The following is a 72,089-nucleotide window of genomic DNA, read 5'->3' on the forward strand; positions in this document are numbered from 1 at the left end:
TTCCTTAGCTAGATCAGGTCTTAAATGAGGTCTGAAACAGAACCCATTGGCAGTGCAGGTCTCTCTTCTGCAGGGATAGTGAAAGATGAACTAGTGGTTACGACAGTTGGCTGGCATCTTTAGTGTACAGCTCCCAAGAAAGTTCCAAGTTCAATCTCCAAACAGCAGGCTAGGCAGTGATATCTTCTCCACCCTCAGTCCCAGCCTGGGTGTAGTATCTCACAGTTAACTGATAGTACCGCCTGTGTCCTAGCACACTACAAGCAAAAAAATAAAAAAGTTAGTACAGCTTTCCTCAGCTTGTTAGTATATTGCAAAATTAGCATCAGTGCTCATCTAATATACACCAATCAAGTATAAACTGATGGTGACCTTCTTGTTTCTGTCCATTCTCTCAGCTCCACTGACCAACCAGGAGTACTTCTACAATTACAGGGTGTAGTTCATCTGTTGCTCTGCATACCTCATTTACCACCTTTCACACTGTTCAATGGTCACGATTTGGGAGTTGGATCATCTCAGTGCTTACGCTTGTTCCAGTATGAGTGGCTCAGACACAGCAGTGCTGCTGAAGTTTTTAAACGGTGTCCACTCACTGTCCACTCTGTTAGACACACCTACATAGTTTTTCCACCATGTAGATGTAAAAACAGACAGTAGCTCATCTGTTACTGCTGTTCTGTGCTGGACATCTAGTGTTTCATTAGTAGACACATCCGGTCTCTAAGGAACATCCAATTTAATTTTTTCCAGAAAGTGAAAACCATCAACAAAAAACACACACGAATGTTGGAAGTGACAAGTTCCTAATGAAAGTCCCCCCCACTTATTTCCAAGAACTAGGCTTTTTGATCCTGAAATCATGTACCTACATTCTAGCCAACTCCTACTCATCAGTGTCCAGTTTACCCCAAACTTGCAGCACAGGACCCAAAAAAAGATATTCAACAATGGATTTTTGCAGTGAATTCAAGGCAAAATGAAAAATACAGATTTTTCCGAAATTCTGTCAAGGACTGAAAGTTGTAAAGAAAAGTCAGTCTACTTAAAGTGGCTTAAAGCTGTTTTTCTGTTTGGCAGCATTTTTTTTTTTTTTTTTTGCATTATGGCTTAAGGAAGTACTACAACCTCATCTGTAAAACCTTACATAACACAACCCATTATATTATAGTGCTCTCAAATCATTCTATTACTATGTTTAAACACATACAACTATAATCACAAGGTGGTTGGCCTTGTAACCACTTTTTTACAGGCATCATAAAGCAGGCAAACATTGTTTTCATAATGGTAAATGCATTTTAGTTCCAGTGTATTAAGATCTCATGATGAGACCTTGTTGTTTTATCGATGCTCACTGCCAGTTCAGTGTGTGTGCAGAACAAGAGCAAGCTTGAGCATGCAGCCATGACGGCCTAAAAAAACTAGTAAGAGAGCTTGTGGTTTTGGCTTCTGGAACTCTAGTCAGCACATTATCATGGCTCTGCACAGTTAACCTGCATTTAAGAAGATCCCCAGGCTTTAATTTCACATGGAATCCCGGCTTCAGTGGGTAGTACCCTTTTGGCACTGCCACAGCCATCTGAGGTCAACATAATGAGGGAAAGGCAAAAAAGACTACCAAGGTGCCCAATTTAAAACTGGAAATTCACCATGGTCAATTCTCATAGCATAACCTCCTATCAATACCTGAACAACACATGCACTATCCTATAAGCAGCCTCTTGTAACGTTTCAAAACAAGGTTTAATGTGGATTTTGGCAGAATATTGTGTGGTCATTAAACAAAATAAACATTGAAAAGTGCAACACCTTTTAGGTTGGATTTCCTTAGAACTCCCTGCCCTCTGTGGGCAGTATGTGGTACTGCATCAGTCAGCACACTAGCTGATGGAAACCTAAAAAAAGCCTCAATAAAATAAACCCAGAAAGGTTTAACAATTCCAAAGATAAGAAAAACACAGCAAAACAATTAATTCCAAATAAATTTATTGGTATATTCATCCACTGTACAAAGCAATCCTTGTGACTACCCATGTTATTGACTTCACTTGGGATGGGGAACCAGGAAAGATGGAGACCTTTACTTCTTCCACAAAACAACTTGAAACCTAGAGTCAAACGGATGTGAAAGTCAGTGTTTGCTGTAAATTAGTTCTATACAAAATGAAACAGTTCTGTTTTTGTCCTTATTCTTTTCTTTATAAAGAAAGATTTCAAGGCTATAAAAAGTCAGAGTTAATGTTTGGAAAAAGCATTTCCTGTTTTAGCTCAGCTCATAACATACACAAACATTTTACATTGAAGCAGTTCTACAGTGGCTTTGGTAGAGCTCATGTCAATATCTGGAACGTCTAAGGTATAGAAAAACAACTGCATTATTTGTACAAAACCGGCCTCAAATTTTGATTCCACTGTCACGTTTTGCTGAAGAGAGTGGTTAATCTCAGACCATGCTTGGCTTTACCTGCTTACACACTACACCACAATACAGAAAATAAAATGTATGCTATAATTTATTGCAGTTTATCTGTCTTAATATTTACCACCTGTTGTCTGGTGTCCACATGATGAAAATGCATAAGGAATAAAAAGAATAAGTACAAAACCAAGCACAACTTTGAGGTACAAACCACTAAGCAGATGACAATGTTATTCCAGAGCTTTGACGATGGCTTCGTTGGCTTCTATGCTGATCTGGACCTCTGCCCTGGTTGCCTCATCTGAAGTGCTGATCAAGTCTGACTGGGCCTTCTCCAGGTTCGCTTTAGCTGCCTGCAGAAGAAATTATTTCATAAAACAGGTGTTTAGTTTCCAGTTGTTGTTTAAACTCAGCAAACTGAAGGTCACAAAATCTTCACCCATCTCTGTCTTTAATAGTTGAACCAGACCTTTTCCTCTCTGCCCTTACATACAAGTATCATCCTGCACACCACCTTGTGAACATGCACGTAACTACTCATTTATATAAACATGTACACTGGAGGTCAAGCGCAAAACGTTAAAAAACAGTAACACTTGTGTGGGGGTGACGACACCTCTACGGTTCCAAAGCAAATTAACACGGCCTCTTTCCTGTGAGAGACATTTGTTATGGTGGCGATTACACAGCTGTAAAGGCCAAACATTGCTGGGAGTTAAAGGTTTCCCAGTGGGGATTTGACACATCTGCTCCACTTCAACAGGGACTGACCTTTCCTTCCTTATTAACCGCACAGGCCCCCAAGCCCTGCTATCACTGGGAAGAATAAAAAGTCATCCATTTCTGTGAAGTGAACTTGACAGTGCACTGCACTCTTGCTGGAAAAAGCCTCCTCTAAAGGCACAAAGAGCTTCATTTAGAGTATGTTTCCACACATTTTTTAATAGTCAACATTTACCGCAGGCCAAGGCAATTAATTTAAGGAGGGGTTGGGGAGTTCACATTGACTCGGGGAAATTAAAGACAGGAAATCACTAACAGATATTTAAATGCTAATAAGAACTAATTGGATTCTGCACAGAGAACAAACTCATTTCAATCAGAAAGCTGCAGACAATCTTACTGCATTCAATCATGCTACAAAATGAAGCTGTGTGTGTATGGTCCCAAAATCTCATAGAACAGCACAGAAATCTAACACAGGAACTGTTGTATAGGGAGAGATTAGTCTCAAAATACTTTACAAATGCGTTAATGTTAATCCATAAATTAAACACAAGTCATAATTTTTTTTCACTATTCACAAATGAACACATCCCATTCTGTGTCTGCAATTTTGTACAAATACAGTTACATTCATAAATACAGCTTTTTGGTTTTCATAGGTATATGAAAATTTTTTGCGAAAATAAATTTGTTTAAATTTACATTGCATGTATTTGTAAAGTTGAAGTCTTGAATTAAAATGTATTTGTAAATTGTTGAATCTGCATTTGTGGATCAAGTCACTCGTGTTTTTCATGACGTGCATTTGTTCCATTTCCTCTCACGGGATTTTGCGACTTTTCATTCGCATTTCACCTGATCCAAATACAAATGCACCCTGATCCACAAATGTGGCCAGCAGGCGAACGAGCTACCGCTAGGTGGCCCTGTTTCCCCTCTGTTTCAGGACTGACCTGATGCTCTCAGGACTGCAGCAAACAACCCCCTGTAGGCGGGACTATGACGCCATTGGCTGCCACAGTAAATGATAGACAGCTAACTCTGGCTGCGGATTGGCTACATAAAAGTGATGACCAATGAGAAGTGCATTTTTTGTTTAGGAGACGTAGGGTATCTGCCCCTCGCTCTGGCTGAGAGCATCTGTCTGAAACAAATCACCCGCCTTAACAATCCAATCTCAAAATTATGGAACACAGTCTCCCACACCCATCCAACACAGCTTTTGATGTCGAAATATGAGATAATTTTAAAGTATTTTATTTGACAACCCTAGTTTGCAGTGAAGTTAGGGAAGTCCCACTGGACTTTAACCTTGTTAAATTTAGGGCACCTTCAAAAGCGACCCACAGTGATCCCCCGCTCCTAACCGTCTGTGATATGAAGCTGAATTCAGCGGCTTGGGCGGTTTTTTTGTTTGATTAAATGCATCTCCATTTAAGTTGGCCCTACACGTCCTAAAACAACAGGGCCACCTAGCGGTGGCTTCTTCACCTGCTGGCCACATTTGTGGATCAGGCTGCATTTGTATTTGGATCGGGTGAAATGCGAAAGGAAAGTCTAAAAATCCAAAAATAAACTGTATAATAAATCAAATAATACTAATATTTTGCGAATTATTAGATTCTTTATTTGCAATGAAATATTATGTTCTTCTCTGCATCATAAGCAGGACACAGTATCTTTCAATATCTAAGATTGCAATGTCCTTCAGATGCTTAACTAATTAATTGTGGATATAGAAGTGCATTACAAACAATCAAATATGCCCCACTGGATTCATATTTGAAAATTTAAGTAATTACATTTTTTATTATACAGTAAAACAGTATAGAAACAGTCTTTTTTGGCTTAAAACAGTGGTATATAGCTGTCAAACCTATACTTGACATGCAAAATTCTTTGCAATATATATATATATATATATTCTTACTCCAATGCCTAGTCGTAAGTTGTTCTGTGTTAAAATGACTATGGCACTGCTCGTATATGCATGGCACCATCAACTCTCAGTTAAAAAAAACAGTTAATGGATGTTCAAGAACAATATCCCACATGGGATAGTAATATGTGATATGATTGTTTCTTACAGCAAGATCCAGATTTTCCAATGGAACAGCCTCTTCAGCAAGCAACTGCACTGAAGAGTCAGCGTTGACAGTAACTGAACCACTGCTCACTGCAATATAATAAAAAAAACTTTTTTAAAAATTGCCATTTTTCCCCATATACACAAGAATTATTTGCTGATTTTACTATATATAACAAATTAACTTTAAACACTACATAATGATATGGGTCTGCATGGTGCCAGTGATGTTCTAGTGGAGAAATTAAATTCAGTGCATATATAACAGCATCAGATGTGGTTTTCAGCACTTCATACAAATTCCTAAGATGCTCTTTCACATAACGCAATTACAAATGTCAACAGCCTAATTATGTTCACATACAAAAACCACAGTCTTCTGACAAGCTGGGTAACTGAATTAACCATAGCAGGCATATGCCAAACTTAGGATTGCATGTTATTAGAGTGAAATTATTCTGGAGCCAATCTCACTGCATATCCCATGTTCAAATCCTTGTTGCAAACCTGCCAGCATAAGCAGCTTAAAAAGGAGCAATTAGTCATTTCCAATGATGAGTCTTGTTATAAAATAGCAATTATACTGCCCCCTATTGGCTGAGGTGCCTACATGTAGGAGATGCTCGATGTAGCATCATTCAGGCAATAGAAAGCAATAAAGTTTGATCTCAGATTTATACTGAACTTATAACATCTCTATATTCATTCACATTTCCAACATATTTAATCCGCACCCTTCTCTGCTCTGGTTGTCTTTGTTTTATCCTGGTTTGTGGAATACACTGGGGATACATATGCACATGTTTAATAAAGATAAAAAGTGCTCACAATTAAATTGGAAACCTCATTTTCCTAATAAGCCAGAGAGAGCAATATATCATTACCATTCCTTCCTTTATGAATCTAGTGAGCAGTTCAACTTGGAACAATGCACAAAATCTGTGGCTTGTGTGATCCTGCCATTATTTGCTAAAACACCTTCTGGAAATTTTATTATGACACTGTACTTAATATTACAGGCTGTGTCAGATGTGCAGACAAAAACATACACTGCATGTACAAATATAAGCGTAGTTGGTAGACTCCCCTTGAAATTATTTAAGTCAACCATCTCAAAGTGTGTCCAATATGGAAAGAGACATTCAGTTGTACACACACAATAGGTTCATTCTTATAGAAAAGTATAAAATGAACCTGCTACATTCTGGAGCACCTTCAAGGATAAACTGAGGAAATAAAGCCCTACAGCACTGAGCGGTGGGGCAGAGAAACTGATTAATACTGAGTGATTAATCTGAAGTACCTTTGGGATGAGTTCGGATTTGTTTTTGTCATCACATTCTTATGGCTGACTGCTATCAATTTCTCATAGAAATTCAACATCTAGATGCTGTTTTCACAGAAGAAATGTAAATGAGCAGACCTGTACAAACCTTTGGTTACGTAGCATAAGATGTCTGATATTTTCCACAGTTTAGGCTTTAGTCTAAATATATGCAGTAAAAGGAAATATGTTACTATAGCTAAATATCAGAAATAATGTTAAATGATCAGGTATACAAAAACTTTTGGCCATAATATAAGTGTGCTGAGCAATACTGGGATCAATACCCTTACCAACCCACGCTGAGGAACTGCTTCACAAGGGGGTGCTATAGAGTGCTTGCACCAAAGAGACTGTGGGTCTTTGTTCTATATCACTTCATAAACAGAAACATACAGGAGACACTAATCAAAACAAAGATCTACACTGGGACAAAACCTCACCAAAATACTTGGCTGAAGATCCGTCCTCACTGAACACAGTGACCACACCAGGCCGTAACACTTGTAGTGTGGGTACGTGGGCTGGAAGGATACCAAAAGCACCGGTCAGTGTCGGGACGTCCACCTGTTTTACGCTGGCTTCCTTAAAGAAAACCTGCAAAAGGCAGAGACACTGAGTTTCAATATCATCCAACTGCTTGCGTGGTGTACTCTGTAGGTCTTACAACAATGAGGCTGGCACTCAAATATGTATGATGTCTAACAGAAAGCTGTTTACACATATAGTACTTTGCAGAACCTCTCATCCAGACGATCTTATAATTCTAATGATATGAGAGTGGTAGGGTAAAGCTAACGTAATGTCAATCGTCTTGCTCAAAGACTGTTGTTTAATGCAGCATTCCTGCCAGAGCTTTGAAATGAATCCCAGTCAGCCGTTTTGAGACGTACCTGTAATATTACAGTTTAGCATTCTTTCATATATAACACTAAGTCGACATCTCATACCTATAATTAAAAGGTTCATTTTGCTCATCCTGATGTGTGAATTTAAATGATGTTATCAGCTAAAATTGTATTTCTGTAAGCTTAAACTTCAAAATGTGATGGCTTAAATGAATGAAACCTGGAACAAAGTGTCTGATGTGTGAAAATGTCAGTGTTATTTCACTTGGAACTGGCATAGATGGGCTTTGAAAGGGGAGAAGTTAAATATTAGTAAAATAAATTAATCAATATTACTAATGAAATGCAGTTGAACAATATAGTTCACAATAATTGATTTATCGTCATAAGTTGACTACATAGAGGAATGAAAACCGGTTATAACAGCATCCTGATCAATATGTGAAAGGTTTCACAGTGCTAATGTTGTCTCTTTTTTTATGTGGAAGATTTCAGTTTTATCTGCAAATTGTTAAACGCATGCTATTAGTTTTACGGCTAATTTTTCTGATTGGTTAAGTGTTTTACAAATAAGAAAATGTCTGTTATAATGCAGTAGCTCGCAAATAAACGGTTGACAGACAAAACAAAATGTAATCCTGAACTCCGGCTGGAAGTCAAGGTGAATGGGGTGCTGGGATGACAGCTTAGTAGCTTAAGAGTTAGCTCGCTACACATGCTAACCAGCTAAGCTCACTAATTAACCAGTTAAAGACGAGATTTCTCGTCTGATATTTTGAGATGAACATTTTTGAAACACAATAAAACGTTCAACTAAACTGAATATTGTTTTTGTTTGTTTGTTTAGACGTAGCTTAGTTTGCACTTCACATGCTGCTCAAATTTAGCAGTAGCCAAGTGTTAGGCTACCGTTATAGTATGTTCTGCAGCTTTCAGGGAAACTCATGAATGAGGGCTAGGTAGATTATAGTCTCCGGCGCATTTTAAACATGTCTAGCGCTGCTGTAAGACATTATTAGGCTCCTCTGTGTGTAAATGAGTGTTAGCCGCGGCTCTGTAGTGAAGAGCCAGGCCGAGACAGAGTACCTCGTTCGGAGAGGCGAAAGTGAAGGACATCTGCGGAGCAGAGGACGGCGCTTCGGCGTAAAAGCGTAGCTGCCGCAGAGCAGGAGCCGCACGACGAAGGAAGAACCGCGCTGCCATCATTCTGCCGAAATTTGTGAATTAACTGAGCTTTCCCGCGGACAACTACCTTAGAACTGAGATTCCCCCAGACCCCAGTCACTCAGTCAAAACGCCGCGGAGAGAAAAGGGCACAGCGGAGCTGCCCATGAGTCCCTGCGAACTAACTACCGGAATCATGGGAAATGTAGTTTTCAATCGTTTAAAAAATGGCGTATAGAAACACAACAGCGGTGCACATTAGGGCCAAAATAAGTGAATAGACTATTTTAACAGATTATATGTCATGTTCTGCATTATATTTTACCTCTAAGCACAAATGCACACCTCCCTTACGGCAGGCAGTTTTACAGAAAAAAATCGCCCACTTTAATATTCTACAGTTTTGTTTATTTTATCAACCAGTTCTACTGAGCTTATAGGTGCACTAGCTATTCTACAATTACAGACTATAGTCTATCTGTTGCTCTGCATACCTTGTTACCTTCCTTTTACTTTGTTCCTGTTCAGGGCGAGTGAGTGAAGCAGACACTGCGCTGCTGGTAGAAACACTGTGCCCACTATTCAGAGAGAGACAGTATTTGTTGATGAGGAGTTTGTGGTACCCTTTGAAACTCCATGGTCACAGGACACAGCTCACATTGCACTGTTTTGTGTCTTTTTCTCCAGCAGTGACTCTGGTTTATTTAAAAACTCCAGCAGCAATGCTGTGCCTGATCCACACTAACTAGAGCATAACACAAAAACACACCACCACTGTGTCATATTATCACTGCAGTGAAGAGAATGAGACCCCACTCAAATAACACCTGCTCTGTGGTGGTTCTGTGGCTCCTAACCATTGAAGATTATGGAATAGGGGACAGGGAGCAAAATACACAGAGATTAACAGATGGACTACAGTCTGTTGTTGTAGAGCTACAAAATGCACTTCTATGGTAAGTGGAGATGAAATGGAAAATAAGTGTAGAATATGTGACTTATTTTATAATTTTTTTTAAATAATGTTTTGTATTTATTTTTTATTTATTTATGTTTGCTAGGCAGCACACACATTGTAAGCTAATCTCAATTTAATAATAATAATAATAATAATATTAATAATATAAAATGAAAGCATTTATAACAATGGAATATTCTGGAGCAACCAAACATAGCGTAAGGGGACCATGTGTTTTCAGTGTGAAAAATGCAGCAGTGGGAGTGCCTTGATGTGTTTTAGCCTCAGTCAATACCTCTGGGATGAGTTGGGGAGGCTTTAATGATCCAGAGTCTCAATCATCAACCTAATCTAAAGCCTTCCCATAAACAGATAAGCTGTCACTGCAGGAACGTAGAACAAACTACTTAATAATATCCTTTATTTCAGAAGATATGGTGGATAGGCATCGTCGATGATACTTTAATTCAGCATCGCTTTATTTACATCTATAAAATGTTGTAATTATAATGGGATTCCCCTGCAACACACTTTGCCCCTGTTGGCCACAAGGTGGCGCGTGGTCACTATCAAACCTATACAATTAGGGTTCCGTCTTCACAAACCATTTGTTAAATGTTCTTTCCTTGGCATAGCCATTGTATTAAAGGTCCTTAAAATGAGTGGAGGTACCTAAATAGTGCAGAGGAACCATCATCATATAGGCTGGGTCCATTAGTTGTGTTAATAGGATTCAAATTACTGGAGGACATAAAATCATGCAAATAATGTACTGCAAAGACTCTTATGAGCCTTGGGGTAATGACGTCACCTGACATAAAATAATAAGATGGTCTTGCAGAGAAGTCCGCGATCCCCTTCATTGCCGATTCGGGAAAGAGCCCAGTCTTTTGTCTCTCCTTCGCCTTATCTCACCTTCTTACGTCACGCGGTGCTTTCCTTGGTGGGCGGCGGGAGGGTGGGTGTGTCTGACGGTGGGCTTTCATTCATAAATACATTTAGCTTTTCCATCCTCATATCAGAGCAGGGAGGACGCTCGCTCGTTGGAAGCGCTCGTACATGGATCACATCCGTTGTAACTAGGTAAGCGTGCATGTGCTAGTGTGATTATGCATTGCTTGTCGTTTCTTTTGCATTGTGTTCTCTGTACAGACCCCCAGTCAACGGGAAGCTCAAGACACAGCTTTGCCTGCGTTCCTCTGTCCAGCACAAGGACGGTATTCAGGGAAATATACAAAAAAATAATAATAATAAATCAAATTTCAAATATTTTGAGAATACAGACAACATATCGAGTGTCAAATTATCGATTAAATTCGTAATATTTTGATACAGACATTATAATTTTAGAATTTAAAGCACATTTTGTACATAACACTGTAAAGTTAATAAAACCATATTACCTCTAGAAAACTCACAGTATTAACACTAACAATTTTATTGCCTTCCTCCTACGGTTCAAAAACACACATTGGAAGGTGTACTGGCTCCTCAAAAGTGTCTATAGGTGTGGACATGTGAGTGAATGTGTGAGTGTGTGTTGCCCTGCAATGGACTTGTGCCCCCTCCATGGTGTGTTTCCACCTTGCACCCAGTGATTCTGTGGAGGCTCCGGACCCACCCTGAACTGGATAAGCTGTTACAAATAATGAATGGATGAATGAATTAATTCATTATATTGTCTATTTCCTAATTGGTAAAAAGTATAACTGATAGCATGTTAGCTTCCAGTCCACCGTGTTTTAAGACTAGTTCTGGCTTTTCAAAAAGAGAACCTTTCCAGAAAATAACGGAACGGCTCCCTAAAAAGTGGAAAATATTGGAAGCTTATGGGAACATCCTGGGTTTGTTGGGAGTTGATGTCTTATCTCCCAACCAGGATATTGCTCTGGTATTGATAGACTAGCTGCCTATATTCCCGGACTAATCTTACGAGTACTGGTTCAAGTGTTATCATATGTGAACTCATAATAGATGCAGATGTTCATGGGTGCATACTTCTTCAGAGTGAACATAAGAGCAATGGGATGCCCTGAAGCAGCTGCACATGAGCTTAAACCTACTGTGTTCTGTGTCAAGCATGGGCTTAATTTGACTCCTTAGCATGGGTTTGTGAAACCGTGGAACTGTGTTCTGTGGCGGGATGGGGCTTCAGCAGCTTTTATAATCCAGATCATCCATCATCAGCATTTCAACACTCTAATGTTCTTGTGGAAGAATGCCATCAAATCTTCCAGGAATGGTTCGACATTGTGTCTAAACACTTCCCAGAAGAGAAAAAGGCTGTTAATGCCACAGAATGCCACACTGTCTGTCCACTAAACATTTTCTTTTTGATGGAGCTCATTTAAAGGAACACTAAATAAGATTTGGTATTTTAGCACATGTGCTCCCCCTTCAGTTGTATTTCACAGTGTATTTCACTTTTACACCACTGTCTGTAAATTGTGTGTGTGTGGGTGTGGGGGTTTCCTACCCTTCAAAATTCTGCATTGCTGAGCCCAGAAAAGCAACAGTAGATGTCCTGTTCTCTCTATTATAATTTGAAGGCAAAAATACGACCTAGTGTAGCTTGAAGACCAAAATTCATCAAAGATGTGTTATGCAAATTAGCACAGGTCTGTTTTTCCCCATGAAAACCAGCATGTTCATATTTTGCTGGTTTGGACACTGAATGTGGTGTGTGTACATTTGTGAAGTCACAGCACCCAGGTTTTTGACTGTTTCTGATTGGTCAAACTCATCTACACCCGCCATGTTAGTAGATTAGGTTAAAAGTTTGCTTACAATTAAGTTAAAATTAGTCATTTTCTCAAATTATTTTATACTTTATGTTCCATGTGTGATTACTGACACCTTTGATATTCATCTTGTGTGAAATACATTATAGAATAAATGTTTAATAAATAATTGATTTAAAAAATACTGTTTACTATTTGTGTGTGTGTGTGTGTGTTAAAAATGATTGATTTGTCCTTTACAGTGGGTGAAGTCATTTCTGATTGTTGTGTGGGCTATAAAAAATTGCAGCAATTGCAATTACACAATTGCACTCTTTTGATATAAAACCGACATAAAATATATTATATTGATTTTAATATAAAACCCAATCTTGTTGCTGTAGATATTCGCTGGCTTCTCAATGGACTGCATCTTTTTACCATTATGTTCCTTCATAACACCATCACCCACAAATAAGTGCCTGATTTTCTGCCATCTTTGGACTGTGTTATTTGGATCTTGTACAGCATTCATGCAATGTGCTTACAGTCCTGATAGGGAGTGTGCTGGGGAAAGCAGAACCAGTTGCATGCATTTAAATTTTGGCTGACTTCTGAAGAACGAGTGGATTTCCTGCCAGCACTGCAAAATAATTTATAGCTGAAGAGGCCAGCACCTTAAGCTGATCAATTATTCGTGATGTGACATAACGTTGCACAGGAGTGGCCTTGTAATTTTTTTTTTTAATGATATAACCATGTATTCCAGGAAATGGGTGTTCCTAAGATGCCTGGATTAGCTAATTCACTAATTTAGAGTGTGACTGGACAACAAATAATGAGTTTAGATCTAAGTTTAAATGAGCAATATGTTATTGTTACAGGGCGGCATGGTGGTGCAGCAGGTAGTGTCGCAGTCACACAGCTCCAGGGGCCTGGAGGTTGTGGGTTTGATTCCCGCTCAGTCCAAAAACACATGTTGGTAGGTGGATTGGTGACTCAAAAGTGTCCGTAGGTGTGAGTGTGTGAGTGAATGTGTGTGTGTATCTGTGTTGCCCTGTGAAGGACTGGCGCCCCCTCCAGGGTGTATTCCCGCTTTGCGCCCAATGATTCCAGGTAGGCTCTAGACCCACCGCGACCCTGAACTGGATAAGCGGTTACAGATAATGAATGAATGAATGTTATTGTTACCACCAACAATTTGCAAACAATTTTCAATAAAAGTGATTGGACATTACTTCTACATGCAGAGTAAGAAACATATTGCTTTGTTCTCCCAGGATTAATGCCTTTATGCTTCATAGAGTGGGTCTCTCACATAGAGACAACCATGTTTACAAAAGATTTATTAAAGAATGTCTGATACATACAGGACACTAGGTGTCAGTACAATGTTTGTTACATACTGTGAAGAGGAATCATTGGAGAACTAGACTGATTGCCCATTCAGCTGCCATGTCTCTCAAGTAGCTTGATCTGGTCAGTTTTTGACTTTGTGTTTTGCTTTTATCAATGTCCAAAGGTTTGTAGATATACGCTGTTTTTTTTTGTTTTTTTTTTTTTACTTTTTTTTGGGGTGGTGGATTAAAAAAAAAAAAAAAAAAATATATACATATATATATATATATATATATATATATATATATATATATGAGATTTGGTGGCATTCAAACACATTGCATATTGTCGCTGTCCAATCAAAACATGTATTCCCAAAATAGCAACGTTACAGGAGAAGTTAATTACTCTGGATAGCACAGGGGGAATTTATTCACATCTTACCCATGCTTTGCTTTGGGCATGACCTTAGGCTGATGTTCAGTGTTCCATTGCTTTTTTTCTTTCCATTTTTCATTGTGTCTAAAATGTTAGACATTAATGTTTCATCCAGCACCATTATAGAGGACTGATAGTTATCTCAAGTTGCTTGATTAGATGTGGAGCGTTCAGTTTCTCAGTGGTAATAAAGGCACCATCATTTAATGTGAGCTAGAGAGGCTTTGGATGGAAGGAGAGAGAGAGAGAGAGAGCAGAGCAAGAGAGAGAGTGAGAGTGAGAGAGCGAGAGGGAGGGAGAGATAGATAATGTTGAGCTGTTATGAGGCTCTACAACCAGGTGGGTGGGCATAAGCTGGCTGTGTATGCAGCAGGAACTGACACAGGCACACACACACACACACACACACACACACGCAAGCACACACACATACGCAAATGCGCACATACACGCTCTGACTTCAGGCATCGCTTCAGCATTGAAGAAACAGGCATAACACACACACATTCTCTACATGTCTTTTCCCTGCTTTATGAGTGGAGCTGCTTGGAAGGTGAGTTTTGAGCTTGTGTGTCTGTATGTCTATATATGTGGTGGATGTAAAGAGAGAGAGAAAGAGAAAGTGGTTAGTGTATGTGGATTAGGCAGAAGCTGCAGCGTTAATGGCATTATCAGAGATGGAACAAATGCTGCTGGGCCTCAGCTGCTGAAAAGCTAGAATCATTGCCTCATTATAAAGTAGGAGAGAGAGAGAGAGAAAGAGAGAGAGAGAGAGAGCAGGGCTTTAAAGGGATTATCATGTGTAGCAGAATGTTTGAAGATGAATTCTGGAGCCAAGTGAAAATGTATGGGTCTTTTCTTTGGACACTGCTGCTACTGCATGCTGGAAACTCTAGGGCTCCAGTTTGTTTTATATTGAGTAGGTATAGGATATCCAAATGACACAGCAATAGTCTTTATTTTTTAGCCACAGTTAGAATTACATAATGTAGATCTAGAAAAAATACCTCTACGGCGGTCATTTTATTTAAAACAGTCCAATACTGAAAAACAGAACTCTGCAAAAGTATTAGGACTGACAGTGTGTAGACACCCAATATCTAGAACTCCCTCAATCACATACAATGCCACCAGTCTGGGAGGGTGTGGACATGCACATGCTTTCTCTAAGACATATAAAACTAGCTTCTGTTTCTTTTCAAATTGATGTTAACACAACACCACTACAGTTAAACACACTTGGAGGGGAATGATAAAAGCCCAGATATGTTATGTAGTCTAACAGACATCCAACAGACATTTGAGATTCAGCCCTAGTGTTGTGGCTTTGTAACTACAGAGCGACGCAGACACCAACGCAGAAGTATAAATTCTTACAACGGTGTAGGGTTCTTGTGTAGCCTACGGTGTCGAGTGAACGCAGAAGAAAATCAGCCTTAAAAATGTTATGATGCTTCATGTGTCTTTGAGGAAGCATGCACATTCATCACCCTATCCCACTGGTAGTTGTATTTCTAAAATTAACAAGTTTATTGTCGCTTTCCAAAGGAAAAAAACATGTACCTTCAATTTTGTTAATTTTTTTTCTTTTTTTTTTTGATAATTTGAACACAGCACCTGTCCTTAACACTGTGAACATTTTATTATGAATGAACCAATAGAAATGCTCCAAAATCACTTGGAATTAAATCCAATCCTTTTAAATTGACTTGAGTTAAGAAGTTAAGAAGGGTTTTTTCTTCTCCTGCAAAGTTACTATTTTGGAGATACACATTTTTCTTTGTGGCGGCATGGTGGCGCAGCAGGTAGTGTTGCAGTCACACAGCTCCAGGGACCTGGAGGTTGTGGGTTCAAGTCCGCTCCGGGTGACTGTATGTGAGGAGTTTGGTATGTCCTCCCCATGTCCGTGTGGGTTTCCTCCCATGGTCCAAAAACACGTTTGTAGGTGGATTGGTGACTCAAACGTGTGTATGTATGTCCCCCTGTGTATTCCTTCCTTGTGCCCAGTGATTCCAGGTGCCTGATCCAGCTCCTGTGACTCTGAACTGGATAAGTGGTTACGGACAATGGATGTTTTTTGTTGGACAGGGACGATATGCATCATAGTGTGGGTTCCCCACATGGGAGCAGCCATTTTTAAAATAGGTTCAGTGCAAGATATCCAGACAATTGGGTGTCAGTTTGAAAGCTATAACATACTGTAAACAAGAGTCATTTTAGGAAATGACTAATTTCTTATTTCAGTACATTTTTCTTGTAGATTCAGTACAAAATTTGAGACAAAAACATGTGTTTGAGGAGCGATATATTTGGGGTGAAAGGGTAAATGTGTTATATCATATAAAATCATGGTACTACATGTTACTTTGAGCGATGTTAGAGTATTGGAAAAGTCTTCAGTAGTGTTCCTGCTGACCTTAAACCAGCTGCTCATCTTCCTCAGGGGGACGCACTCACTGGCCTGGACCATGAGCAATGAGTCTGCCATATGGAAAAACCTAACAGGAAGCCCCACAGTAAGTATACATATCTCTGTCTCTCTCTCTCTCTCTCTCTCTCTCTCTCTCTCTCTCTCTCTCTCTCTCTCTCTCTCTGTCTCTCTCTCTCTCTCTCTCTCTCTCTCTCTCTCTCTTCTCATCCTTAGGTTCCCTTAATACGTCTTGTGTCTCCCAATCTTTTCCCCTTTCTCTGTCCCTATCTTTTTCTTCCTGTGCCTTTTTCACTTCCTCTTGCCTCTCTCTCTCTCTCTCTCTCTCTCTCTCTCCCTCTTTCTCCCTCCTTCTTCCTGCTCTGTTCTCTTTCATTACCTCCAAACTCCCTCGCAAGAATCTCCAGACATGCAAATAGAAAATATCCTGTTCTGTGTTCTCTGTAATTGAATTCTCAGCCTGGTCTAAACAGATTAATCCCTGCACGAGAACTTTCCCTCAGTCAGACTGAGCTCACTGCATAAGACAAACATCACAACCACAGTCACAGCCCGTATCTGTTCTATTACTTTACCAGTGGAGTCGATGTCATTTGTACTATATTCAAACCTGCCTGATTTCCAGATAGAATTATGCTCAGCCTATTACCAGCGTAAATTAGTCCCAGGACTAAGACTGAAGTCCAGTCCTACCTTTTTTAAATTTTGTATTTCATTTTTCATCTCTATACCCAGCCCTGTCCAGGATGTGTTCCTACCTGACACCCAATTTATTATGAGCGGGCCCCAGTGGGATAGATGGATGAATGAAAGAATCTCTATTCCTGAGCACATTTCCTCAACACTTAAATTAATTATCTGAAGCAACTGCTCTTTCTTGTCTCTTCCTATTTTTGTTGTTTCATACATATCCTCTCTCTCCCTCTCTTTCTGTCTGCCTCTTCTCTTTCTGTAATGATGCCACACTTCTTTCTATTTTCACTCTCTCTCTCTCTCTCTCTCTCTCTCTCTCTCTCTCTTCCACTTTAATCTTTCTCTTTTTGTATCTAACTCTATCCCCCCGTTTCTCTCTCAGATCAGTCCACCCTTTCTTGCCCAGGTGTCAGTAGGTTAATGATGGACAACCCCACTGATTAATTGCTTGCTGCCCTTTATTGATTCCTGTTGGACCAGCCAGTGCTGAATCATTCAAACTTTGTCACTGGCCAAAGTAATGGAACTATACTTTATACACAGCTTTAGCTTTCAGAGCTCTGCTGGTTTTCTTTACAAATCTGCTATATACAGCACTGTTCAAAATTCTTTTAACATCTAACATCATTTAGCATTTAACATCATTGGTTCATAGTGAGTTTCATATTTGGTGAAGTGTCAGTGACATAGCAGGCATCAGGTAGCTAACACTACAGATCTGAGCAGTTAGAGGTCTCCTCCAAGCATGTTGAGCTGTCCAATGGGTTAGAAGCAGATTGAAAACACAGTGGCTGGGTTCACATATATCAGAAGATACTCAGTACCAAAGACACATTCCTAGGACATAAACAGTACCCATGATTATGTGATCTTGAAGACTTGTGATAATCTAATAATGGGTGTATTCTGCACTGGAAGTGGAAGGTAATTTGAAGGTATTTGTGCTTTCATTCCTATTCACTTCCTTTTCTTTGCCATCACTTTTGGCTTATTTCCTTTGGCCATTTCTTGGATAGATGGAGGTGCAGACCAGGGTTAAGCAGGTGGTGAGGCAAGAGGTGGGCTTTTTGACCGGGGTGGGGCTTTGCTGTCTTTCAATAAAGAACCTTGTGTTCATTGTGTTGTGTCAATAGTCAGCATCTTCGCCGCTGAAAATAAATCTCTATGGAGCACTGAACACTGCACTTAACAACTCAAATCTGGAACAAAAGAACACACACCTGTTTGTTCTTCACCTTCTGCTCCCACTCACACAGAGAGACAAGAGCTTGCCTCGCACACAGCACAAGAGCTTTCATGCACAGTTGTGTGTGAGGGTCTCTTTTGTGTTGATGGATCAAACAAAAGAAGCTTTTGAAGACTAGGATTAAAAAAAACTTTGGAATTGGCTTTAAGAACCAGCACCTATCTTGAAGGATATTTATTTATTTATTTATTTATTTTACGTTGCACTTATATAGGGCGGCACGGTGTCGCAACAGGTAGTGTCGCAGTCACACAGCTCCAGGGACCTGGAGGTTGTGGGTTCAAGCCCCGCTCAAATCTGTGAGGAGTTTGGTGTGTTCTCTCTCTGTCTGTGTGGGTTTTCTCCGGGTGCTCCGGTTTCCTCCCATGGTGCAAAAACACGCGTTTGTAGGTGGATTGGTGACTCAAAAGTGTGTGTGTGTGTGTGTGTGTGTTGCCCTGTGAAGGACCTGCACCCCCTCCAGGGTGTATTCCTGACTTGCCCAATGATTCCAGGTAGGCTCTGGATCCACCGCAACCCTGGACTGGATAAGCAGTTACAGATAATGAATGAATGAATGAATGCACTTATACAGAGCCTTTCTATAAACCCAAGGAGGCTGTACAGTCAACACTCAACATTCAATCCACACACACCCTTGTGAGAAGCGGCAGCCAAGCACACACAGCGTACTCAACCAGGAACGACCGTCTACCTGGAGGACTGCACCGGGCTCTTGGATTTCACCCAGGATAGAGTGCCAATCCATATCTGGGACACACACATTCACTCACACACATACAGGCATTCATTCACATACACACTCATTCACTCACACACCAGAGAAGCCAATTCACCTAACCTCCATGTTTTTGGATTTATATTTCCAATACATTTCCTGGAAGATATTAAACAAATATATCCTGTTACAGTTGAAGGTGTATGAAGCACTAGGAGTCTTGCCCAAGGAATCTTATTGGTCTAGCATTGTGTGGTTAGTCTTCTGCAAATAAGCCAGCAGCATTGCTCCCTGTTCTACACTAACCACTATGGTAGGGGTGCCCACATTTTTGGCCACATTTTCCAGGGGAGAGGTAATTGAGATCTACCTTCAAAAACCATTCCAGGGAAAAGGACAGAAAAATCACACTAACCTGGGAGCACTCCAACTCCAGAATTCCCCCCAAGGGTCTCATGTTCCAGACATATCTCATTATCCAACCAGAGAACTGAAATCCATTTCACCTGTTTTAGACTTTTTAAGATGTCTGTCTTCATCTGTGCCCTGCATCTCTCCACTGTACTCTGTTGTTGTTTTCTTATGTATCAATCTGTCATTTGTTTTGCTCTGTCTCTGCCTTTTGGATTTGCCTGGGTTTTTGTAAGTTTGTTTGTTTGTTTCTTTTGTGGTTCGACCTTGGACTGTTTTCTCGCTTTGCTGTGTGAATTCCCTTATTTGTAATCTGCATTCATCTGGATATTACTGCAGTCTTACACAGGACATGGCCACATTCACATCAGTCAATCACAGTGACCTGTCTGCCACTAAAGGCTGTAAGGAAGTGATGTAATTTATTAGCCTGTTTAAATGTAATGTAAATTTAAGTGAGGCACGATGTACCAAAGTGAGTGGTGCAAACAGCTGGTCGATTGTGATCAACGCATTGGGTACCCCTGAAATATGGGTTTCTTAAGCACTAAAACAAGGACTTTCTAGCTGTATTCCCAAAGCGTAAACATATGCACATCTGGTCTGATGCACTGCAACTTAAATCAATCTGTGATTACAATGCATTGCTCTGACATTTATTGATGTTGATCTGAAGTTATTGATACCATTTTAGTATTGCTGTATCTGGTGCTTGTGCTTGTCTGTTGAAAATGCAGCCTGTTAATACTCCTTAAGTAGTTACGCAGATGTATTCAGCAATCAAAAACAAAATCAATGTTCTCTCCTCATCCATGGGTCCATAAGCCGGCTCAATTTTATGATGCATTTCTTATGTGCCTCAGATTTTAACTAATTATTCATACAAACAAATAAAAATATAATAAATAATTTAAATATTTATTTTTTGCAATCCCATGTCTCACCTGTGCCCTCTCAAAATTCATTCGCACAGTTTAAATAACTCTGCCCTAAAGGCCTTTATAGTAGAGCACAGTTCAATTCCTCTATCATAACTATATATCATACATATCATACATATTAAATGTCATTGAATGATTTATATTAGCTACTAGAAAAGTCACAGTAGAGACTGAATAATTCATACTCGTTACTGCTTAGTGATTCTTAAAGAAGAAATCCACTATATTATTATTATTATTATTATTATTATTATTTGCATAACTCAATTGAAATAAATGATTCAGGGTGGAAAACTCAACTTCAACTTGGAGGTGACAGTAGTCAGGGGTCACAATGTCTGCGATGCAAATCTAGGCTAGTGTTCACTGTCCAAACCCACCAGTGATGTAAACAAATTTTTTAAAGTGGTCGAAGCTACTGTAGTAGTAGGAGTCTTGCCCAGGGTCTGTTATTGTCATATTCCTGCTCAAGCTGAAAGCTAAACATTATATTACTGATGTGTCTAAACCATAACAACTGCTCTGCTATAACACTGAACCTGCACATGCCTTGCGAGGTTTATATTTAATGCTGATAATGGTAAAATGGCAATAAATCATGCAGTTTGTTTTCTTTGCTGAATATATGGCCTTAGAATGGCCTACCTGTCTCTCCACTTTTCTTTCAAATAAAAACATGACAATTATATTTTCACCCTTTGATTCTACGCCCAGTGATTCCCCGTAGGCTCCGGACCCACAGCATCCCTGATCTGGATAAGCGGTTACAGATAATTAACAAATTAATTAATTATATTTTAAACCATGGAAAACATCTAAGAAATCAGACATCTTACACTGAGCCTCAAGAGCCTAAGTGAGGTCAGTTGTTGGATGATTTGCTCTGGGGCATAAATCTTGCTGCATCTCATCACAAAGTTATTGCAGAAGCCCCATTATTACTGTGAGCACAGTTCCTCTGCTCCACAGCTGACTGCTCTGAGACTTTATACCCACACCTGTCATTATGCATCGTGACTATAGTGTTCACAATGGGTGTGCCTTAAAGTAGATATATTCACATGTCTAAGGTGTCAAATGTCTTATTTTTAACCATTTGATGTAATGATTTTATGTGAAGGAGATTTAAAGTCATACAGATTTAAAGTTTACAGATATCTGGTTCCACAGTTTAGAAATCTGAGTCTGTTATTCATTCATTATCTGTAACTGCTTATCCAGTTCAGGGTCACGGTGGGTCCAGAGCCTACCTGGAATCATTGGGCGCAATGCGGGAATACACCCAGTCCTTCACAGGGCATCACAGACACACATTCACTCACACACTCACACCTACGGACACTTTTGAGTCACCAGTCCACCTACCAACGTGTGTTTTGGACTGTAAATGGAGGAAACCCACGGGGACACGGGGAGAACACACCAAACCCCTCACATGCAAGACCCTGGAGAGGGAATGGAACCCACAACCTCCAGGCCCCTGGAGCTGTGTGACTGCGACACTACCTGCTGCACCACTGTGCCGCCCTGAGTCTGTTAGTTTTATTTATCAAAGCACTCTGGTTGACCTTATAATAAAGAGACATAGGGCAAGTAATTTTACAATTTCACCAAATAAGTGATTCGAGTTGTAAGCCAATCTGGATTAAAGCATCTACCAAATGCCATAAAGTTACGTAAAATATCAATTTAGATCATCTTATCTAACTGATTATGTGTGTTGTTCACTTAGGAGCTCCCCCTGGAGCCTGGGGGGCAGGATGGCTACGTCCTGCTGCTGGTCCTTTTGTCCATCTTCCTCGGGGGGACACTGGTCCTGCTGTCCGTCCTGCTGATCGTCTGCCGACGCTGCTGTGAAGGAGACCCCCGCTATGCCCGGTGAGACCACAGCAGATATATACCACCACTACAACAAATGTGCCTCACTGTGTCACACATTGTAAGAAAAATACATTTTCTTGATTTAAATGTGAACATATTTTCCCTGTGAATGATATACCCACTCCTACATAAATCAATGACATATGGTGTCATTAATGACCAGCAGTGAATAGCACCTTTTATAGAGCATTTGCTAAATGCGAGGGTGTATGTGAGTGAGTGAGAGAAATACAAGCCAAATGAGGTGCTTTGCATTCAAAAAAGGGCCAAACATAAAAGGACATGGAATTAAATTTTACTTAAGTAAGGAATTAGTAAGAATTAAAGAAATAGACAAAGTAAATGTTTGCAGTGCTTTTGTAGACATTTTGAGTTTTTTACATGTTAAAGCTTTGCAGGTAGCTTTTAATAGAAAGAGTCAATCTTGTTCCACTCAGTGTTGATGGCTTCTAACACTTGGTGAGAATAAATAAAACTGTATATGCAAATTGTTTATTGCATATACAATTTGCTTTTTTTAAAGGTGGAATCAAATATTCTCCATACAATTTCCATACAAAAAATCTGAACTTATTTTCAAACCACAAAACCTTGCTATTGCCAAAATTAAGTAAATTGTATAACACACTTGTGCTGATATAGTTTTTATTTACATGGATATGATAGATGTAATTAGTGCACCAATGAAGTTAATGTCAATGACTTAGGTCTGTAGTTTCTAACAATATTCCTGAAACAGCCTACTTCTGCCCTGCATATTTTGAACTCCCTGGCTCTGACACAGTTGATTAAAGTAATCAACTAATTAACAACCCTGTCTGAGCTCAAGTGTATGTACAGGGAAAACACTAAAGTGTGCAGGTCAGGTCACTCCAGGACTTGAATTAGAAACCACTGAATTAAGATAAAAGATTCCCAAGCAAGAGTCCTATGTGTTCTTTTCTAACACAAGTTACATGGGATTTGTTCTTTTTTTCTTGTTCATTTTTAGGCACTTTTCCACATCTCCCATCTCCTACTTACCTTATATAATACCTTATACCTTATAATAAACCACATGTAAATTCATTTGAAATCTCATAACAGCTGTAATTAACAACAAATATATACTATAGACTAGTGCTTGATGATATGACCACAAATAAATATCACGATTAATTGAACATTTTAACCTCAATTACATTTAATTAACCACTTTTTTTTTCTTTTTTTTTGGCCCTCATTGTTAACTGACAAGGCTTGTGCTGTTAACATGCTCAAGTATTGCAGTTGGATTTTTTTTTGTAATGTTGCTGGGAGCTGATCATGAGTTGCTCGATTGACCTCTGCGTTTATGTTCTCCTCCATGTTGCTCTCATGGGGCAGATTGGATATTAATAGAAATAATAATAACAAAAAAGGATGAAAACAATTAAAAGAAAACTCAGTTTAATTGATATAGGCAGGATTACATTAGTCAGACGTTCTGAATGTCAATTTATATTCATTTGCGATTAATTGCCAAGCCCTACAATAGACACCCTTCATTAATTTTTTGGGACTGGGTGACTGTCACTGTTGGGAATAAGAATATACCTCATGCCACAGCAGGGCAAAGTGCTTATTCTCCCATATTCAAGGAAGACAACTGCAGGATCTGTAGATATAATATGATATAACGCTGCATTTAGATCAATGCCACCACTATTGTTAGCAAGCAGAGAAATTATAGAAGCAGATGCAATGTAACATTTCTTTTTTGATAGAGTGTGGTTTTGGTAAAGCTGTAAATTTTATTTTTGGCCAAACCACGGCTTTTATATTTGTGTTAGTGGGAATGGTTCCTTGTAGATCTGTTCTTTCTGTTATTTTGCTGCCATCCATCTTCTGATGCCAAGTTCACAGTTATGTATGCTGTGTGTTAGCATCCTCCACCTTGTGCGAGTCTGCTTGTGTGTGAGTGTGTGTGTGTGTGGTGCCTGAGGAGTACTGAGTGTGCTTGTGTTCAGACCAGACTGGAGCACTGCAGCTCCTACAAATGACGAAGCTAATGAGAGCTCATAGCAGCCATCAGCCGTGATTAATCTATCCTGGCGCGCTCACACACTCACACCCACTCTTTCTCACTCTCACACACACAAACACACACAGTGAAGTGGAGTCATCGAGTACATTGCTTTGGACCGAAAAAAGCACCCCCAGTTTATCTTCACTGCTTCACGGTCCCATATGGACGGAGAAATTGTCTCTCCAAAAACACGGATTACTGCCTATGCTGTAATAGCACAGAAGGCTCCCTTAAGGCTTGGTGATATATTTTCATACTCTAAAACATTTTCATGATATTTATTGTTCCAGAAAGGGCTTAATTTTCCACCAAAACTGTGCATCTTCATTTATTAAAATCATAAAGCTATTAATAATTTCAGCATTTCCTCTGTAATGAATAATATTAATATTGTACACTCACTGACCACTTTTAGGTACACATACGTTGTATCTACACTTTATTTATATCCATTATATCCATTTTATTAGGTGCAGGTATACTGTAGGAACACTTTGTTTTTCTACAATTATAGACTGTATTCCACCTGTTGGATCAGACAAAGCAATGCTGCTTGAGTTTTAAATCCTGTGTCCACTCACTGTCCACTCTGTTAGACACATCAACGTCATTGGTTCACCTTATAAATATAAAATGGCGCTGCACAGCACTGTATTTGTCACTGCACAGTTTGTGTTGGTCATTCTGGTGTTCTGCTACGAGTGGATCTGACACAGCAGCACTGCTGGAGATTTTAAATATTGGGTCCACTCACTGTCCACCTTGTAGATGCAAAGTCAGAGAGAGAAGCTCATCCAAAACATTTGTGTTGGTCGTCCTCTTGTCCTTCATCTGAGTCACAGTACACTGTTTACTAGATGTTTTTGGCTGGTGGACTATTCTCTGTCCAACAATGACACTGAGGTTTCTGATCCACACCGCCACCACTATGTGTGTCACTGTAGCTCTAAGAGTGGTCCACCACCCAATTCATACCTGTGGTGATCCTGATCATTTAAAAACAGGGTGAAATTAGGATAATAAAGCATGGAGAGAAATTTATTGGCTATAGTGTGTACCTGTAGAGGTGCAAAATCCTCCTTAGTGGGCTGACAAATTGGACAATAACTGCAAATACAAAGTAGGTACTACCTATTAGTTACTTTAGTTATTAGTACCCAATAATGTTGATGAGTGTATATTGCCCCATTTTGCTGCAGTAACAGCTTCTTCTATAATGGCAATACTTTAGATCAGCTATTGGAACATTTCTATGAGGATTTGATGGCATCCAGCCATAAGAACATCAGTGAGATCAAGACACAGAGGTTCATTAACACTACGCCAACTCATCACCAAATACATTGGATGAAGCTCTATCCCTCCAGAATTCCACTACTCCACAGCTCAGTCCTGGAGGGCTTTATACCCCTCTAGCCAAGGCTTGGCATTAGGTACACCCATGGCTGTTCCAGTACCTTTCATGATGATTATACAAATTGCTGTAAAGCTGTGGAACTGGATTTTCTTCAATGATGGAGCTTCATGCAGTGTGTTTGGGATTAGCTGGAGTGGTGTTTTTGCAATCCAGACCTAAAGATCCGTCATTAGTACATTAATTCCCTAACGTTCAAGGTTGAATTGTGGTTGAATTAGTGCTGGGCGATATGAGCACAAATCACTATCATGATTAATTGTACATTTTACAACGAATACGATTAATGAACAATTATTTTGTTTTTGTGTTCTTGACCCTTGTAGTTCAGTGACGAGGTTTGTACTGTAAATATGCTCCAGTATTAAATATGGGATTTTTGTTCTAATGTTGCTGGGAGCTTGTTTTCTCTTTTTTTTTTGAGCACTGTTTATATTTGCTGTGTAATTGTGCTTTGGTCACTGAAATTGTTTTTTATCAGCGTTTACATTTGACTTATTTTTGTTCAATGTCATCTTAATCATAATCAAAACACAGCATGTCCACACCACAGACTGTGTTTTTGTTTGGTAAGAGCTGCTCGAGTCGCTTGGTCAGCCTCGGGATTTAGGTTGCTTCCGTGTGGCAGATAGGGGCAGAATCATGTGACCACAGCTTGGTAGCATGGTTTTAAAGTTACAGTACATGAACACACAGGGGGACATAACAGAATTAAAAAAAATAGTTATAAATAATTGATATAATCGTTATAGACAAGATTATGTTCTGAATGTTGATTTTTATTAATTTTCGATTAATTGTCCAGCCCCACCAATGTACCACTGTTATTGGACAATATCTAATTTCTAAACCCTATTCTTGTAGACCAGACTGAGCTCATTTGTTTTTCACTTCATTCAGATGTGTTGAAGCAGATGTCTGTAGCAAAGATGTCTCGAGGTTGGATGCAAGGTCAAGTGGTATATTTTATTGAAGTCCATTTTTAAACAATAAGAGGACAATAAACCAAGACTAGAAAAACAAGAAACAAAAGGCAATGACTACTCACACAAACATAAATTCACCCACAATGCCCAGCAAGACACCAGACGAAGACAAGGAGTATATTTACAAGGGCAGGAGAACAAGGAGCACCTGGGAACTATTGGCAACCATAGCAACCAAGCACTCAAAGTTGCAGGACATGACAAATGCAGGGCAAGGAACGAATAAGGGCGGGCCAACAGAACCAACATAGAGCAGAGCAGGATGTTACACTGGCTCCAAATCTGACTTTTATTCTTTCTCTTTACTGAAGGTTCATTCTGTGCTTCAGGGCCAGTGATGATCCGGAAAAGACCACCACCTCTTATCTCGAAGAATCCCAGCCTGTGCATGGTATGATGTGTACATCTTCCTTTTATACATTATTAGATGTAATGAGTGAATTAACTTTTCTTTATCATCTAAAAAAACCTTCTAAACTATTCTTAGAATGTTAATTGATCTTAAATCTAGTTTATGATTTTTTTAATGTAGGACCTATTTTAGTTTTACCTAATTTTCTTTCCTGCCACGTGATATATAATGGATTTGTTTCAAAGAATAATATTTAAAACCAGCAGGATTTTATTCTACCAATAAAATAAAATACATCCTCTATATAAAAACAATTAAAGTCCCTTTCAGTCATTGATTAAACCCCTGAAAACAAATTAAAATGACATATATATAAATTTTTTCCTAGGAAATAACAATTTAAATGCCTTAAAATACGCTTAGCTGTAACTCTATGCCTTCATTCAGTATTGGTGCATCTATGAATAAGCTATTAGTGTCTGTACCCACCCACCCCTATGCCACTCACCTGTACCTTGAGCTGCATAGAAAAGCGAACACCAAGTTGTCAGTACACTCTCAAAAAACTGTCACTGTGATGGTACCTTTCACTGTCTCTGTGGTGGGACCCTCAGTGCGTATCATTGAAATTTAATTCAAGAAAATAATTGGACCTTATTATATTTTCACGGTAGATTTTGAAGTTGAATTAATTTGAAAAATCCCATTATTTCTACTCAATTTTTTTTATATTTAAAACAGGCATATTAGGAAAACCTACCAACTTTTCTTCTGGTGTGGCAAATGTAATGGAAATTTATGGTACACCAATGGACTTTAAAGCCCTTGTAAAACTCTGGTGGTCTGAATGTGCCAGTTTGAGTCTTTGGAACATTGAAGCTTCAAAGTGGCAATGCTCGTGATATGTCTTCTAGTATATAAAAACAGACATTTTGACCAGGTTCAAACAAGCAGAAGGATAATAGGAATAGATGGAGTATATATTCTTCTGCCCTGTGAAGGACTGGCGTCCCCTCCAGGGTGTATTCCCGCCTTGCGCCCGATGATTCCAGGTAGGCTCTGGACCCCCCGTGACCCTAAATTGGATAAGCGGTTACAGATAATGGATGGATGGATATATTCTTCTGACAAACTCACAGTGAGAAATATGTGATGTATTAATTTGATTTATGATGATTTCACTAAGTAAGAGATTATTTCTGCTGGTCAAATTAAATATAGCATTTTTTCTGCTAAATTCACTGCATATTTTCTGTTTGTGCACTCTAAAATACATATTAGAGGATTAACTGGAGCCTTGTCCAGGGATGAAACAGTTACAGGAGATGAATTAATTAATTAATGAACATATTGGAGAGCAACATAACATCTAAATTAGAGAAGAATAGAGCCACACTGTTTCCTACATTTCTGGGAAGATACATTTACTTTATATTTCCGTCATTTAGCAGATGCTCTTATCCAGAATGATTCAAATTTAAATTATGACACAAATAAATGTGAGTGTATTATTAGGAGAGTTGCCCAAGGACCCAGTAGTGTAGCATGGTGTGTTATTTTCATAGAAAGCAGCACTGCTACACATATACTATACTATGTTACACTATACTATGTTAACCATTGGCGTTTTACTTGAGCCAATGTTTTATCCCAGTAACAATATGTTTAGGTTACTCTTTTCTCTCTGGACACAAGGTTGTGTTCAGACACTAAAGTTGCATCATTTTTCATTGTATGTGGTTAAGATGGAGGTACATAGCTGTGTTTGTTGTGTATCATGTGTTTGTTCTTGTTCTGCAGAGATTACTATCCGTGTGGATGAGTCAGAATGTGTGTCAGCGGGCAGTTCCCACGACGTTGAGACTGAGCGTTTCCTCTCCACGGGAAGCACAGGCCGCCGGGTGTCCTTCAATGAAGCTGCACTCTTCGACCACGGCAAGAAAGCTCAGGAGAAAGGTCGAAGGTCTGCCGCACACACACACACTCACCTCCCCCATCTCCTGAGCCCAGTGCTGTAATTCTCTTTGCTGGCACATCATTTGGATAGTCTTTGATTTTTCTAACTGATTTTCTCCCCGGTTTAGTCACTGCCAGCACTGCACGTATCATATGTGTCTTTTGGACCATCCAATAAAACACAGACCTCATTAACATAGGGTGGTTTTTCATGTCTACTACACAACTGCCTGTCAACTGACCTTCAACTTTATTTATGTTCATTAAATCACCAGAGAGAGAAGAGTAAGGACTCAGAGAGAGATAGAGGAGAGAAGAGAGAGTGACATACAAGAATAAAAAAAGGAAAAAGGCAAAAATATAGACTCTCTTACTTTCCCTCTTTCTTTCATTCAGAGAGAGAGAGCGCGAAGGGAGAGTGATAGCCATAGACATAGAGACAGACAGACAGAGAGAGGGGCAGAGAGGCAAGAGGGAGTGAATGAATAAAGGGTGAAAAGAGTGAGAGAAAGAAGAGGTATTGAGGAAATAGAAAGATGAGAAACAGAGAGAGAAAAAGGAAAGAAAGTGACAAAGAAAAAAGAACAGAATAGAGACGTGGAGATGAAGAGGAAGAGAGAAAGAGAGTGACAGTCGTTAAAAAGAAAGTGATTGAGAGGCAGGAGGGAGTGAATGAAGAATATAAACAAAAAGATGGGGACTAAGAAGGGTGAAAAGAGTGAGAGAAACAAGAGATATTAACAGGAAGTAGAAGGATAAGCGACAGAGAGAGAGAGAGAGAGAAGGGACAGTGACAGCCATACAAAGTGAGAGAAAAGAAAGAAAGAAAATAGGAAAAGGAACAGAGAATACAGAGATGGAGATAAAAGAACAAAAGATGGAGAGATGGAGAGAAAAAGAAAGTGTGAGATAAAGAATTTCCGAAGTAGTTAGAGACAGTGAGAAGAGGGAGGGGACTGTTTACGCTTGACTGTGTATTATCATCCTCGTCAGTGTGTATGAGCTGGTTTGACAGTGTAAATGAATGTGAGCTGTGAGCTGATTGGGTGTGAATTATAGAGTATTAATCATGGGCTTTTGCTTCTACATCAGCCGACCCACATTTCCTCAGAAGAGCTTATGTGTACGTAACACACTCCCACATCAGTCGCTCTTCTCTGGGGTGGGCATTTACACATTTCACGTCTTTCGTTTTCTTTTCAGACTGGGAATGATGGTCTACTTGACTCTGCCCACACAGTGTATTTGTGTTGAACCCCCCCAACCCCATCCCCATCCCACCATCTCTCTCTCTTTTCTTTCTGTCTCTCTGACCTCAGGTACACACTCACTGAGGGGGATTTCCATCACCTAAAGAATGCCAGGCTCACCCACCTCCACATCCCTCCCCCGACCCTCAAGATCGTCACCATCCACGAGTGTGAGTCATCGGAGAACAGCATCGCCATGACAACCCGCCCCGTCGCTAAATCCAGCCTCTCCATCTTCCAGGTGACAGCCACGGTGCTCTCAGCTCACAGCGAGAGGAATGTGGTGTCAATCCGGTCAGGCACAGTGAGAGAGGACTAGGGCAGCTCAGCAGAGCACATAGGGTCAGCAGGTGCTGGGCTCAGCTGACCACATGACATTTAGCTGATATCGACTTGATTAGACAGAGGAGTTCACTCAGTTCTTTTCTGCATCATCCTGTCCATCTCCTCTAAGGGCACTAGATATTGGAACACTTTCCAACCAACATTTGATGGAACCTTTCTTAGTTCAGGGACTGATTTGTGCTTGATTCTGGATCAACAGTTCATCCCAGCAATATTGGATGATCCTCCATCATTCCAGAGTACGCAGTTCCATTGCTCCACAGTCCAATGCTAGGGGAGCTTCATACCCTTCTAGCTGATGCTTGGCATGAGCTCATGTGGAAAAAGAAAAATCACCAAATCAAGTCTGTAATGCTGTTTTATGTTTTGTCTGCCCTTAGCCTCCAATGTGTCCACTGCCACAGACCGCCTTGGTCAGCTTGAGTGTTAGCCCAATTTCAGCTCTGCCAGGAGACACTCTCAACTCCACTGTGGATACCAGCTTCTGTGAGGCTCCACCACCTTCTGGTCCTGAGCCCCCCAGTTCAAGCCTGGTGAGAATTTACTAGTACTGTGATTCTTAGTAATAAGCAAGGACATAAGTACAATATAATACTGATTAAATACAGTGCCTTGCATTATGTAAAATCAATAAGAACAGGGTAAAATATATAAGCATCACTCGGGAAAACACAGTTCCACAAATACACAGACCAAAGCTGGGTGGGCTTTATACCCCTCCAACATATGTTTAATATTGAACAAGGTTAGCCTCTCCAGATCAGTGCTTTTCAACAGAGATTATGTTCGGTGTTGTCTTCAAGTCAAAAAATGCCCAAACAACAGACAATGCTTTTTTATTTTAGGTAAAAACTGCATGAGTTGCTTGATTGGCCTCTGCATTTAGGTTCTCCTCCATGTTGCTTACATGTGGCAGATTGGATGGGCCAGAATCACATGACTATGTTTGCGGTAGTGTGGCTTTAAGGCAACAGTATGTGAACACACAGATTGGGAAATATTAATAGAATTAAAAAAAAAAAGAAATTTTGAATTGAAAACAATTAAAAGAAAACTTAATTGATTAATTGATATAGGCAAGATTACATTAGTCAGAAGTTCTGAATGTCAATTTCTATTCATTTGCAATTAATTGCCAAGCCCTACTATAGACACCCTTCATGAATTTTTTTGGACAGTAGGACTGTCACTGTTGAGAATAAGAATATACCTCACTGTCACAGCAGGGCACAGTGCTTATCTTCCCATATTCAAGGAAGACAACTGCAGGGTGTCTGTATACTAACTGCGTGCGTAATTCAACATTTCTGTCTGTAGTGAGCATACATTAAAAAGCCAGGTAAGTAGCTGAAGTGTCTGCTTAATTATCTTCTCTCATTTGTCAAATGTTAATTGATATTAACCCCAAATTAACCTCAAAGGAACCAAACATTTGTTACCTGGGTCATTAGTGACCCAATATTTCCATCTAAAACAAACAACACTATTGGAATGCTGGGAGTGTTTAAAATTGTTAATATATTCTATGGGTAACAGCAAAAATAATATTATATAATACAATTCTATAAAAGACATAGTCCTAGTCAATAGAGTCAATTTATAGATTTTATAAATTGATGAATCTAAGGCTGTACCCAGATACCAGAGTTAATTCTTAAAAGAAAACTAATCCAATCAGATATCAAAAATAATCTGTTTGAGCAAAGAAGGGGTAGAGCTGATTTTTGGTGCTGTTTATGTTCTGGTTCACCAATACCATATTACAGACCGAAATTAGGGTTATTTATTGTGCTGCATTTAGAGGAGAAGAAAGAGAGAAAGTCCCCCAGATCCATATGGATCAATGATATTCTTGAATATCACCAGCTTGTACAGAGTATTTAAGGTGGAATGAGAAATTCAACTAAAAGCTAGATTTAGCTTCATGACAAAACAGGGTCAAAGGCTATGGCTAACAATAATCATGTAATTGATACACAATATATCTCCATACCTACTAAATAATTATGTGGTAACATGAGTAAAAACCTAAGGCTTGAGTGCATTTACATGACCTAACTGTAAAACTGAACACATAATATCAAGTGGGACCAAAAGCTGTTATATTTAGTCTTTAAGGATTCCAAGTAACTTTCCATGAAGCATTTGCATTTATAAAATAATGCTAATTTCTATTGTTTCTACTCAGATGGAGGTGAGAGGGCTTAGTCTGCGCAGTGGACGTGAGGGAGCGTCCCTCTCAGCCATGGCTCTGTCATCCTCTGCCCCTCAGGGTCCGGTACTGCAGTTCTTCACCAAACTGCGGCGCCATGCCAGCCTCGAGGGAGCCAGTCCCTACTTCAAAATAAAGAGATGGAAGTTTGACAGCAGCCAAAGAGCCTCCAGCCTGGACACCAGAGGTACAATGCACACTCGCCAACTAAACTGATATTTAGACTTCAGATGGCCAAAGTTTTCCCTGACCAACTACATTGTGTTTTGTAAATATAAACATATTTTGCATTGAATGCCTGCAATACTTTCCCAAAAACGTGAAAAGTTTGTAGAAATTCATGTTGTTCTGAAACATTAAACATTTTATAAAGAAGTATAAAATATTATTCACCATAAGTTCAGTCTTGGAATATGTTAATATATGTCTTTAAAAACATATATTAATTGAAAAATCCTCAGTGAATGTGTTTAAGCACAAATCCAATGGTGAGAAAGAAAGAAAAACAACACAGTTACAAATATAAAGTTTGTTAAAACTTGCTTACAGGAATAAAAGTCACAAAGCATTTTTGCTATGTTGCTTTCCATTTGCTGCACATTTCAGGCTTCAGTGTGTACCTGGGAATTTAAGGGCATGTTTTAATTGCTGACAAATAGCATCTGCTGTAATGAGTCCTGTGTCTGCATAAGAAAGCATGGTACCCAAATAGTAACCTGGGAAATGAGGACAAGGTTTTGAATCCATAAAACAGCCATTTTCCTAGCCTGAGGGAGAGTCAGCTCTTACAGAAAGTGTCATAACACTGGTTGCAGACCTTATTATGATTGCAGGCTTCATTGGATGAGGAGGATGCTGTGAGAGTACCAGTGTGTGTGTGTGTGTGTGTGTGTGTGTGTGTGTGTGTGTGTGTGTGTGTGCATATGTATGTGTTTGTGTGTCTGTTTGTGCAATACTGGAGACTGTACAAGTTGGTTAGAGGGAGTGGTTGTGTTCAGGTGCCAAGACTTCCTCTACAGCAGATGGCCATGTGATGGTTCTTTCCTTCCATCTAGGGTTCAGCTCAGTTCACAAAGAGAAGAGAATTTTCCAAAATGTTTATTGCACACTCTGAAAAATGTACTGAAGTGTGTTTATAGAAGAAATGTTGGATAAATCTTCATTTCTCTAGCAGCCTTACCAAAAAATTGAGAGATTATGATTGATCAGAGTGTCAGAACGTTAAACTGTAGGCTCATATTAACAACTTATTCTGCCATTAATGTTATATAAAAATCTAATCAAGATAATGGAAGATACCTAACATGAACTATATCCTGAAGAGTACAGTAAAGCCAGAATAAATGCGTAAGAGAAGCAATGAAACAGAAGACCTAATATAAACGATAAATATCAAAAACTTCTGTTTTGAATCAGTTCAGAATCTATGCCATAGCCTGGGTGGTCTATACTGTTGTGAACATGTATAGTGCACAATGTAGGTCATAAAATAAATATATATTTTTTATTCCACCAAAAAAATTACTTTATATGTCAGATTTAAAAACAACAAAAGGTTTATAATAAGCTGCAGCTCTCCTTGTCTATAGTGCACCGTTAGTGTGTATTAGTATTAATGTCAAAATCTGTGAAGTGCACTATGTAGGGAGTATTATGATATATGTGAGCATATTTTACATGTGGTGGTAAGAAAGAAACAAATGCAACCCTGACAATTTTTCCCACCTGGTTCCCACTTCCCATGGCACATATTTTCTGCGGTGAATGTATTTTTCCCTCATATTTTTCCACTTCAGTACTTCATACACTCTGTGATGTCCAAACTGATGTTTTAGGAAATCTCTAGCTATTTAATTGCAGCCATCTTGTAGTCTTTGTAGCGTGGAGAAAAGGAGTTATCTCTTGTCAACTTGGTCCATGTTTGTCCAACTGCAGAACTATTACAGTTGTTGGGGTTTGTGTCATCACACCACTTGTGTGTCAGGTAGTGGCATTAGGGTATGTTACTACACAGTACCTACACATTGCTTACAGAGTAGTACAGCCCTACTCTTTTTTGAGGAAATGCCCAGGGACCCTTTATAAACTCAGAGAGTCAGGACCTCAGTTTTATGTCTCATTCAAAACTCAACGGCAATTGTTTAGCAGCTGAAGTTAGGGACCAAAAATGAGTGAGCCCTTACATGGCACTGTCTTGTCAATGTGTTGCAATAATGTCATTTCCATCTTGCAGGCTCCCCCAAGCGAAGGCCATTCCAGAGGCAGCGAGCAGCTAGTGAGAGCATGGATGAGGACGAACATGGTGCTCACCATATCGACCTCATCCAGTACATCGCACGCACCAAGGACATGGCCTTCTGCCCAAGCAGGCCAGCGCCACGCCTTCTTTCCCCCCCTTCTCCACCCCCACCGTCCCTCGGCAGGTATCTTTAATTCCCTCACCCATCTGTCCGCCGCAGCAGCCATCCACCTTTTCCTCCACCACGCAAACAAGCCATTCCATGCTGGAGTGATGGAGCAGAGTTCTTGCAGGGCACTGTGACCTTATTAGTGCCTGTGAAGTTCACAGGAGATGGGTCAATTAGCACTGGGGCACTTTTGAGGGTTGCAGCTGCTTTGGGAACTGCCTGTGATTTCCTCAGGAACCTTGTGTATCAAGGGAGGTGTGCCAACCTTTGCTTAGACCATGTCAGTTTCATGGGTTGCATTGCTGCTCTTACATTCACATGTACCAAGGCTCATGGCTATGCAGTACTACAGTGTGTGGCATAGTACAGTACACCATCTGTGCTTTGGCAGTAACATCTGCTTGGATCTCTTTTTGCCTGTCTGAAATCTGTCATAGAAAAAATGCACCATGGTATACAAACCTCTTCATGTGTAAGAGAAAGCTGAATCAGCTGTATCCTTGTGAGAGATATGCTCCCATCGCATCTCCTGTGTGAAATGTTTGTTCATTTCTAAAGACCGTTTGTGTTCATCTGCAGGTTAGAGGTGGAGGTGATGGTGGAGCCCAGCTGCAGCAGAGCTATGGGGCCTGGGGTGATTGGCCTGAGTGCTGAGCCCCAAGATGAGGTTCCTGGGATGGGCTATCGTCGGGAGAGCACAGACACCCAAACTCTGTATCGTGACATCTGGACCCTGCGTGCCTCTCTGGAGCAGTACGTCTCTGACCAGAGCAGCAACAATGACAAAGACTCAGTGCACAGTGACGCGGAAAGTGTGTCTTCTCTTAGGCTTAGGACGGAGAAGAGCAGTCTGCCCAGATATCCTTCTGAGGACACTGGGGATGGGATTGAGGGGGAGACAGGTTTGCCTGGGGATGAGGGTCTGGAAAGACGAGTGAAGCGAGATAGTTTAGATTCGGAAAAGGGGAGTGATGGAGAGTCAGGAACACGGAAGCTTCTACAAATGGATAGTGGCTATGCATCTATAGAAGCCCCGTCCCGTGGCCCTGACGAGGTACGGATCTTCCAGAGTAGCAGTGACAGTAAGGACGGGTCAGCTGTGGAGCGCCGACATTTCTTTACCAGTTCAGGACACAGAGGAACTGTGTGTGAAAGCTTTGAGACAGACATTTTTGAAGAAGAGATGGAAGATGAACCTTTGGGAGCCAGTGGTGGTACTGATGGTTTGACAGAACTGGATGAAGGGGTAATGGTGTGGTCACCATATGGACAAATGTTCACTCAGTCTGATGCAACTCAGCCACGTGCTCCACTTCTGTCTCGCAGGGACTACAGCATAGATGAGAAGACAGAAGCACTCTTCCATGAGTTCCTGCGACATGATCCTCAGTTTGACCAGCAGGATTCACCAGTACGTTCCAAGCAGCGATCCCGAGTGCACCTGCGCAAGCAGTGGCAGCGCTCTAAGCAGTACAGTGACCCAGGCCAGCGCTTCCACACATCCTTTGATCGGTACCGTACCCCTCTTCGTCGCGGAGAGACTGTCAACTACCCGCTGGAGAGTAGTACCTACCACAGTACACTTCCCCGAATTGTAAGCGCTCCTGATGAGGAAGGCAGCGAGGGAGCATCCAGCATTCCTGATACACCCAAGGTGGATCAGAGCTCAGCAGCTGCCAGTGAGGATGTAATTCCTTCAAGGGATGACCACAGCAGGGAGAATCCCAGCACTGACACAAGTGGGGATTTGAAGGACAAGGTAGAAACTCCACCCTCTAGGCTTGCTCCCGGGACTGAAAGCACTGTGGGGCCACCAGAGGTCTCAGCAGAGGACTTTGGACAAGTAGTCTTGCCACTTGAAACAGGTGATGACCACTCGCCTCCACAGCTAACCGAAACAGGGTATGGCCCCCAAACTGTCACGGCGGAGTTGAGCGACAAGCTGGCTGCGAACCTCGAGGAGCGTCTGTACTCGGGACTGCGCAGGAGCAAGGAACAGCCAGAGAGTGTGCTGACAGCAACGCACGCCTCGCCCGACCACAGCCCAGTGTAGCATGCGGCTCCACTCATCCCCACCAACTCTATGCTTACATCTACAGGGCTTCAGTGTTCAGGTTTGATGGAAATTACCCTTAAGCCCAGAGCACACTGACATTATGTTGTCCAACAAATACCAACAAACCCAAACCTTGGGCCATGCCTGTGTTAGCCCAGTTTGGTTCCCATTCTTAAACCTAATTTGGAAGCATCCCGCACATTTCCACCTACATAAATTGGCATTAGAAAAGTTTGTTCCCAGCTGGAACCAAAGATTAGTACATTTTCAGCGTGATTCATGATGGCATCCATGGGCATGTCAAGCTAAAGACGCTCCAGAAAGAGCACAGAGCCTCAAATAAAGTGCTGTGGTGCAGTGGAGCTGGATGGGGTCTTTTGTAGCATGTTATATTTCTTGATAGCATGCAGGAAAATACAGCATCTGTGTGTTTTCTGGGATTGTGTTTCAGTGTGAATTGAGGAATGTTGGATACATTCCTCTTCTGTTCTCACTGTTCACAACCTCAGCTCACATCTCATTACCAAACACTGACGCTCACATGCTCACACTTCATTACCAAATACTGATGCATTTTATCCAGGCAATCAGTGATGTCTGAAGTTGAATCTGGTGTGGCAGATTTTGTTTGGACCTTAATATATTTTCAGGACCAGGCTTTGGTGACCACCACTTTAGAAACTCCCACCAGAGACAATATTCAATTCAATAGAACAATTTACATCTGACTGCTAGCACTGGCATTTTGGTGTTTGTTGGAAACTGCTCAGTCAATGTGAAATAGCTTCTGAATGCTGATCTGAGACCTTGTTTGGTTCACTTTAAGGTTAGGATCTTGATAGTGGCCAAGAAACAGCAGGTCACAGATCAGTGGAAAGGGAAATTTCATCTTCCTTCATCTCCAAAGTTGAGTACATGGAGATTTGGACCCTTACCTCACATCTGACATGACATATTTGAATGGTATTTCAATTTGCTTGTTATTGCTTTATTCAGGCTCCATTTAGCTATGTGTTGAGCTCAAAAGCCAATATATTCTCTGCACTAGGTAATCCACTGTGAAATTGGGTGCTACTAGACTTCCGATTAATTCTGCGTTTGTCCATATTTCTACATAGTGACTCGATTTATCCTCTTCCTTCTTTTTGACAGGGCGCTCTGAACTCTGTACGATCCCTTGATCAAAATTAAGTTTTTATCATTCTATTTAAATATAATTGCTTTCATCTAAATGCTTGCAATTTTTGTATTTTTTTTTTTTTGGCATTAGTTACATCAGCTGTCAGACTTTCTTCTATGTTTATGAAAGCCAGTTTTATTCTATGGTATGACGAGCACAACCGCTGTAAATGGAGATCACACATTAATGGGTAGCGATGACTACACACTGCAAAACTAAATGATTGATTGCCACACCATGGTTATTCATGAAATAAGCTTCCCAAGACTGTTGTCCTGAATGAGCTTTAGTTCCTCAGCTTTTGCTCTTCTGTCTCAACTCTAGCTCAGATACCTACTGTATCAGTCTGGCAGTTTCATTTAATATAACATAATGAGGTATGTATGTTGCACTACATTGATCCGTGTGTGACCTCCGCTAAGTATGCACCTTCATCACAGCTCTAGAAACCACAGTGTTCTTCATTAAGTGTCCTTGTCATTTTAATGTGTGTTGGGTTTAACTGAGATCTGCTGAAATTGGGTGGAACTGCCTTTTTTGTGTAATCAATGACCATAATATATATTTATTAGCTTTTTAATATTTTATTTGAATGTATGTTTTTATTTTTAATGTCTAAAGAATGGGAATTGATCTAGAGTCTAATTTTAGAGTTCAAAACTGGTGCCAAAAACGAGCCATGGGAAGCGATCAGTTTGAGGGGAAATACATAAAAATACTCATGAAGAACAAACTCATATCCCCATTGGTGTGCACAAAGATTGGCCTCTGGGTTTAAATGAAGACTGGGCTGTCTCCAGAGTCATCCGAGTTTTTATTAGATTTGATGAGGGAGGCGTGCTGCTTCCTGCATACTTGTCACAGACCAACCACTATGTGTTCATTAACATCTGATTCTTGTGTGATCACAACAAAAGAGATGTATCCCCAGAGGCCAACAACGGCACATCCGGCCTCTGGAAACAACAAGGCAAAAGACAAAGGAATCATTTGTGATGAATCTTACACACACACATAGTCCTATCTTTCGTGGAAGCTGCTGCAAATACAGCTATTCAAGCCCATAGCAATTATCTAATAACCAGGATTAAAGATAGGAATTCTTATTCAGGGATTCCTGGGAAGTGAAGATTAAATTAGTAGATGCCTTTTGTAGATTTGTGAGGTAGAGTATTGGCCAGGTATTTTGAGGCAGTTAGGAACTCATGAAATGAACAGAATTCAGCTTATGCCCTTTGGTTTTTGCTTTTCCAGATTTAGATATTTCTTTCAGTTTAAAACAGAAAGAAAGGAAACAAGAAAAACACTTGAGTCATGTTGAAGCTGAGAAAGGATAGGAATCACAGAGACCTACATTGAATGTTGTATTTTATACACTGTAGTATATTTAATCTTCTTTAACTGCAGATATGAATTAGTTGATATAGATATTATTCCAGCTAGAGTCTCCACACAGTGCGTAACAGTGTCAAAAACATTACCAGAAGAACTAAATCTGGTTGTTTTGTCATGGCCTTTAGTTAGCCCAAAAATACACTATGGAAATTGAGCTCTGTTTGGTCCAAATTTAGCCCAAGTCAGACATCTTTTTGAAGACCATTTTCCGCATTTCAATCAATTTTAGACGTAGAAGGACATCTTTTTGTAGACGTCTATTCACTGTTCATTTCAGCCAAATATAAACATTGTTCAGACAGCTGGCCAAATAGTCTTTTCAGCATGTTTTCAATGAGTTTTTGATGGGTGAAAAAATCTTGCTATATTCCACACCTTGTTGTATGATTTCTTTCTCCGTGTTCCATTCCGGTTTTCCAAAAAACCACATACTAAACACATTTCTTCAGAAGTGAATGGTACTGATAGTTAGTTTGTCCTCATTTGCTGCAGTAACAGCTTCTAAAAATCTAGCAAGTCTTTGGATTTGTTGTTGCTACATTTCTGTGAGGATCTGGTGGCATTCAGCCATGATAGTGTTAGTGAGGTGAATCACTGATATGGGATGATTAGTTAGGATCAGAAAAAAAAAACATTGCAGCTCATTAAATGACATCAGACAAAACAGTTCCATTGCTTCATCACCCTACAAATATGGGCTTTATACGGTTCTCTCTGACAATTAGAACAGAGCATTGTGACCTTGGGCCCATTTCATCTCATGCTTTCTGTATTCACTGCAAACACTATTGACAGCATTCATATCCTTAGCCACAGTTCCACAAACTTTCAATAACAACCAAAAAAGATCAAGTTAAATTTGTACAGTGTGCCATTATGAAAAGTATACAAGCACAATAGAGCCCAATTGCAGGTTCTAGAGTAGTCTATGTCTCATCCTTCAGTATAGACTCAGAAGAGGATACTTGAGTGGTTTGTTTTGTGCACTATAAATATCAAGTAGCCTGTCCAATGCATTGATGCATACTTTTGCATGAGATGAAAATGTTTTAGTTTCTAAGATCAGAAGATCAGTACCAAAATAGCAACTACATATTGGATGCTTATTTGTATGATAAGCATAAATTAAATAGGAAATCAGAATGATATTCGTACTGACATAGTTTTTACGTATTTTATGGAGTCTGTTTATTTTAGGGGTATGCCTTGCAGACCAATTTTTGCTAAGATTATGTCCATGGCAGAAATAAAGTATATTTGTTTTGCTAGTATATTTCCACAAGAGAAAGAATAAAATCTTTTGCTAGCTATATTTCCATGGAGAGTAAAGAAAACAATATTTCTGTATAATTGCTTGATATTTAAATCATGCAGGGAAAACAGTAGATTGATTGAATAGAAAGATTGAATAAATGTTTTGAGAACAATCTACATTTTTTTGTTTGTTTGTTAAGCTCAGTTTGTTTACTCTTGATCTTTTAAGCCTTGAGGGACCAACCAATGTAAATGTTTATTTTGGATTCATGTTTTCCAACTAGCCAATAAAGAATGATGCATTATATCAGCATGCCACTGGTCATTTTTGGATATAGAAAAACCCAACAATTTTTATATGCTATAGAGTACTGAAGAAAAGTTATTATGCTTGTAACAATAGCTCTATATAAAATAATGTGCAAAAGTTAGAGACCACTCTATAGTCAAAATTACATTCAAGTAGTGGGGTTTAATCTTAATCGTAATTTTCTTAATTACAAAATTCATAAACTTTCAGAATTTCAGCTATGGAGATCTTTAAACATCTTTAAATAAATAAATAAATAAAACTTTCTCTCTATTTTACATGTCATTATAGAAATATCTCCTTCAGTCATTGTAAGCATGCATAGGATATGAAGGGAAAAATAATGTGGTCCAGGGGTTCTGCCCTGCCACTGGTCACTGTCAGTGAGGAGTTTGGTGTGTTCTCCTCGTGTCTGTACGGGACAATGATTCTGGATAGGCTCTGGACCAGCCATCACCCAGAACAGGATGAAATAGTTACAGAAAACAAACTAATTAGTTAATATTTTATACTTAGTTTTTGCTATTCTTGTGTAAAATAATAATAACAACTTTTACCTAATGTTTGTTTTGTTGAGGCAGCCATAGCCTAAAGTTTTGCTTGGGACCAAAAGGTCAACAACCCAAACCCCTAGACCTGCAGGAAAAAAGTGGGTGGCGTAGTGAAGAATCAACTCTTTCTGCACCCAAAATTCACTTGAGCAAGTAAAACAACTGCTCTCTTTTTAAAAAGCTTTTTCAAAGAACCATACTTTTGCTGTTAGACAAATGAACTATTTTCACTTGTTTGTAAATTGTGTAGCTAACAAACAAGAAAAGAAAAATAACAATTGAGATAAGAGTTTTTGTTCCAACAGCAATTATGTGCAACAGCATCAGAAGTATTTAAATGTTTTTTTTAAATTGATCTATATATAACAAGTACCTTTACTACAGAACCACTGAAGAACCTTCAGTTTTTAAGGGTGTAGTTAATAATTGCACAGCAGATTTGTGTACTAAATAGGAAGCAGGTTCTCCAGCTTTTTGTACAACTGTAGCATGGCATGCTTTTGTCCCTTCCCCCCCTCCACCAGGTGCTGAAGCCCTCCTGGGAACATCAAATATTCATATCAGCCTGGCTGATAAATTAAGGATGGCAGTGCAGTAATTATGATTCTAAATCAATAGCAGCCTTAGGTAACCAGGTACAGAAGGCCTTTTACTTCCACTCCATGACCGTCAGTCAGATCTCTGAGAACACAAACAATAAAGTAATACTCTCATGTTCTGTCACACCCTCACTTTCCATTCATAAAGGAACATGAATCAATAGGCTCATAGTATTGTAAAATTAAAGGGCCCATATCCTACGTTTTTCTTTAGGGTTCAAAGGTCAAGATGTGATTTCTGTATCAAAAAAGCTATCTTATTTCATTTATACATGGTCTGACTCCAAAGCATTAAAATTCATATATGATATATATAAAAGGTGTTTGTCCTGATTGGCTACCATGTACTGTGCATCATTCAAAAAGTCATGCAGTACAAAGCATTCCTTATACCTGATTGAGAGGGCTGAAAAAACAAATAATATTAGGTGTACAAATATGTTTTAAAGCATTTTATCTGCAATAATTCAAATATTCTCATTGTCATTTTATTACAAAAAAAATCACTTAAAAATTAAGTAATTTGAAAATAGCAAACTAGAAAAATGTATTCATTACTTCATTCATAATTTCCATGAAGGAAAAAGTGTTGCAAAAGCATGTGCACTGATTAGTTCTGTTCTTGGGGATAATACTGATTTCAAAGTTTCATATGAGTTTTGGTTTAGACTATTTAAAAATTCATTCATTCATTTTCTGAAACTGCTTATCCAGTTCAGGGTCACGGTGGGTCCGGAGCCTACCCGGAATGCAAGGCAGGAGCTGTGTGACTGCAAAACAAATGCTGCACCACCGTGCTGCCCACTGTTTAAAAATGGTGATTTCAATGTTAGCTGTTGTGAAATTAACATATTATTACAAATTCTTTTTTATTTTGTTGTTGTTTGTTTGTTTTTTTTAATAAAATTACAATTGCCATTTTTAATAATAGGCAACATTCTCCAAAAAATTCCAAGCGGGAGAATGTTTGAATTTTGGATTAGAAGATGTTACACAAAAATGCTTCAAACTCATATTTGTGCCCCCAATATATACAAGGGTGGGCCAGAATGCATCAGAAACCTATTCTGTGAGTTAAAGTCAGGATGTATGTAGCTTCAGCATTCAGTATTCAATTGTTGTGGCTGAATCAGGGTGAGACATGATTCTGTCTCAGATCTTAAAATCTCAAGATCTCAAGATTTTTTTCTTTGGGGGTGGGCAGAGGGGAGCTGCATGTAGTTATTTTAGTCTATTTTGTATGGTGTGCATGATTACGTGCTTGTTGAACCATTTAATACCTCTATTCAGCCTATGGTCTAATCAGCCAATGGAAATTCAGCTTATAGCAGGCTCCACCCACCCAGTTTCCATGGTAACATCTGAGCCAAAGTCTTGTCTTGTTGTGCTTTGAACAGTAAGGCAGCAGAAGGTTCACAGTTGATAATGTAGAGGGCAGTGATTCTAATGAAATTAGATCTACTCAGCCGATTCATGCATATATAGGGGAACAATTATTTTTCTGTGCCAAACTGCTGCACAATTTAAGGTGGAATGGAAAATTTCAAATGTAACTGCTTCATAACTTTTGCATAAATTAGCTCAGTTTAAAACGTCCTCGTAGATTAATGTGACTAATATATGAAGTCCATTATTCCATTATTATCCACCATTCATAGTGAGTTAAAAAGAGTTAAAATGTAGAGTAAATGGTTTAGTAGTTTACTGCACTTAAATCTGACCAGTTCCACCCCTGCATGCTTTCATTTTATGACATCACATAAACAATTTATGGGTGTAAAATGTAGAAAGTTATGTACACCATCAAAAAATTCAGTGATTATGGTCCCTTTAAATGCATGCTTCGTAGCTCTGTACAAGAGAACTGTGATATCATGAATGTACGTGTTATGAAGAGGGAACATTTTTCTCTATATTTTTCTTTTCAGTTATTCTCCTTCGATTTTTTGTATTTCATCTCTGATCAATGAGGTTTCAAAGAGGCCAAGCTCAATCATATTTCTGTCAGTTGCAATGTGGAACACCAGTCAGAATAATAGATCAACGCAGTGGCAGTGTTTGGGAGGGGGTGAGCAGAAGCTGTGTTTGAGTGGAGAACCAAGAGAGATGATCAAGGCTAAATACCCGACATGTTTTGTCCACAGATACATAAAGGCCTGGGCATTCTGTCAATATAGATCTGTGTAAAAATGAGTCCACATCCTCTAAACTGAACATTTATGAAACATTCAATGACAGAACATAAAATATCGATAGTAATAAAAAAAATATTCCCTGTAAATATATATAAATATATATTTATTAGAGAAATCTACAGTTGTAGGGAAACTCTGTTCTCTGCATCTTTTTAAGGTGGAAAAGTGTGTTTAAGGAAAAAAATGACTGTTGTTTGTATGTGGCTGGTTTAATTTGTCTGTACGTATTATTCAATGTTTGAATTACCACAGAAACGTATTTGTTACTCGTGCTGTTTTGTTTTGTAGCACTTTTGATAATGCAGTTACTCATTAAGTAATCCATAACAACAAAAATAAGTCAATATTACCCACCTGTGGAGCAGGAATAGAGCAATATTCTTATGTGGGTTTGTGGTTTTAAACGCTTTGTGTTCTTTCTGTTGTTTAAAAAAAATCTCCAGATGCCATTTTCCTAGAGAGAGAGAGAGAGAGAGAGAGAGAGAGAGAGAGAGAGAGAGATTGTCTTTTTACCCATTTACAGACACTGAGGCTTCGTGAATACATTAGCACACAGACAGACTAGACAGCTAGCAAATGGTTTAGGAAACATCTTAGGAATTTCAATAAAAAAAAATAAAATCTTTGATTAAAATCATGAATGTCATTTTTAAGACACATTTAATGTTTCCATTATATTAAACTAAGTAAAAATATAAAAATAAGCACAAACATTTGCAGAGCATATGCCATAGTCATATTGGTTCCTTGAACAGGATGAGGTTTATTTCCACTTAGAAAATCATGAAAACATCTTGAGGTTCATCTTACCACACCAACTTTTGCATATATCTGTAAATAAGCATGGCATTCATTTGTAGTGCTTTATTGTAAAACATGTCAATGTGCTATTTATTCAGTCCAAGTTTAGCAGCTGGGTTTCCGGAATAAGGATGAAAACCAAGCAGGCATTGCATTTTAATCCCAAGCTGTTCTTGGGAATACAGAATGGAATGGAAGAATTAAGAGGCCTGTGGAAAAATGAGATCAAAGGCAGGGAAAACTAGAGAGACAGCAGCAGTCCTGCACTGTTGGCACTTGTTAAGATGACTGTGCTGTGTGAAGCTCACTGGCTGTACTCTCAGCTCCAGGCTGCATTCTGCACCATGCGCTTTTCCGCAGCACTATGGTGGCACATATGTTAGCTGTGGGGATTTCTTCTACTGCCAGTCGCACTCCATTACCCATGATCTAACACTCGAGTTGAAGCCCAGTGAGGGACAAGTCACACCATACAAAAAGATCAGCAAATTGGGTGTCTGGTTATTTTGGGACAGTGTATTATGTAGCATGGATATAGCTAGCCCCTTGGACTCTGAGCAACTCTGAATCTCGAAAGGGATTCCAACTTGATACCAATCTGAACTGGGTGGTCCTTTAATTGAAAGAAAGGCTGATCTTTAGGTTCTGCAGAATGTGAGGTATTCCCTCGCTTAAGGGCAAGGCCTCCCAGTTCCTCCAGGTTAGAATTTCCCCAAAAGTGGCTCCCTGCTTTCGAGTTTCCAAGTCTCATAGTTCCTCATAGCCCAGGGGTTATATCTGTGGTAGTGCAAGCAGACCAGTGGGACTCCCGAATGTCAGCCATTATATAATCTAATTACACAGCAATTCATTAGGAGAAAATTTTTCTTTTACACTTTCATAAAGCATTAGCTAAAACTCCGATGAAATCAGAGCCAGAAAATCTGACCAAATCTAAGATTCATCACATTTTCCTAGAAATCTAATCCCATCATCTGTACAGTTCAAGTGAATCCAAGATGGCAGACTTATTTTGTGCTGTGTTTGTTAGCTGTGTGTCAGGATCGAGGGACGGACTGACGGAGCGGACGCATTCGCTAAAGCACAGATATACTTTTATTTACAAATACTAACCAAACAAAGAGACTTTAACAAAAGACAAGAAACGGGGAGCCAAACAGGCTAAACGGGACACGAGGAGCAAATCAAGGCAAACGGGACAGACAGACTAAAGAACGAGACGACAGGAAATGAAACGACAACGAGGAAACTTACAGAGACAGACTTGATAACACGACTGACATGACAAAGAACGAGAGAACACGACAGACTTGACATAATACAGGAACAATGACCAACAAACAGGAAGTGCAGGAAGGGGACTTAAATACAAGACACTGACGAGATGCACCTGTGACAGATAACGAGGAGGACTGGTTAACAGATGACACGGACGAGGAGGCGGAACAGAGTCGGGACGAGGGCGGAGACAAGGACATAAACAAAACATAGCCATGTGCTAAAAGCACATGGCCAGGGACAACAGACATGACAGGACGAAGGCGTGACAGATGCCCCCCCCCATGAACGCGCAACTCCCGGGGCGCGTACACCTAAACCCCCCAGGAGTTGGCACAGGAGAGGGCACGGAAAACAAGACAGACTAAGACAAGACAAGGAACCAAGGGAGACAGGACTCAGGACAGGACGGGAACAGACACAGGAGCTGGGGACATGACAGGACTGAATATACGAGACGGGACATGGGACATGACAGGAGACTGACAAAGGGGGGCAACAAGAGACGAGAACGGACTGGACAGGACAGGAGTGGACACATGGGAATTGACGGGAGACTGGACTGGAGACAAGACAGGGGACTGAACGTGGGACGGATACGGAGACTGGACACGTTTGGGGACAGAAGACTGGACATGGACAGGTGACAGAACAGGGGACTGGAATGGAGACGGGACTGATGACAGGACTGGGTGCTGGGAATAGACGGGAGCAGAGACTGGTGACGAGACAGGGGACAAGACACTGGACAGGATAGGAACATTAGACTGGACAGGGGTATGTGACTGGACAGAAGACAGGACAGGTGACATGACACTAGACGGATACGGAGACTGGACATGACTAACAGGGGACTGGACATGAGACAGGACAGAGGGTTGGAACGGGGACTGGACAGGAGACGGGACAGGGGTTTGAGACAGAGACTGCACTGGGCTTGGCAGGGGAACAGGTACAAGAACATTTACAGGGACTGACACAAACACAGTGACCGGGACAGGGACAGAGACAAAGGCTGACACGGGCACAGGGATAAGGACAGAGACAGGAACCAGGACAGGGACAGACAGGGGAACCAATATAACAGGGGGGTGCCCAGGACTGGCTAATGTCTGTGGGGCAGTCTGAGGAACCAGCCTGGGCACAGTTCTGGGGATCGGCCCTGAAGTCCTTCGGGCCGACCTACGGACATGGACAGGAGCGGCGGGTGCCGCCATAGTCACGGGGACAGGAGCGGCGGGTGCCGCCATAGTCACGGGGACAGGAGCGGCGGGTGCCGCCATAGTCACGGGGACAGGAGCGGCGGGTGCCGCCATAGTCACGGGGACAGGAGCGGCGGGTGCCGCCATAGTCACGGGGACAGGAGCGGCGGGTGCCGCCATAGTCACGGGGACAGGAGCGGCGGGTGCCGCCATAGTCACGGGGACAGGAGCGGCGGGTGCCGCCATCACGGAGACTGGAGCGGCGGGTGCCGCCATCACGGAGACAGGAGGCCCTGCAGTGACGTCCACGGAGGCAGGGGAAACTGCGACGACGTCCACGGAGACAGGAGAACGTGCGACGACGTCCACGGAGACAGGGGGACCTGCGACGACGTCCAACGAGACAGGGGGACCTGCGACGACGTCCAACGAGACAGGGGGACCTGCGACGACGTCCAACGAGACAGGGGGACCTGCGACGACGTCCAACGAGACAGGGGGACCTGCGACGACGTCCAACGAGACAGGGGGACCTGCGACATCGTCCTCGGAGGCAGGGGAATCTGCGACGTCGTCCACGGAGACTGGAGAAAGTGCGACGACGTCCACGGAGGCAGAGGAATCTGCGACGTCGTCCACGGAGACTGGAGAGGCACGCGTCGCGCTCGCAAAGACAGGAGAGGCGCGCGCCGCGCTCACGAAGATAGGTGCAGCTGGAGGCGCCGCGCTCTCGAGGACAGGAGTTCGTGCTGCTCGCCGGGCTCGCGCTGGAGCTGTAAAGGGTTTAGGGGGTTTCACAGGCGCACCCATTAGATCCCCTCGAGGTGCGCCCCTGTTAGCCTCAGACCTCAGAGCTACGGAGGTGAGGCTAACAGCCCCTACCCTTAACGCCCCCCCAAAAATTTCCCCGGACCTGAGGGGGTAATCCTCCAGCGAGGGGGGGACTCCAGCACGCTTCTTCCGCCGACTCTTTTGACTCCCGCTGGCGCAACTACTCGATTCACGAGTCGACTCCTCCGGTATATGAATCGGAACAGCGCCAGGCAGGAGCTGGAGCCGGCGACTCCATTCCGAGGCCGCTTTCAAAGCCTCCCCCACAGGATCTTTGGGGCCTGTGCGGAATGGAGTCCGGCGAACGGCACACCCCTTAAGGTAATAGTTTGTGCTAGCTGCGTCCAAGTAGTGGTTGGTCATTCTGTCAGGAACGAGGGACGGACTGACGGAGCGGACGCATTCGCTAAAGCACAGATATACTTTTATTTACAAATACTAACCAAACAAAGAGACTTTAACAAAAGACAAGAAACGGGGAGCCAAACAGGCTAAACGGGACACGAGGAGCAAATCAAGGCAAACGGGACAGACAGACTAAAGAACGAGACGACAGGAAATGAAACGACAACGAGGAAACTTACAGAGACAGACTTGATAACACGACTGACATGACAAAGAACGAGAGAACACGACAGACTTGACATAATACAGGAACAATGACCAACAAACAGGAAGTGCAGGAAGGGGACTTAAATACAAGACACTGACGAGACGCACCTGTGACAGATAACGAGGAGGACTGGTTAACAGATGACACGGACGAGGAGGCGGAACAGAGGCGGGACGAGGGCGGAGACAAGGACATAAACAAAACATAGCCATGTGCTAAAAGCAGACAGACAACAGACACAACAGACATGACAGGACGAAGGCGTGACACTGTGTTTGTGAGCTGACCCTAGATTTACTTTGGCTAATGGGTAAAAATCACACTGGGCACAACACTCAATATAAGGGGTTTACAAAACATGGAAGACAGTGATAGCATATATATGACTCTTATACTTTATTATATATTTAGTAAAATTAGTTTAGTTCCAGTGAGTCACTGGAATGGAAACACACAGAAGAACTTGAAACAAGCTTCACCATCCCACCTCAGCAAAAAATAAATATGCATTGTCTCTCTCTCTCTCTCTCTCTCTCTCTCTCTCTCTCTCTCTCTCTCATCTCTGACTCTATCACCGCCCCTCCAATGATAGTCATTTTAACAAATCAGAGAAAGAGTGAGTGGGAGATTGTGGTGACTCATCTACACACACACACACACACTGCAGTTTCTAGTTCCCTATAAAGCCAGGCTAAAAATGTGAATTTTCCTAGTGAGGTGCTTCAGTAACAACTTCATCATTAGCCCCCACCCCTCATTCTTTCAAAAAATTGGGATGAAATCATCCACAGCATACTGAAGAACTAATGAAGATGTTTACATCAGATGGACCCAAAACAAATGAATGGAAAAAAAAATCAGCTTCAATCTTCACTAGCAGAAGCCATCCTGGACTCCAGCCCAAGTCTCTCTGAGTTCCCCTTCCTTGCCCTGCTTCCATCAGGCACGGTCCGCACTTTGCAAACCTCCATCATTTCAGATGGAGACATGTAGGGTGTTCTATTACAAAGTGGTACCCAAATAAATCTTTGAGACAGATTTTTCAATATTTTACAAGCACAGTTTCACTGTTCATGGAAAGCAAATAATAAAAAAATACAAACAGAACTGGACAGTTAGTGTTCTCCTCCAAGCGTGCTGATATGTCCAGTTGTGTTGTGTAAGCCGCAGTTTAAAAACAAAATAGTTCTGGCTTTCTTCAGTAGTCTTGGTGGGAGCTTCACTCTTTCCTGGCTAGGTATCACCATGTGATTGGAGGAAAACTAAAATACCAGTGTGGGTAACTTTCTCTGCAATCCAACATTTCACATATATCCTCTCTGAAGAATTGAATTTTTGCAGATATTCTGAATTTGGTTGCACGTCACTCATCATGCAAGGTTCCCATGTTTTATTTGGGCAAGGCAGCCATTTTCAACGTAAGTAAAAATGTATAAATAAGCACCGTTGAAAATGCTGGGAGAGAACCCTGTCAGTGGCTTTTGAACGGACAGCGTAGTGGATAACAATGTTTTGAAACTAAACTGAGGACGTTATTTTCAGTGCTGGGTTATCAGGCTGGTGGGAGGAAGGGTGAGGTGAGGTGGGGTGGGCGGGAGCATGCAGTAGGAAGGCAATGGGAAGCTGTTAAGAAAACTGGGCAGCTCTCATGAATGAGTCACAAAGAGAATATCCCACATGAATGAACACACACTGCTGTAGAAAGTGTGTCCATGTGCTTCAGTGAGTGAGACAGAGAGGTGGGATGTAGAGAGGGGGAAGAGAGAGAGAGAGAGAGAGAGAGAGAGAGAGAGAGAGAGAGAGAGAGAGAGAGAGAGAGACTAGCATACAGGACAGAGATATTTTGTCTTTTTACCCATTTATTGTTTAAGTGAAAGCAATGGGGGCAAGAGAGATAAGAGAAAATAGAGAGAAGGATGGGAAAATGGGGAGTGAAAGAAACAGAGACAGAGAGACAGTGAGAGGAGAGACAGAGAGAAGACAGATACGGATCAGAGATGACATAGGAAGATGAGGAAAGGAGAAGAGAGGGAGGGAGAGTGGAAAAGAGAGAAAAAGAGAGATGAGGAAAACAGGAGAGAGAGAAATAAGAGAATTTCTCTTTCTGGGAGAAGGTGATTAGCATGAAGGACTCTCTCCTACACATCTGCCCACGCATCCCCCTCTCCTGCTCTCCTCCCCCTCTCCTCTCTCTCCTCCTCCACTCACAGGCTGCGTCATCCACTCTTCCTCTTACTTCTCTGCAGCGCCCACCTTTAAACTGCAGGCTGTTGTGACTGTTATGAAAAACGTGCCCTTGAACTCTTCTTTGGTGCTTAGGTTTTTTATTTCCCTCTGTATTTTTACAATGCTGTAAATTTCCCATGAGTACAGGATGTCATCATGCAGTAATTTGTCCAGACTTTAGCCCATCTGTTGCTCTGCATCTGTTTCTCAGCCTTCTTAAACCCTGTTTTTCCATAGTCAGGACCCCCTCACAGGACCACCAGATTATTATGATATTATCTGGCTGGATCATTCTCAGCACTGCAGTGTCAGTGACATGTTGGTGGTGGTGAGTGTGTTGCACTGATTCGAGTAGATCAGAGTTTTTAAACACTGCCCACTCATTGTCCATTCTGTTAGACACACCTTCTTCGTTGTAGATGTAAAGTTAGAGACGCTCCACGCTTTGTGTTGGTCGTCCTCTAGTCCTTCATCAGTGGTCACAAGATATTGTCATATGGCGGAGTAGTGTCAGTCCAGTGCTGAGAATGATGTGGTGGTCCTGTGGGGGATAACAAGGTTAACAAAGAATGCAAAATGAAAGATGGACTGCAGTCTGTAATTGTAGAACAACAAAGTGCTCATGTATGCTTAAGTGGAGCTGATAAAATGGGCAGTAAGTACAGATACAAGGAAGCCATTTTAATGTTATGGCTGATCCATGTCCATATACATATGGACATATAGTACATATAAGCAACAAAAAGGAACCACCCATTTTCAAATAATTCATTTTGGTCAAAATACATGTGTTGTAGACAGGGACGAAAATTCCATTTCGTTGGTAGGTAGATTGGCGACTCAAAAAGTAGGTGTGTGTGTGTGGCCCTGTGAAGGAGTGGCGCCCCCTCCAGAGTGTGTTCACTCCTTGCGCCCAGGGATTGTAGGTAGGCTCTGGACCCACTGTGACCCTGAACTGGTTAAATGGTTACAGACAATGAATGAATAAATTACTATACTATAGTCACACAGCTCCAGGGGCCTGGAGGTTGTGGGTTCGATTCCCGCTCCGGGTGACTGTCTGTGAGGAGTTGGTGTGTTCTCCCCGTGTCCGCGTGGGTTTCCTCTGGGTGCTCCAGTTTCCTCCCACAGTCCAAAAACACACATTGGTAGGTGGATTGGCGACTCAAAAGTGTCCGTAGGTGTGAGTGTGTGAGTGAATGTGTGTGTGTGTCTGTGTTGCCCTGTTAAGGGCTGGCACCCCCTCCAGGGTGTATTCCCGCTTTGCGCCCAATGATTCCAGGTAGGCTCTAGACCCACCGCGACCCTGAATTGGATAAGCAGTTACAGATAATGAATGAATGAATGATTATGGGGGTGCATCTCTTTTCCCAGGAAGGGGTTTCCCTCCTTTATCCCCTGGTTGTAGAAGTGCTTCTTCATGTACTGCAGTGGTATTGCAATCACTGCAGTAAACTGCAGAAAAACACTTCTTTGAGATGAATTTTGATACTGTTTTAAATCGTTTTTAAACACTCGCTGGCTAGGAGGGCCAAATATAATTGCTTAATTGGTTAATTGCTAGACTAGCATTCAGGTGTTCTGGGCTGTTGTGCTAAGCATGGCTACACCATTAAAGAGCCATTGCAATGGAAAACCTGCTGCCTGCTCCCACATCTACTGTGGGAACATTGCAGTATCATGCCGTTATATCACACCTGTGGCATACATTTCGATTGTAGGACAAAGTGTATTAAAAAGCTTGTCTCATGTTACATCATGAGAGGGTTTATGAGAAATCGGAATCACATTATCAGTAGCACATAACTCCTGCTGCATATCACCGCAACCATAGCAACAAAACCGTAATCTGGAATCTAAAGTGATATCATATCACAGTGGCGCCAGCTAAAATTTAAACAGCTCCTTGTTAAATAAGGCCTTGGAATGAGGTAGCACTGCTGTGTCAGATTAATGAAAAAGTTTATGCTGGATGATTGTTTTTAGCATCGGGAGCACTCATTAGACAATATAATGAAGCATAGAGGCTTCATTCAGTCTTCTGTAGGCTGTCTGTCCTTGTTTATCCCCAACTACATCTGTATCAGTCTTATCCCACTGATGATTTTTAGAATCAGAATTAAATATAATTCTTTGAAGAGTACTACAAAATATGTAACAGCACATCACTAAAACTCCCACCCTTTATCCCTTATCCTCTCCCTGCTGCCCCATTGTTAATAATCTCAAATATATATACACAGTATTTGTAAAAAATTAATAAATAATATTAATAATATCCCCTCCCTGGATCACCACCTTAACGTGGTGGAGGGGTTTGCGTGCCTGCGTGAGCCTAGGAGCTATGTTGTCAGGGGCAATAGCCCCTGGTAGGGTCTCCCAAGGCAAATTGGTCTTAGGTGATGGGCCAGACAAAGAGTGATCCATAAAGACCCAGATGAAGAGAGCAAGAACAGAGACACAGCTTCCCTTGCCTGGAGTAGGATTACCGGGGCTTCACCCTGGAGACAGGCCTGGGGGAGGGGCTCCTTGGCGAGCACCTGGTGACCTCGTGGGGTCCGGCCGGGCTCAGTCCAAAGGAGTAACATGGGTCCACTCTCCCATGGGCCCACCACCTGTGCCAGAAGTAGTAATCCAGGTCTGGTGCATTGTGGATAGGGTGGCAGCCGGGGTTGGAGGCCCTGGTGTTCTGATCCTCTGTTACTGAAACTGGCTTTTGGAACATGGAACGTAACCTCTCTGGTGGGAAAAGAACCTGAGCTGGTGCGCGAGGTTGAGAGGTACCGGCTAGAAATAGTTGGGCTCACCTCAAAACACAGTATGGGCTCTGGAACCAATCTCGAGAGGGGCTGGATGCTCTCTCACTCTGGAGTTGCCCAGGTTGAGAAACGTAAGGCAGGATTGGGCTTACTCATAGCCCCCCGCTTAGCGCCTGTAAGTTGGGGTTTACCTCAGTGGACGAGAGGGTAATTTCCCTGTGCCTTTGGGTTGGGGAAAGGGCTCTGACTGTTGTTTGTGCTTTTGCACCGTACAGCTGTTCAGAGTAACATGCCTTCTTGGGGACCCTAGAGAGGGTGCTGGAAAACACTCATAATGGGGACTCCATTGTTCTGCTGGGGGACTTCAACGCTCATGTGGGTAATGACAGTGAGACCTGGAGGGGCGTGATTGGGAGGAACGGCCCCGCTGATCTGAACCCAAGTGGTGTTCAGTTATTGGATTTCTGTGCCCGTAACAGTTTGTCCATTACGAACACCATGTTTGAGCATAAGGGTGTCCACATCAACTTTATAGTCGTATCATCTGACCTGCGGCCATATGTTCTGGACACTCGGGTGAAGAGAGGTGCTGAGCTGTCAACTGATCACCACCTGTTGGTGAGTGGGATCAAATGGCGGGGTAGGATGGCGGACAGGCCTGGCAGGCCCAAACGTGTGCTGAGGGTTTGCTGGGAGTGTTTGGCAGAGGAACCTGTCAAAAAGATCTTCAACTCCCACATCCAGCAGAGCTTTGACTGCATCCTGGGAGAGGACGGTGACATTGAGTTCGAATGGGCCATGTTCTGGACCTCCATTGTTGCTCCATGGCTGAACAGAGCTGTGGCTGCAAGGTTGTCGGTGCCTGTTGGGTTGGCAATCCCCGCACTCGCTGGTGGACACCCCGGGTGAGGAATGTTGTCAAGCTGAAGAAAGAGTCCTATCGAGCCTGGTTGGGGACTCTGGAGGCAGCTGACAGGTACCGAGGAGCAAAGTGGCTCACGGTTTCTGGCAAACCATCAGGCGACTCAGGAGGGGAAAGCGGTTTTCCACCAACACTGTATATGGTGGGGGTGGGGAACTGTTGACCTCGACTGGGCATGTCATTAGGCAGTGGAAAGAATATTTTGAGGATCTTCTCAATCCCATCAGCACGTCTTCCGAAGAGGAAGTAGAGTTTGGGGACCCCAGGGGGGGCTCGTCTATCACTGGGGCTGTAGTGGCCGAGGTGGTAGGAAAACTCCTTGGCGGTAGGGCCCCGGGGGTGGATGAAGTTTGCCCCGGGTTCCTCAAGGCTCTGGATGTTGGGGGTGGGGGGGGGGGGGTGCAACATCGCATGGACATCGGGGGCAGTGCCTCTGGACTGGCAGACTGGGGTGCTGGTTCCCCTTTTTAAAAAGCGGGATCGGAGGGTGTGTTCCAACTATAGGGGGATCACACTCCTCAGCCTCCCCAGTAAGGTCTATGCGGGGGAACTAGAGAAGAGAGTCCGACTGATAGTTGAACCTCGGATCCAGGAGGAACAATGCGGATTCTGCCCGGGTCGTGGAACACAGTACCACCTCTTTACTAGAGGATCGCTAGGATCCTAGAGGGTGCGTGGGAGTTTGCACAACCAGTTTACATGTGTTTTGTAGAGCAGGAGTCTGGTTCGTATGGCCAGCAGTAAGTCCGACTGGTCTCCAGTCTGAGTTGGATTCCATCAGGGCTGCACATTGTCACAGGTTCTGTTCATAATTTTTATGGACAGAATTTCTCGGCGTAGTAATGCAGGCTCTGTACCGGTCCATTGTGGTGAAGAGAGAGTTGAGCAGAAAAGCAAAGCTGTCGATTTACAGTTCAATCTACATCCCAACCCTCACCTATGGTCACGAGCTTTGGGAACGAGATCGCGGGTACAAGCTGCGGAAATGAGTTTTCTCCGCAGGGTGTCTGGACTCTCCCTTAGAGACAGGGTTAGGAGCTCGGACATCCGGAAGAGACTCGGAGTGGAGCCAGTTGAGGTGATTAGGATGCCTCCTGAACGCCTTCCTGGTGAGGTGTTCCGGGCATGTCCAACTGGGAGGAGGCCCCGGGGCAGACCAAGAACACGCTGGAGAGACTACTTGTCTCGACTGGCCTGGGAACGCCTCGGTATACCCCTGGAGGAGCTGGAGGCAGTGACTGGGGAGAGGGAGGAATGGGTTTTTTTGCTCCGACTGCTTCCCCCGTGACCCAGACCCGGATAAGCGGTGGATAATGGATGGATATTAATAATATTAATAATAATAATAATTACTTTTCATTAACTAATTTATTATTTAATATTATTTAATTATTTATTAACAATTATAAATACGTTTTTTGTTACATTATTGTTACTTGTTATAGATTATAAACAGTTATTCTTCTTGTTATTGCAGTTATAATGCTTTGGCCGAACTGTACCTTACAAAGTCTATGCTAATAAAGGTATTCTGAATGGAACTGGAAATAAACTGAGAAGGAGGGAGAGAGACAAGATGGGAGAGAGAGACAAGATGGGAGAGAGAGAGAAAAAAGAAAGGGAGGAATTACTGAAAATGAGAGAGGAAGAAAGGAGGAAGAGAATGGAAAGGAGAAAGAACAATGGGGTTAAGAAAAGGAGAAAAAGTGAGTCAAAAGATGAGAGAAAGAGAGAGAGAGGGAAAGAGTGATAGAAAGAGTTGAAGAGGTGGAAAGAGAAACTGAGAAAGAAAAAATTGATGAGAGAGAGAGAGAGGGAGAGAGAGAGAGAGAGAGAGAGAGAGGGAGAGAGAGAGAGAGAGAGAGAGAGAGAGAGAGAGAGAGATGGGGTGGGGTGGGGTGGGGTGAGTTGTAAGAGGAGAGAATTCTACAGTGGAAGTGTGACTAAAGCCTGTGCCGCAGAATGACTCACAGTTACCATGGCAACGTCAGCACTCTCCTCTCTGTAATCAGCTATCTGCCCAGGCTGACAGAGAGAGAGAGAGAGAAAGCTGGGAAAATGCTACATACTGGATCTCATCAGTGGGCTGCGTGGGCATGGCATGGCCCAGAGGACCAGAGCTGACTGAGCGAGGAGAAAAAACTGCCCACAAACCCGGCACTAGTCTCGCCTCTCTAATCTGCATCCCAGGAAAGGGACATTTATGAAGGTGGATGCGCAAATTCAAATGAGACTGGAGATGGCAGCTACAGATGGCTTTATATTTACACTGCAAAACATGTTATCTAATTAAGCACTTAAATCTAGTTAATATATCTAAAATGTTTACCCATTTCCCCATGCTCTTCTATGGTCAGGATCCCCAAGCTCCACTAAAGAGCTGGTATAATAAGAAGGGTGGGATTGTTATCTGAGGTGATCAGACACAGCAGTGCTACTGAAGTTTTCAAACCTCTCAATGTCACTGCTGGACTGAGAATAGTCCACCAACCAAAAATGTGCAGCCAACATTGAGCAATGCACAGTGACCACTGATGAAGGACTAGATAATTACCAACACAAATGCTGCAGCCAAAAAATGAGCTGGGCCAAGGTGGACAAACAAGGAGGGTGTGTCTGATAGAGTAGAGAGTATGTGAGCACAGTTTTTAAAATACTTCCAACATCAATGCTGTGTCTGATCCACTTGCACAAGTGCAACACACACTAACACACCACCATCATGTCAGTGCAGTGCTGTGAAAGATTCATTACCCAAATAATACTTAGTCGTGGTCCTGACCTTTGAAGAACAGGGCAAAAGAGGGTTAAAAGTATGCAGAGCAACAGATTGAAACCACTCTGTAATTGCAGAAGTAGAGTGCTCCACTATGGTCAGTGGAGTGTAGGTGTACGATACTTAAAACCTCTTGAAGAATCTTTAAAAACGGACGCTGCATAAACTCATTGAGAGTGGAAACATTTCTCCTCACTGCTGCCTGCTCAGTGAGTCAGTGGCACACAGTAGCTGTGTGTGCCCACACACTGATGTAATCTCAGCCACTGCCTCTGGATCTCACAGGCTCTCAATGGCTAGGAAGAAACCACTCGCCGATTTTATAACCAGAGCCAAAAGACTTTGATGTAACACAGGCCAGTGTGAGACTAAAAGGAGCGTCTTACATAAGGCAGTGAAAGGCTTTTATTCCATCGAAACACGCTGAATTAAAGATAATAGAGGAGGATGGTGCAGCCATCTCAAGCATTTATTCCCTATCTCTCACTTGCGTAGGGGTGTGTGTGAGTGTGTGCAGCGTGGGAGGAAAATGTGTGTAGAGGTGAGTTCTACAAACTTCATCCTTTCATAATAAAATGTTTTGTGTGACAAGTCAAGTCTAGACAGTGGCAAAAAAAGAGTTACATAACATCAATACCTGATGCTTACTAATGCTTCTGCAGCAGAAGGCTCAAAGCTAGTGGACATATTTACAGTAAACTTTAGGCTTCCAACACAGTTGTGACTAGATGTAAGCACTCAGATAATACCTGCCACTATTCACAGTGTGAAGGTTTTGAAAAGGGGGCACGTTTTCCCTGCTTAAAATGAGGAATTTTCTTATTATTGCTTTCTTTAATTAATTTAAGTAATTTAGTGAGGGTCCCCTCCAGGGTGTGTTCCCGCCCTGCACCCAATGATTCCGGGTAGGCTCTGGACCCACCGCGCCCCTGAACTGGATAAGTGATTAGAGACAACGAATGAATTACTAAATGAATGAATTTAGTGTGGGTTGAGCATTATGCTCAGATTGCATCTTTTTTTTTTCTCATGTGTCTCGAGGATCCAATCAGGGATCTGTAGAAAAAAAGTAAGTATTTCAAGTCTGATTGCTCAGATCACTTCAGGAGTTGCTCTGAGACCCATTTTAGGAAGATGTTATAAAAGTTTTAATCTCTGATTCTCCTAGAACCATTCAGAAATTAAAATTCATTAAAACCTTCACTCAATGCAACCAAACTCCCTGCTAAGTACAGAAAAACACCCTATATGAACTAAAACCCTGCCTAATGCATCCAAAACCCTTTCAAAAAGAGAGAGAAAAATAAAAAAGAAAAATGGAATATAGAATAAAACATAATGAGGCTCGTGTGCACAGAAGTAAAACACATAGATTAGTACGTAAGCTAATGTTATTTAACAAGAATAACACTTAAATACTGTACAGTTGTGCAACTACACATAACCAGGACCCCTCCAAATATATATACTAAAAAAATAGGATCTGTCTGATACATCCAGGTCACTAGATGTCAGTATAATGATTCCATAATGATATGAAATGTTTTTGCAAGAAAATTTTTTTTTAAATCCGACTGGTCCTTTACAGTGAACCGTTCCTTTTTTTTTTTTTCTTTTTTTCAGCTTGGACGCCATTTAGCCACACGAGGGCAGGTAGAGAGTAATGAATCACTATTAAAATAACAGGGTCACTCCTTTCGTGAGTTTTACAAAAAGATGACTCACAGTTTGGCATGGCCAGATCACACGGGTGACAAACCGATTCAGTTCTATTCCTCTGTACTGGACGAGAGCCGGATGAGGAGACGTGAATGACGGGAAGTAATTTAAAAACCAAATATGTTACGGTCCTTTTGTCCACAGCCAACTCCATTTATTTCTCCTCCTAGTCTATTTTCCTGTTCAATGAAGTGAATTTCTAGTGGAACAAAATAAAATAAAATACCAGCAGGATCTGACCAAGGCCATCAGCAGTAGACCTTGTGTGTATTCTACCACATTTAATTAACAAAAGAGAACATTTTGTACATGCAACATCTCACCTTCCTTCTCTTAGGTGAACAGACACAAAGACAGAGCACTTGCAAACCCCTGTCCATTAAAAGCAGTACTTAAAGTAGCTATCAGTTAGTTTCTCCAGTGATTCACATTCACGTTAAGAAACAGCCATGAAACCTTTCCACATCATAGGACCTTAGTTTAAACATGGATGCTCTCATATGGGGAGCCCGCTCTATGAAGCATAATTTGTTATTTTCATGGATTATAAAATATTTTGATTTCATTTAGGGCAGCACGGTGGCGCAGCAGGTCGTGTTGCAGTCACACAGCTCCAGGGACCTGTAGGTTGTGGGTTCGATTCCCACTCTAGGTGACTGTCTGTGAGGAGTTGGTGTGTTCTCCCAGTGTCTGCGTGGGTTTCCTCCCACGGTCCAAAAACACACGTTGGTAGGTGGATTGGTGACTCCAAAAGTGTCTGTCGGTGTGAGTGAATGTCTGTGAAGGACTGGCGCCCCCTCCAGGGTGTATTCCCCGCCTTGCGCCTAATGATTCCAGGCAGGCTCTGGACCCACCGCGACCCTGAATTGGATAAGCGGTTACAGATAATGAATGAATTATTTTATTTAAGCCCAGTATCAAAAGGTGCACTTGTGTTCCTAAAGTCCACAGGACCTTTAAGAGTTAGTATGTTCCATTTCTAATTTTTGTGATCAAAAAGACAATCATTAGTGCCCACTATAGTGACTGTAGTCACTATAAAAAATATGCCTTTAGATACACACTATGACCAATCAAAATGGATGTTTTTTTGTTTTTTTTAAAGCTGTGCTACAAAAGTCTCTAGGGCGAGCCAGGTCAATGGACCCAATGCAAAGCATACACTAGAGCTTTACAAAGCCCTTCCTTTATACATTTATGCTTCACTGAGGCAACACACTCAGCATTAACTGCATTAACTGCATTAACTTCTGGAGTGATTGTGCTCTGTCCTGAATTTTTAGGATGAGTTAGTGTGGGTTTTGTGATCCAGCACTAACAACTAACATCAGTACCTGACCTCATTAAAGGCAACATCTATGGTTCTGAGGCACTGGTGATCTTTCTGGTTTGTTTATGTTAAGAAGCTCTGCATCTTTTAAGGTGGAAGAGTATGTTTGAAGGGAAAAATTGCTATTGTTTGTATGTGGTTGAAGTTTAACTTCAAGTTTTTATTCACTGTTTGAATTACCACAGAAATTAATTTGTAACTCAGGTTGTTTAGTTTTGTAGCACTTTTGATCTGCGTTTACTTTCATGCAGTTAGTGGTCTCCGTAATTTAGAGTCAGTTCCATCTTAACTACTCAGAAACAGCAAAGAAACAAGTAAATATTACCTACCCATGGAGCAGGAATAGAGCAGTATGCTCTTAGTTCATGCTTTTTGACATTTGGGGGGACTAAATACCTCCAGATGTTATTTCACTGTGAGCAGCAAGAGAGAGTGAGAAAGTCTACCACATTGGACTGAAACCTTTTTTTTTTAACCATTTATTGACACCGTGCTTCATGGATTCATTAGACGGGTTTCCAGCATGCAATCAGACTGCAGAGCTAGCAAACTGTGAGCATCCTCTAGCGTCCTCTGAATTTTATAAAAAGTGTTTAATGATTAATATCGTGAACCGCCTTTAATGCTCTCGTGGCTAAATCAGAAATGTTCCAACAGCTGCTTTAAAGTCTTCCCAGAAGAGCAGGAGCAAAGAAAAATATGATAAGCGAACTTCCTATGAGAAATCATTAAAGGTGCATAAGTTACGGCATGGTGCCTCTATCCTGCCACACAGACCCCCTTAATGTTAATATCTGTGTGGAGCACCGCTGTTAATTTTAAAGACCAATATGCCCTTTCGCTTCTTTAAAAATTTATGAAGTGTATTTTTCTTTCTTTCAACCTCTGGCTCATTACCTACTACCTGTAGGGTGATGACGTGCACATGCATTTATAGAGGAGATAATTGAGTCAACAGAGCAGTCAGCTATCCTTTTTGCTTGATGAAAATGAAACGACAATAATTCACAACCAAACACATATTCATTCATTCATTCTCTGTAAGAGCTTATCCACTTCAGGGTCATGGTGGGTCCAGAACCTGGTGCCAGTCCTTCACAGGGCAACACACACACACACATTCACTCACACCTACGGACACTTTTGAGTCACCAATCCACCTACCAACGTGTGTTTTTGAACTGTGGGAGGAAACCGGAGCACCCGGAGGGAACCCACGCAGACACAGGGAGAACACACCAACTCCTCACAGACAGTCACCCGGAGCAGCAATCAAACCCACAACCTCCAAGCCCCTGGAGCTGTGTGACTGCGACACTCAAACACAGGAGCAATAAGTCATGTTTACGATGCAAAACCTCGGAAACAATATTTATATGAGTGATTATATTTGACTTTTTTTTCTAAAAGCTGCACATTACATAAAACCAAATGGAACAAGAATCAAATCACTTTGTAGTAGCTGCATGAACCAGTGTATTCTCCATGGTGTGGATGTGGCTCTGCATGCTTAAAATATGCTTAGTGCAGAATCTCCGCCACATCTAGGCCACTAGGTGTCAGTATAATGAAGAAAATGCCATATTGCTCCTAATAAAGTTATTTAACTCTTACGGAAATGTATTATCATTATCATTGCTGGGCATTACAATGGTGCAACAGGAAGTGTCGCTGCCACACAGCTCTTGTGCATTAATATAAGTCTTCGTGTATTATATTAGCAAATACGAATGTTAATACCAAATATGAATGTTTGTTCATGCTACTGCAAATTTATGCATAAACAAAACATTAAAATGTTAGAAATTAAATCAGACAAATATAATTTAGTAGATAGATTTAGACACAAAAATATAGATTTGATTAGGATATTAACTGCCTGGTTAATGCCTGTCTTCTGTAACTCTGGATCTAAGGTTATTTATTAGGTACTGACCCTGAATTGGACAAGCGGTTACAGATAATGAATGAATGAATGAATGAAATTTTATTACAAAAAAAGTCTTACTCATGTGTCAGATCACTACTCAAAACAGTTCAGAGTTACCTTTGAGACAGAGCAAATATAATTGGTTCAGAAAATAACCAATTAAAATAAATAATAAAAATAGGTGAAATATCTCTTCCTCTATAGAGTGAATGAATGTGTCTGTAAAGTCATCAATCATTAGTCTTAATCCACTCATTCTGGGTTAAACTAATCAGGTGTACACAGCTCAAATTAAGTTGTGTAGGTAAATCCCTTGAGGTTAACCCATGATTATAAGGCTGTGAGGTTGATGGAGCAAATATTCATTTATAATTATTTATATCTCACATTTGTAATAATATTTGTATTACTCAAATTAGAGGGCGTATAAAAATAAAAATTCACATAAATCTCATAATGAGGAGAAAGGATCACAGTTATGAAATACTAAGCCTTTATATTACAAAATCATGGCTCAGTATTTTTTTTTCCTAGTTGCGGAAGCGGGTTTGCTGTATGAGGAGAAATGTGAGATTATACAAAACAGAAGTAAGTAGCACTGGAGGTGAGAACCTACATTCTAACACTTAAAAGAAATACCAGTTTTTGCCAAAAGTATGAAATTTGATCAAGAACTGAATTCACATCATACTTGTGTGGTTTTTTTGGTTCCCTTCTTCTCAGTCAATGCCATTTGTTGCCAAGGCAACTGCAGCCAAAATTCCCCCTTAAAACTCAGGATGTTTGGAAAACAAAGGAAGATTGAACTCTTTAATTTTTAACAAATGCAGAGATGATAAACAGCTAAATATGTGTTGATTTTAAAAAGTTATATATATACTATAACTATGACAGAGGGGTAAATATTGATAGACTAATTGCTTATTCATAGGTCTGCTCATACTGTAAGAAAGGTGGATATGTAGTTATATCTAAGCCACTTTTAAATCATTAGAAGTTTTTTCTTTGAAACGACTAAATCTGTCATTTTGATGAACAGATGGGTTTTAGGGGTTTACCGAATGACAAAATGCTTTACATAACAATACATCAGATTTTGGATGAACATTTTTAAAGCTTCCAGATAAGACCATTTAAAATAAGTAAGAAATATTTAAAAAAATAAACTAAATGTTCTAATAAAAGCTAATAATTTCTATCATAATCTCACAATGAGACATTATTAATTAAATTTAGGATGGTGTCACTTAATAAAATATTTTTTTTGTAGAATGTTCCTTTAATAACTAGTCATTCAAATGGATACCTTTGATGTGGCATTAATGTTTATCCCTCTCTTCTTTGGGCTGAATTGCAGCTGGCTCAGAGACAATAGCTGTGTTGTAAAGCGGGTCCTTGTATTGCCTCTTCTGTCGCGTTGAATGTCAGGCTGAAGCAGGGCCCAAATAAAATGATATGTTCTGTTGTGATCCCACTAATGAATGACACTATGTTATTTGCTTACATGACTGTTAATTTGATTGGCCTGTATGTATACTAAACAAACACATCCACCCATGGGATCTTTGTTCTATTTAGTTCAAATGGTTTTGTTACTAATTTATCATATAGGTATGCATGTTTACATGTAACCCATTAGATTTGAAGCCCTTGGTTTCAACAGCACTATATTGACAACAAGCTGAATTGTGGAAAGTGCAACTTGTACACAAGAGGCCTGTGTTCACAGGGCTCATATATTTCGGGTTTTTTTTTAGACAGAGGTTCACTTTCCCATTCCCATGTCTAGGGGTTGCGTGCCAGAACCTTTAAATTTGACTTTGCTAATGTTATTGTAGTGTCACAGTCACTTGGCTCCAGGGACCTGGAGGTTGTGGGTTGGATTCCCGCTCTGGGTGACTGTCTGTGAGGAGTTCGGTGTGTTCTCCCCATGTCTGCGTGGGTTTCCTCCGGGTGCTCCGGTTTCCTCCCACAGTCCAAAAAACACACGTTGGTAGGTGGACTGACGACTCAAATGTGTCCGTAGGTGTGAGTGTGTGAGTGAATGTGTTGCCCTCTGAAGGACTGGCGCCCCCTCCAGGGTGTATTCCCGCCTTGCACCCAATGATTCCAGGTAGGCTCTGGACCCACCGTGACCCTGAACTGGATAAGCGCTTACAGATAATGAATGAATGAATGAATGAATGAATGAATGAATAATGTTATTGTGGCTGAATGTCATCAAATCCTCAGACAAAATGTTCTAGAATTCAGTATAAAGCCTATGTAGAAGAGTAGAGGTAGTTTACTGCAGTAAACAGGACAAAGAGCCATTCATTCATTCATAAATTGTAACCACTTAATCCTATCATAGGTGGGCATGGAGCCTACACAGAATTAAAAGGCAGGAACGCTCTCACAGGGCACTCACTGCAACTTCATACTGAACAAAATAAAATAAAGTGACAAATCACCATAAAAGCGGAATTATTACAAGTGACATGCATTATGTATATAATTCACCCCCCTCCCCCCAGTTGATAAAACACTGGTTTAAATTTTGCTGTTGGTTCTGGTGGTCTACCATTTTCCAAATATACAGATATTGATAGGATTTTTTTTCTAAATTGTTGTTTACCCCAATTTATTCTTTAAGCAGATAACACCACCACCCCAAATCCTTCAAAATGGCAGGATGAGGACCCCACCACATGAGTGGCAAACAAGGATTAAGACGGAGGGGGCTTCCTGCATCCATTAATCAGGATGCGAGCTACGGGGGAGTTGTGGACTGAATGAATAGTAGCCTATCACTTAACTGTCCTCTCCAGCCTTTGCCATGAGTAACACGCATTAGGAGTAAATTGGCTGAATGTGAGATGTAGTGGGTTGGAGACAGACAGGAGCTGGAGGAGCTATTAGACTCACCCAGTGCTCAGAAAGGGGCAATTTGCATCTGAACAGACAACAGAAAGATCAGTCTGCTGCTCAGATGCACTGCTGTCCACTTGTTACTTCAGTAGGCTGTAACCCCCGACATTGGTTAAGATAGGCCTTTTTTTCAGGTGTTTCCATCTGGTAAAATTCAGAAGAAGAACACAGTTTGGCTATATTTATATTGGCTGTACTAATAGCATCATATTTTAGATTGGATGTTGGCTTTAGATAGTGCTGGAACATTTCTGCGAGGATGTGTTGGATACAGGAGCACTTTGTAGTTCTACAATTGTAGATTGTAGTCCACCTGTTTCTCTGCATACTTTCCTATTCCCATTTCACAGTTTTTCAATTGCCAGAACCACCAAAGAGCAGGTATGATTTGCTAGTGGCCCATTCTCAGTGCTGCAGTGACACTGGCATGGTGGTGATGTGTTAGTGTGTGATGTGGATCAGACACAGCAGTGCTGCTTGAGTTTTTAAAGTGCTCTGCTTCACTGCTTGACTGACAATAGTCCACCAAACAAAAACATCCAGCCAACAGTGTCCTGTGGGTGGCGTTTTATATCCACTGATGAATATACAATACACAAACTGTGCAGTGAGCTACTGTCTCATGGGCCAACAGGGTTGGTGTGTCTAACAGATTGGACAGTGAGTGGGCACAGGGTTTAAAAACTCGAGCAGCGCTACTGTGTCTAATCTACTCATACCAGCATAACACACACTAACACACCACCACCACATCAGTGTCAATGAAGCACTGAGAATGATCCACCACCCAAATAATACCTGCTCTGTGGGGGTCCTGACCACTGAAGAGCAGTGTGAAATGTAGATAAAGTATGTAGAAAAACAGGTGGACTACAGTTTGTAATAGTAGAACTACAAAGTGCTCCTCTATGATATACTCATTCAACCAACGTTTGCCATTCGGCATGGTTAATGTTTGGCTAATATGCAGCCGCCCCAGGGCATACCATGTCATTTCAAACACTTTTATAGCGATACTTACCATTTGTGTCTACAGTGGGTGTACCATAAAGTACCTTAATTCACACATTAGAAGGAGTATCTAGTTATTTTGATATATATTTTATATGATAAATTTCCTCATTTTTGCAGTGCTAATGATATATGTGTCTTGTGTGGTGTGTTTACATTGTATCCTGAATGTAGTACAATGCCTGGAAGTCCTTAGCAACTAGCATGCACTAGCTCTATGTGGAGGGTGCTGAGAATGTTACTTTTTTATATTGGGTTAGTAGTGACACACTGAGGACGATGAGAGACATTGCAAATCTGAGAGGATGAAGACCAAACTGTGATAAAATACCTGCTCAGACGGCAAAAGATCTGTTGGCAAGTTAAGAGAAATGACGTTAAACCTCATTTTGAAGTCATTGTAATATATTTATGGTTTTAACAGGTACTCTTGCTGCCTCATAAATCCACAGTCATGGGGTTTGACCTCTTTCCTAGGGTCACTCACGGATTGTAAGGAGTTTGTTGGGTTCTCTCCGTGTCTGTGTGAGTTTCCTCCATGTTCTCCAGTCCTCCCCGCACACAGTCCAAAACACGTCAGAACACAATGGGCTGTGTGGATATTGTGTGTAATCTGTGAGTGACTGGGTGAATGTGTGCTGCCATGACTGGTGTCGTGAGCAGGGTGTGTTCTTACTTTGTGGCCCATGAATCCGCGTGGGAACGGTTACAGATAATGAACATCCATCCATTATCAATTTAGGGTCGCGGGGGGTCCAGAGTCTACCTGGAAGACGGCCGCAAGGCGGCAATACACCTTCACAGGGCAACACAGACACACACACATTCCGGACACTTTCGAGTCGCCAATCCACTTGCAACATGTGTTTTTGGACTGTGGGAGGAAACCGGAGCACCCGGAGGAAACCCACGTAGACATGGGGAGAACACACCAACTCCTCACAGACAGTCACCCGGAGCGGGAATCGAACCCACAACCTCCAGGCCCCTGGAGCTGTGTGACTGCGACACTACCTGCTGCGCCACCGTGCCGCCCTGATAATGAACAAATAAATGATTTTCCAATGAATATGAATTAAATGGCCAGCAGAGGGTAGCATTGCGATAAAAAAATGTCTGTCAGGTAAATGTTTTCTAACGGAACACCACAACTGGTAAAATAATGGTCTTATGTACGTTATATATTAAAATCACTGTATCATGAACACTCCTACACTCACTGTAATACAAGAGCACTTTCTAGTTCTACAGCTGCAGACTGTTTCTCATGGTTTCCTTTCCCCTTTTTGGCAGACGCTCCTATCCAGAGCAACTTACAAGTTTACTGGTATTCCATACCAGTAAACTTGGTTACTGGTCAACACTGTGTTAGGAGTCTTGCCCAAGGACTCTAATTGGTGTTGCACAGGCTGGTTGCCCAGATCTGGAATCGAACCCAGGTCTCTTACCTGGGAGCCAATGGTGTGACTGTATCACGCCAACCAAATAATAACTCTGTGACAGGATCGCTGCCTGCTGCACCACCATGCCACCCTAGACACATTTCATACTGAATATTTTTGTTATAGCTAGGTGTATCGGATTTTGTGTAATTTACTGATATGTATTTTTAGTTGTTTTTTTTTTTTGTTGTTGTTTGTTTTTTTTACAAACTTAACAAACTATTTTAACTAGAAAGAAAATTAATATAAAATAGGTGGTCTCTGACTTACAAGTCTTACAATTTTTTTTTTCTGAATATTTCACAGAATCTATGACCTGTAATAATGGAGTGCTTCAGAAATTATCCTAATAAAGAAACTAGGATTTTCTGATTAGCAAACGAATTCCACGTCTTGAAAACAATATTTTGCTTATAAAAATATATCCATGTTTCCAGGGTTTTATTCACACGAGACATTTCTTTTCAAGCTCTTTTGTTCAGCCAGTGCACAATATTCAGTGTCACAAATTACATTGAGGATCTTCATCAGTGAGTATTTCACTCACTCTGGTGTCAGTGTAATTTGTCAGCTCATAAGTCTTACATTAGTGCAAGCAGAAGGAGGGCGGTTCCCATGAGTTTCTGCCGCTTCCTCAGTGATGAGGCCCGATGATCCAAACCATGTGAGCTGAAGGATTGAGCAAGTGTCTCCATCGGCCCACCCACGTCCAAGCACCCTGCTCAAGGTCAGCATTCCACCACTGCCGGAGGGGCGTGGGGGTTAACGTACAGCAAAAGCAACACACCCCCTCCCACTCCACCCCCACCAGATTTCATAAGGACTTACGGAGAAACAACATGTGCTCCTTTAACCCTCACAGCCCACCCTCCCCACCCTTGTGATCAAAGAGCTTTCGGCAAGGACAAAACAGATGCGAAAGTCAAGGCAAAATATTAGCTGGCATGCAACATCATACCATAGCACTGGGCCTAAGAAGAGAAAATCAGAGGTAAGTTAATGCCAGCTGAGAGGGGATGCCAATGAGAGCAGTTCAAGAACTTCCATCAAAGCTGAAATTGTTGATACAAACCAACTGTTCCAAAACTCCTTGTCTTGAATGCAGCTTGATACTGAAGAGAATCAAGGGATGGCAGCAGTGTGGCTATAATAGCCAGCAGGCTCACTAGACCATGCTTCAAATGGGACTAACATAATAACAGTAAGAGATCATGGTATTGAAACTGCAGCTCGTTTTTTGAAACTCTCTTATAGTAATTTTAATGAGATCAAGAATTTTATCTCTGAGGACGTGTGTAAAATGTTTCATTTCAGCAGCCCCTAAACACTCATCCAATCCCAACAGAGGTTTAGAGGCTGAATACACTGGAAACCAGTATCTTTATTGAGGAAATGACAAAAACACATAACTAACTGATGTCACATAAGCTAATTTTAGTGCACATTCATCATAAAACAATGGTTAGAAGAATATGGAAAAAAGTGAACAGTGGGCACAACAGTGAGATTTCTATTACCATCACTGTGAATAATTTTTCCTCTTCTTCTTTCACTTAGAAACATTAATGTTTTAAGTTGGTCTTGGACACATCTAAATATTTACATTATGTGGAGTCTATTTACGGAAAAAAAAACGTATTCACAGTCACATTTTCAGAATGTTTTTGGAAATGCCATCACAGCCAGTAAACCCATGTTTTGTCTTTGAGGTAAATGTTGGCACCACATATGGATGTGCTTCATGGTGATTGATGGAACCAAGATAGGATTAACATAAGGCCCACATTTAAGCAACATAGGCAGCCTGCCTGCAAACACAAAATCTCCCTTAGTTACGAGAACCTACTTTGGAGTCCATACATACAGAGTTCCTGGGCTGCCCACATTTCCCCAACATAGGCAGCCCACCTGGGTCTCACTAATGGCCCCTGTGCTATGCCCACATACCACATATCCAAAGCCCATACTCATTTTGAGCCCAGCTAGCCCATGTTAAACCCATGTGGGCCCCACTAAGATGTGCTGGCTGGGATAATTAGTGTAAAGAGGTCAGATGTAAACATCTAGGGATTAGCAGTTCGGGCTTAATGCATGAGTGTACGTAGACGTTTTAGAGTAAGAACTTCCAAAACCAAACCGATGTTTTATCACAGGTTGAACTGGAAATTGACTGACTAAAATCTAACCACAAATGCTCTCATAAACATTATATCCTACTATAAAAACTCAAACCTCTGCAAGAAAAATAAACTGATATTTGCATGGACATGAATATGAGCTTGAACAGCCACTCAGAAGACTGGGCTTTGATTTAGCATGAAGAATCCTTTCACAAGACTCTTAATTCTTCATACACCTACCTCTGCAACACGATTAAAATGCAAACTGTTCTTAATAAAAATATTTCCAAAATATGTAACTGTTAATTCATGTCCTAATGAATTGTGGAGAAACTGAACAACGACCTAAGGAGACCATTTCTGACAACATCATGAAAACTGTCCCTCTTTGCCTACAACTATTCATGTATCCGTTCATTGTCTGTAACCGCTTATTCAGTTCAGGGTCACAGTGGGTCCGGAGCCTACCCGGAATCACTGGGCGCAAGGTGGGAACACACTCTGTAGGGGGCACCAGTCACACATTCACACATTCACACTTATTGGAACTCACAGGGTAAAAAATAAAGGAGTCCTGAGTACAGTGCTGCAGCATGTTTGCCAGGATGTATTTCTGGGATCAGTTTTGGCCTTTGGTAAGAAAAGATTGTCAGCGCTCGGCTTAAAGGTATGAAAACAATCCTGTTTGCATTTCCCTGGTCAGTCTCAAGTCTTTCTAAGTGCAAAACCCTCTGTCAAAAATAACATCCGCAACCATACTGTAACACAACTCTTAAAAATGCTGAGGTCAGCAGCAGAATGTGCTTTCGTTACCATGGGTGAAGTTATGTTTATCGGGCTGTGGATATCATTTACATGAGTTGTTGTATTAAAAATGGACCATATTTATCTATTTTCCTTCGGTTTGATTAAATTAAGTTTGCTGAACCAGTACTTAAGATAAGATAAGATATGAAGAGCGAGGTGAACCTCTTTGAAACCAAAACAGTAATTTATGAAAATGATTAATCATTATATTTAATTTAGCTAGGAAAGCAACTTACATATGTCGTCCCTGAATGAATCAGTTTATGTCCCACACATAGGGGAAGAATCACTGGAGAAAATTATAACTCCTTTAAATAATAATAATAATAATAATAATAATAAAATGTTATATTTATATAGCACCATTCTAATACCCAAGGTATTTAAAGCCTTTCCTTGGTGACAACCTTTAACTTTTAACCTTTCAAATCATTTTCATAGAATTCAGAGGTCATTGCTAAATTCACTAATAGTTTTGGATACTAAATGACATATATTTGGATGATTTCTCAGTCGTTTTACAATTCCCCATTGATGAATTGCTGCAGAAGATCCAGAAC

The 72,089-nt window shown here is 41.2% G+C and overlaps 2 protein-coding genes across 4 annotated transcripts; one reads left to right on the plus strand and one right to left on the minus strand.

Annotated features, from left to right (window-relative positions):
• Positions 1–1,975: 1,975 nt before the first annotated feature.
• On the minus strand, positions 1,976–8,743 carry atp5f1d (ATP synthase F1 subunit delta). The gene is made up of 5 exons (XM_066647962.1): positions 8,493–8,743; positions 7,002–7,155; positions 5,236–5,324; positions 2,634–2,775; positions 1,976–2,111 (listed from the first exon to the last, which is right to left on the minus strand). The coding sequence occupies exons 1-4, from the start codon at positions 8,610–8,612 to the stop codon at positions 2,653–2,655; spliced, it is 486 nt and encodes a 161-aa protein (XP_066504059.1). The 5' UTR covers positions 8,613–8,743; the 3' UTR covers positions 1,976–2,111; positions 2,634–2,652.
• Positions 8,744–10,526: 1,783 nt separating this feature from the next.
• On the plus strand, positions 10,527–41,492 carry cbarpb (CACN subunit beta associated regulatory protein b). Of its 3 annotated transcripts, none has more exons than XM_066648065.1 (10): positions 10,527–10,611; positions 16,468–16,540; positions 22,194–22,339; positions 27,101–27,180; positions 28,942–29,104; positions 30,417–30,588; positions 31,073–31,225; positions 32,881–33,091; positions 35,138–35,327; positions 35,892–41,492. In XM_066648065.1, exons 2-10 carry the CDS (start codon positions 16,493–16,495, stop codon positions 37,363–37,365), a joined length of 2,637 nt encoding a protein of 878 aa, XP_066504162.1. In that variant the 5' UTR covers positions 10,527–10,611; positions 16,468–16,492; the 3' UTR covers positions 37,366–41,492. The 3 variants fall into 3 exon arrangements, with proteins under 3 accessions (XP_066504162.1, XP_066504164.1, XP_066504163.1); XM_066648067.1 differs by having other exon boundaries at positions 27,119–27,180; XM_066648066.1 differs by lacking the exon at positions 10,527–10,611 and adding an exon at positions 14,452–14,577.
• The last annotated feature ends 30,597 nt before the right edge of the window (positions 41,493–72,089 follow it).

Source organism: Hoplias malabaricus, chromosome 16 (assembly GCF_029633855.1).
Source record: "Hoplias malabaricus isolate fHopMal1 chromosome 16, fHopMal1.hap1, whole genome shotgun sequence".
Lineage (NCBI taxonomy): Eukaryota > Metazoa > Chordata > Actinopteri > Characiformes > Erythrinidae > Hoplias > Hoplias malabaricus.

Coding starts and splice junctions, on each gene's coding strand:
- atp5f1d (XM_066647962.1), bottom strand. CDS start 8,612: ATGATGGCAGCGCGGTTCTTCCTTCGTCGTGCGGCTCCTGCTCTGCGG. Junction 7,156..8,492: donor CTTTCGCCTCTCCGAACGAG/GTACTCTGTCTC, acceptor TGCCTTTTGCAG/GTTTTCTTTAAGGAAGCCAG. Junction 5,325..7,001: donor ATCTTCAGCCAAGTATTTTG/GTGAGGTTTTGT, acceptor ATTATATTGCAG/TGAGCAGTGGTTCAGTTACT.
- cbarpb (XM_066648065.1), top strand. CDS start 16,493: ATGAGCAATGAGTCTGCCATATGGAAAAACCTAACAGGAAGCCCCACA. Junction 29,105..30,416: donor GCTCAGGAGAAAGGTCGAAG/GTCTGCCGCACA, acceptor CTCTGACCTCAG/GTACACACTCACTGAGGGGG. Junction 35,328..35,891: donor CCCCCACCGTCCCTCGGCAG/GTATCTTTAATT, acceptor GTTCATCTGCAG/GTTAGAGGTGGAGGTGATGG.